Source organism: Equus caballus, chromosome 29 (genome assembly GCF_041296265.1).
Source record: "Equus caballus isolate H_3958 breed thoroughbred chromosome 29, TB-T2T, whole genome shotgun sequence".
NCBI lineage: Eukaryota > Metazoa > Chordata > Mammalia > Perissodactyla > Equidae > Equus > Equus caballus.
Genome location: NC_091712.1, coordinates 22,432,634 through 22,504,722, shown reverse-complemented (window position 1 = coordinate 22,504,722; position 72,089 = coordinate 22,432,634). Strand labels below are relative to the sequence as shown.

General features: G+C 39.7%; 1 long non-coding RNA gene across 2 annotated transcripts; it reads right to left on the bottom strand.

Moving 5' to 3' along the window:
* Positions 1-28,404: 28,404 nt before the first annotated feature.
* Positions 28,405-56,651, bottom strand: LOC111771256 (uncharacterized). Of its 2 annotated transcripts, none has more exons than XR_011433960.1 (8): positions 56,420-56,651; positions 40,979-41,119; positions 39,829-39,892; positions 38,562-38,757; positions 32,340-32,398; positions 31,297-31,431; positions 30,513-30,613; positions 28,405-29,430 (listed from the first exon to the last, which is right to left on the bottom strand). It is a non-coding gene; the product is annotated as an uncharacterized lncRNA (long non-coding RNA). The 2 variants fall into 2 exon arrangements; XR_002804995.2 differs by having other exon boundaries at positions 30,518-30,613; positions 39,829-39,896; positions 56,420-56,640.
* Positions 56,652-72,089: the final 15,438 nt, after the last annotated feature.

Below are 72,089 nucleotides of genomic sequence, written 5' to 3'. Positions count from 1 at the left end.
GTCCCTTTCTCATGGAATTCACTGGTCTTACCCTGTTCCCCATCATCCTGAAAGAGCTGGCTTTATAGAACTGTGGAAAAACCTTTTAAAGACTCAGTTACAGTGCCAGCTAGGATGTAATACTTTCTCCAGGAGCCTGTATCTGCTCTAAATCAGCATCCAGTACATGGCGCTGTTTCTCCCACAGCCAGGGTTCCTGAGACCAAGAATTAGGGGGTAGAAATGGGTGTAGCACCACTCACTATTACCCATAATGATCCAGAAGCAAAATTTTGTTTCCTGTACCCACAACCTTATGCTCTGCTGATCTAGAAGTCTTAGTTCCAAAGGGAGGAGTGCTTCCCCCAGGAGACATAATGATTCCTTTTAAATGGAAGATTGCCACTGGGCCACTTTGAGCTCCTCATGTCTCCAAATTAACAGGCAAAAAGGGAGTTACAGTACTGGCTAAGGTGATTGATCTTGAATACCAAGGAGAAATTGGACTGCTTTTACACAATGAGGTAGAAAAAAGTATGTCTAGAATCAGCAGGCCCCTTAGGATGTCTCTAAGTACAACCATGCCCTGTGACTAAAGTCAATGGAAAACTGCAGTAACCTAATTCAAGCAGGACTACTGATGGTCCAGACACCTCAGGAATGAAGGTTTGGTTCACCTCTCCAGGCAAAGAACCATGGCCAACTGAGGTGCTTACTGAGGGCAAAAGGAATATGGAATGGGTACTGAAAACAGGTAGTTACAAGTACCAGCTACAACCATATGACCAGTTGCGGAAATGAGAACTGTAATTGTCATGAGTATTTCTTCCTTATTTTGTTATGAATATATCTGTTTGTGTGTATAAATATATATATTTATAGTTTTATAAATATAAGTGTATAGTTATATATAAATATGCAATATTTAATTCAGTTAATAATAAACAATATATAATACACAAATAATATACAATATAAATATTTATATATTTATATTGACGTAAATACTTTTATTTACAAATATTTATATTTATAAAAATATAAATAAATAATATATAATATGTAAATAAATACGTAGTTACTTATAGTTTTATAAATATACAATTTTTAACTTACAGTTTTATTTATATATTTATAGTTGTTTAATTTATTGTGTTAGTGTAAATAAATGTATATATTTATACATATTTTGTGTTTGTGTGAATGTATGTTTGTGTGTATATTTATGTTTGTTTTCTTCTCTCTCTTATCCCCTTATAATATACTACATAAATGTGTCACAGTATTTAAGTACCATTGACGTTACATCCTAGTATTTAAGTTACAGGACATCAAAAAGAAAAGAGGTCATCCAAGCACTGTGCATCCTCTTCTGAGGAAATGGTTAGCACGTGTTTGATTGTATGTAGGATGGTTGTATCTGCTAGGGAGAAGTATGACCTTTTCATTGCCTTTATCTGGAGATTAAGTACGGTTTGAGTAGATGTGTATGGTTGCCTAGTTCACAGTGAGTGGACAGTGGTGGTTAAATTTTATGTTTCAGATTGGACAGGCTGTGGTGACGAGTTGTTTGGTCAAACACTAGGTCATGCTGTGTAGGTATTTTGTAGATGTGAGTAACACCTACAATCAATTGACTTAACACAAAGGATATTATTCTTATTAATATGGATTGGACTTCTCCAGTCAGTTGAAGGCCTTCAGAGCAAAAATGAGGTTTCCCATCCTCAGGACTGTAGCAGAAATCCTGCCTGAGCTTCCAGCCTCTCAGCCTGCACCACAGATTTCAGACTCAAGACTGCAACATCAACTTCCGTCTGAGTTTCCAGCATGCTGGCCTGCTCTAGATTTCAGATTTGCCAGCCTCCACAATCACATGAGCCAATTTCTTAAAATAAGTATCTCTCTCTATATGTATACATACATACATATATCTTATTGGTTCTGTTTCTCTAGAGAGCCCTGACTGATACAAATGAGGATACTGATAGCTTCTACATTATTGGCTTGCTATGCGAATCAAAGGAAATAATATGTGTTAATAACTTAAAACGTTCCTGGCACACAGTAAACCTTCAATAAATGATGACAGTAGTGGTAGTGATGACCATTATATTATCTCATAGACATCTTTGAGGAGTTCTTTAGCGGCACAGCCTGTATTTGCCAAGCAGCAACAGGATGATTCAAAGAAGCCTTTCATATCTTCGCTTCAAACAGCAGTGATGGGTCAATCAATACCTTCTGCTTCTGCAGGTCGTGAACATGACCCATCACTCTTCCTCAACAAGTGGAGGTGTGGAATGGGAAAGTGAATGCCACAGCATTGCAGGTAACCAGGAGATCTGTTTAACTCAATTCGTGACAACTGGAGAAATTTTAAAAGTCACAACATAATATGAGGTTTCTGTGTCAGTACCAGGGAGCAAAGTCTAAAGCCAAATCATAAACAGGGCCAAAACAGAGGAGGGAAGCATCGGGTGAAGCCAAATGGATCAGAGGCTAAAGGATGATCTATTCTTGAAAGGGTTCTATATCAGTTAGGGTCCAGTCAAGAAAACAGAAACCACATTAGTAATTTGGACTGGGAAATGTTTTTTTTTTAAAGATTGGCACCTAAGCTAACAACTGTTGCCAATCTTCTTTTTTATTTTCTGCTTTTTCTCCCCAAATTTCCAAAGTACACAGTTGTATATTTTAGTTGTGGGTCTTTCTAGCTGTGGCCTGTGGGATGTTGCCTCAGCATCGCCTGATGAGTGGTGCCATGTCCGCATCCAGGATCCGAACCGGCAAAACCCTGGGCTGCCGAAGCGGAGTGCATGAACTTAACCACTTGGCCACAGGGCCAGCCCCTGGACTGGGAAATTTTTTTTTTTTTTTTTTTTTAGTATATTATGTTTACCTCTATTTTTTTTTAATTGAGTTATTGATAGGTTACAATCTTGTGAAATTTCAATTATACATTAATGTTTGTCAGTCATGTTGTAGGTGCACCACTTCACCCTTTGTGCCCACCTCCCACCCCACCTTTCCCCTGGTATCCACTAAACTGTTCTTGGTCCATAGTTTTAAATTCCTCATATGAGTCGAGTCATACACAGATTATCTTTCTCTCGCTGGCTTATTTCACTTAACATAATTCTCTCAAGGTCCATCCATGTTATTGCAAATGGAATGATTTTGTTCTGTTTTGCAGCTGAGTAGTATTCCATTGTGTATATGTACCACATCTTCTTTATCCATTCATCTGTTGATGGGCACTTAGGTTGCTTCCACGTCTTGGCTATTGTAAACAGTGCTGCAATAAACATTGGGGTGCACAGGACTTTTGGGATTGCTGACTTCAGGCTCTTTGGATAAATACCCAGTAGTGGGATGGCTGGATCGTATGGTAGTTCTATTTTTAGTTTTTTGAGGAATCTCCATACTGTTTTCCATAGTGGCTGCACCAGTTTGCATTCCCACCAGCAGTGTATGAGGGTTCCTTTTTCTCCGCAACCTCTCCAACATTTGTTGCTATTAGTTTTAGATATTTTTGTCATTCTAACGGGTGTCAGGTGATATCTTAGTGTAGTTTTGATTTGCATTTCCCTGATGATCAGCAATGATGAGCATCTTTTCATGTGCCTATTGGCCATCAGTATATCTTCTTTGGAGAAATGTCTGTTCATGTCTCCAGCCCATTTTTTGATTGGGTTGTTTGATGTTTTGTGGTTGAGTTGCGAGAGTTCTTTATATATTATGGATATTAAGCCTTTGTCAGATATATGACTTGCAAATATTTTTTCCCAGTTAGTGGGTTGTTTTTTTGTTTCAATCCTGTTTTCATTTGCCTTGAAGAAGCTCTTTAATCTGATGTAGTCCCATTTGTTTATTCTTTCTATTGTTTCCCTTCTCTGAGAATGCATGGTGTCCGAAAAGATCCTTTTAATACTGATGTCAAAGAGTGTACTGCCTACGTTTTCTTCCAGAAGCCTTATGGTTTCAGGTCTCACCTTTAGGTCTTTAATCCATTTTGAGTTTATTTTGGTGAATGTTGAAAAAGAATGGTCAATTTTCATTCTTTTACATGTGGCTTTCCAGTTTTCCCAGCACCATTTGTTGAAAAGACTTTCTTTTCTCCATTGTATGCCCTCAGCTCCTTTGTCAAAGATAAGCTGTCCATAGATGTGTGGTTTTATTTCTGGGCTTTCAATTCTGTTCCATTGATCTGTGCACCTGTTTTTGTACCAGTACCATGCTGTTTTGATCACTGTAGCTTTGTAGTATGTTTTGAAGTCAGGGATTGTGATGCCTCCCGTTTTGTTCTTTTTTCTCAGGATTGCTTTAGAAATTCGGGGTCTTTTGTTGCCCCATATGAATTTTAGGATTCTTTGTTCTAATTCTGTAAAGAATGTCATTGGGATTCTGATTGGGATGGCGTTGAATCTGTAGATTGCTTTAGGTAGAATGGACATTTTAACTATGTTTATTCTTCCAATCCATGTACATGGAATGTCTTTCCATCTCCTTATGTCGTCATCCAATTCTCTCAGAAAGGCCTTGTAATTTTCATTATATAGGTCCTTCGCTTCCTTAGTTAAATTTACCCCAAGGTATTTTATTCTTTTTGTTGCAATTGTGAATGGTATTGTATTCTTGAGTTCTTTTTCTGTTGGTTCATTACTGGAGTATAGAAATGCTACTGATTTATGCAAATTGATTTTATACCCTGCAACTTTGCCGTAGTTGTTGATTACTTCTAACAGTTTTCCAATGGATTCTTTGGGGTTTTCTATATATAAGATCATGTCATCTGCAACAGCGAGAGTTTCACTTCTTCCCTCCCTATTTGGATTCCTTTTATTCCTTTTTCTTGCCTGATTGCTCTGGCCAGGACCTCCAGTACTATGTTAAATAGGAGTGGTGATAGAGGGCATCCTTGTCTTGTTCCTGTTTTCAGGGGGATGGGGTTCAGTTTTTGCCCATTGAGTATGATGTTGGCTATGGGTTTGTCGTATATGGCCTTTATTATGTTGAGGTAGTTTCCTTCTATGCCCATTTTGTTCAGAGTTTTTATCATAAATGGCTGTTGGATCTTGTCAAATGCCTTCTCTGCATCTATTGAGATGATTATGTGGTTTTTATTCCTCAGTTTGTTGATGTGGTGTATCACGTTGATTGATTTGCGGATGTTGAACCATCCCTGTGTCCCTGATATGAATCCCACCTGATCCTGATGTATGATTCTTTTGATGAATTGCTGAATTCTGGTTGCCAAAATTTTGTTTAGAATTTTTGCATCTATGTTCATCAGTGATATTGGCCTGTAGTTCTCTTTTTTCGTGGTGTCCTTGTCAGGTTTTGGTATCAGCGTGATGTTGGCCTCATAGAATGTGTTAGGAAGTGTTCCATCTTCCCTAATTTTTTGGAATAGCTTGAAAAGGATAGGTATTAAATCCTCTCTGAAAGTTTGGTAGAATTCCCCAGGAAAGCCATCTGGTCCTGGGGTTTTATTCTTTGGGATGTTTTTGATTGCTGTTTCAATCTCTTTCCTTGTGATTGGTCTGTTCAAATTGTCTGCCTCTTCTTGAGTGAGCTTTGGGAGATTGCAGGAGTCCAAGAATTTATCCATTTCCTCTAGGTTATCCATTCTGTTGGCATATAGTTTTTTGTAGTATTCTCTTATAATCTGTTGTATTTCTGCAGAGTCTGTTGTTATTTCTCCTCGCTCATTTCTGATTTTGTTTATTTGAGCTTTCTCCCTTTTTTTCTTTGTAAGTCTGGCTAGTGGTTTGTCAATTTTATTTATCTTCTCAAAAAGCCAGCTCTTTGTCTCATTGATCCTTTCTACTGCCTTTTTTGTTTCAATAGTATTTATTTCTGCTCTGATTTTTATTATTTCTCTCCTTCTGCTGACTTTGGGCTTCATTTGTTCTTTTTTTCTCTAGTTCAGTTAGGTGTGCTTTAAGGTTGCTTATTTGGGATTTTTCTTGTTTGTTAAGATGTGCCTGTATTGCGATGAATTTTCTCTTAATACAGCTTTTGCTGTATCCCATATGAGTTGGTATGGCATGCTATCATTTTCATTTGTTTCCAGGTATTTTTTTTATTTCTTCTTTAATTTCTTCAATGATCCATTGCTTGTTCAGTAGTGTGTTGTTTAGTCTCCACATCTTTGTGCCTTTCTCAGCTTTTTTCTTGTAATTAATTTCTAGCCTTGTAGCACTATGATCTGAGAAGATGCTTGTTATTATTTCAATTTTTTTAAATTTGTAGAGGCTTGCCTTGTTTCCCAACATATGGTCTATCCTAGAGAATGTTCCATGTGCACTTGAGAAGAATGTGTATTCAGCTCCTTCAGGGTGGAGTGATCTATATATGTCTATTAAGTCCAATTGTTTTAGTTGTTCATTCAGCTCCACTATTTCCTTGTTGATTTTCTGTCTGGATGATCTGTCCATTGATGTGAGTGGGGTGTTGAGGTCCCCTACTATTATTGTGTTGTTTTTAACATCTTCCTTTAGGTCTGTTAATAGTTGCTTTATGAATCTTGGTGCTCCTGTGTTGGGTGCATAGATATTTATAAGCATTATTTCTTCTTGATGAAGTGTCCCTTTGATCATTATATATTGTCCCTCTGTGTCTCTCTTTACCTGTCTTATTTTGAAATCCACTTGGTCTGATATGAGAATTGCAACACCTGCCTTTTTTTCCTTGCTATTTGCTTGAAGTATTGTCCTCCACCCCTTCACCCTGAGTCTGTGTTTGTCCTTGGGGCTGAGGTGTGTTTCCTGGAGGCAACAAATTGTTGGATCTTGTTCTTTAATCCATTTTGCCACTCTGTGTCTTTTTATTGGAGCGTTCAATCCGTTCACATTGAGAGTGATTATTGATGCATGTGGACTTAATGCTGTCAATCTGTTGCTCATTATCTTGTTTTCCTGTGTTTCTTTTCCTGTGTGCTTTAGACTACCCATTTAATACTGCAATTTCTTATGCTGGGTTTCTTAGATTTTTCCTTATCTATGATTTGTGACTCTGTTCTGTACTTTATTTTAGTGTCTACCTTGAAGTTTGTATTTAGAATCTCGTGTATAATATAGTCTATTCTCTGGTGGTCTCTTATTTACTCGACCAATACTGATTTAGACCCTTTGCTCTTCCCCTCCTAAATAATTATTTTCATTTTTTATTCCAACTCGTCTTATTAATTTGTAGTTAGAGTGCTAAGATCGTCCTTGTTTTGGTAGTTTCCTTACTTTTACCCTAATGCTATAGTTGAATATTTGCTATCCTGTTCTGGTTCTATCCATCGGTCTCCCTAGTCTGTGGATTGTGTCCCCTTTCTCCCTTTTTTCTTTTTTCAAGTATGAGAGCCTTCTTGAGGATTTCTTGTAATGGAGGGCTTTTAGTTACAAATTCCCTTAACTTTTGTTTGTCTGGAAAAGATTTAATTTCTCCCTCATATCTGAAGGAAATTCTTGCTGGATAGAGTATTCTTGGCTGAAGGTTTTTATCCTTTAAAGCTTTGAATATATCACTCCATTCTCTCCTAGCTTGTAGGGTTTCTGTAGAGAAATCCGCTGACAGTCTGATAGGGGCTCCTTTATAGGTTATTCTCTTTTTTTTCCTTACTTCCCTGAGTATTCTCTCCTTATCATTCCTATTTGCCAACTTTACTATTATGTGCCTTGCGGTGGGTCTTTTTACAGTGACAAATCTAGGAGATCTAAAACCCTCCTCTACACACATTTCTCCGTTGATCCCTAGATTTGGGAAGTTCTCTTCAATAATTTCGTTAAGCACACTTTCTGCTCCATTTTCCTTTTTCATGTTCTCGGGAATTCCTATGATCCTTATGTTATTGAATCCATTATCTCTCAGAGATTTTCCTCATTTTTTTAATTCTTAGTTCTCTTTCTTCCTCTGTCTGGCGCCATTCAGCCTGTCTGTCCTCGATTATGCTAATTTTCTCCTCAATGTTGTCTACACGGGCATTCAGGGAATCCGTATTCTGTTTTATCTAGTCCATTGTGTTTTTCATCTCAAGTAATTCTGTTTGATTCTACTTTATGATTTCAATCTCTTTTGTGAAGTAACTCCAGAACTTGGCTTGTTTCTCTATCTTTCTCTCTATCTCATTGAGTTTTTTTATTATAGCTGCTCTGAATTCATTATCACTTAGTTTACCTAATTCCAAGTCCTCAGGACTTAATTCTGTGTTTTTATTGTTTTCCTTCTGGTCTGGGGCTTTTATAAATTGCTGGATGGTAGAGGAGCGGTTTTTTCTCATGGTGGTAGAATTCAGTTGCAGTTACAGCCTGTCGCCACTAGATGGGGGTCGAGAGTGGCGTGTTAGCTCTCCGCCTTGGGGCAAGATGGCTGCGCCCACTGGCTTTGCTGGGGGGGGAGGGGCTGTTACTCACATGCGCTGGTCTGGGTTCAGATCAGTTCTGTTCTCTGGTCTCCCAAGGCCCTTGATTTATAGGGTCCCCACGGACGGAAGCTTTCCCCCCATCAGCGGGTCTCCACTGAATCAGCAGCAGGAGTCCTGGATGATCCCCCGGTCGCGTGGCCCCTCCCCCACTCCTTCCCGACCCGCACCGCAGCGATCGCAGACTCTAGGGGAGGGAGCGATGTTCTCTCCTAGCGTTCCAGCACCTCCCAGGCCGTCTGCAAGGTTTATGATCTCCACCTTCTTGGTATTGTAGGTCTCTAACGAGCTGGCATTATGTTTATTCTCTGAAATTCAGTTCTTCCAATCTTTTGTTGTATTTTGGAGGGGAGAGAATCCCGGGTCAGCTCACCCCCCAGTTTTGCTCCTCCCACTCCTGGACTGGGAGAATTTAACATAAAAATTATTAACTAGTAACAAGGGATTGACTTCTAAGGGCAAAGAAAACTCTTAATAATTCAGAAATGGCAGATGCAGTGTGCAGCCATTACTTCTAAGACAGAGAGTGCCCAAGGAAGGAACAAACTTGGAAAAGACTCCACTCCATGGCTCAGACTCACCTCATCGGAGAGGATGTTTCTGGACATGTGTAGCCCATTGGATGACTGGGAAGTTTGCTGAGATGTCACAGGCCAGGACTGGCTGGCAGGAAACTGGCCTGGTTGGGAGGTCGGGCGGGGGGGTGCTGGTGGAATTCACTGGAAAGCTTCCCACTAGGGTGGTGATGGAAATCACTGGAAAGTGTGCGCCTCAGGATCTCCCATGCCCTACTGGTGGGAAAGCCACCTGCTATGCCATGAGAGCAAGAAAAATACAGTGACAGAAAGCGAAGAGAAGCCCCTTCCTATTGCAGTGTCTCTCACATGCTCTCTAATGTCAAGGACTAACATTGCACCAGCTGACAAGGGAGAAATGTTTCAGGGACCATCTCCAGTAGCACAAATCCGGGCAAAGTAGGGTGAATTTGGAGCTGAGACATTGATAACTGGCATAAATTCAAAGTAGGTAAAATGAAGGCGCAGATTTGGAGAAATGTCCAGAGTCCATCAAGGTGATTTTCAATGTCACAGTCATGACCTCTGACAAGCGAATAGTGGGACTAATGAGTAAAATATCATGGATATAATGGCTCTCACAATTAATCTGCTCCTAAATATGTCACTGTAAGTTCTCTGAGGCTGCCCTCCCTGACCCAGTTCTTAAAAGAAATGTTATACACCGGCTCCCTATTTGTCTCACCAGGTTTGTCTAAGACCTGATGAGATGTCTACAGCATACTCTGTGTATTGCTTCATGCCTAATACTAGTAACATCCCAGAGAGTAAGCTAGAACTAAAGAAAGGGAGATTTGGAGTAAACATTAGCTACAGGAGCACATAAACTCAATTTTAATATTTTAAAATTTAATTAACTGTTACTATGAATTGTATGACTGATTCACCAACTAATTCAGTAAAATAGTCTAACTAGTTGCTATGGCAATTTGATTTAACTTCCTAACCATAGTATCATGTAATGGATTCGTTGAGAGGCACTGGGAAATCTTTCCGAGTGAAATGTCTAAGAAGAGAAGTTTACCAACCAGGTTCTAAAAGGACTTAATTTAGGTATAACAACTTCTTTTTCTCTTTCTACTGCTGAAATGTGGTGAGTGTATGACTAATGGGAGTGATCCACACACAGTGATCCACCCACATGCCCAGAACAAGTCCTAAAGCAGGCTGGCCCTGGAGATGTCCCATTGGTTAAGTCCAGCTCTGAGATAGTCTTCTTTTCTGGCCTGTAAGCTTATTTTTCCTGAACTGAACTATTAACCCACTGTGGGCCCAGCTCTGGGGTGTTGAGGGAGGTGTTCACGGAAGAAACAGTCTAGCCAGGACATATAACAATGAGAGGGCTGCAAAGAACTAAAGAAGGGGCCTCAATTGTGTGGCACAAACATTAACTGTAAGAGATGTCCAGGGACAGGAGTGACCTGTGCATGTGAATGCCCTGGGGAGGATTCCTGAAGAAGATAGCACTGACTCTGCCTAACATTTTGTTACATTTTCTTTTGTGGGAGCATCAGGTATTGGGTACTAGTAGTGGAAAGACTTGAAGTGGGTAATAATAGAAATCCAAGCTTCCAGTTCTAGCTCATCTACTCATTAGTTCTCTGAGGCAAAGCACTCACTCAACATCAATCTGCTTATTTCTCAAGTGAGAATGGTAACAGATGCATTGTCCACCCAAAATGAGCCTACGTAAACAGTGAATTTCCATCGGCATTTATTATTATCAGGAAAGCATACCTAACAAGACTACATGATTAATCAGAATATCTCTTTTCCTGGCCATATCTACTTATAGTTACCTTTTAAAAGAATTGCATTTAAATAAATTTGAAAGGAAAACTGCCTTCAGCTACATAGTTCACCAAGAATAAAGACAATAGGAAATGAAACAACACTCCAGGTTAATACACTTATATTTGTTCATTCTTTATTTTAACCTAAAGAATGCAGTGATTCTTTTAAAGCTACAAGCCACCATGCCAAGTGTCCAGGTTTCTACAGCATATGACAGCTGAGAGTTCAGGATGAGTTGAAGGCTCTATTTTTAGTTTTTAGTCAAAGGATGAAAATGAGACCTTCCTGTGGGAATCATCTACTCTGAGTCACGCAACACCATCAGGCCAGAATAAAGTAGCTCTATAAGCCAAAGCATTCATTACCTGTGAGATAAAGAAACAGCAGCAGCTCTAGAGAATGCTCTCCCCATAACCTGAGAGCTTCTGTGTTATCCTCTGAGATGAGCGTGTTGTCCTTATTCAATGCAAATGGACCAAGCAGCCGATCTTGCTGTTCAATGGGAAAAAAGAGGAAGGAGCATTTAAAAATTCAGCATAAATTAGAAATTAAAGATTATTTCAACCCAAGGTAAGGGAAAAAAGCAACTGGCCACTCTAAATATTATTCAATAAATTACTTGACTGATAATGTCTAGGCTTTCTGCCCAACCTGGACTGATGAATCTGTTTCCATTTGCCAGGATCAAACACACAATACTCATTTGCTCCAAGAAAGCACAGAATATGAACACAAAAACAATATTCAATATTGTCTAGGCGTCATGGAGTCATACTCAGAAATTCAGATGTCACCTGATTTAAACCCCTTTGTTTTTAAAAGGAGGTAACTGAGACCCATAGAATATTAACAACTTGCCCCAGTCTATTAAGAAGGTAGTGCCAGAACAGGATCTAGAACACAGAGAGCAGAAACACTCAAAGTCCATAAATGGTTATGGTCCTGATTTTCAACAAGGGAAAGAGTAGATTCCAAGAACTACAGGCTAATGTAATAGAAGAATCATAAATTCCTAGCTGGAAGGACCCATGGAGATCGTCTATACTGACCCACTCATTTTGGAGATGAAACAAGACAAGACAGAGTAAGGTGGTGGCCTAGCAACGTTCAGCTAGTTGGTGACAGAGCTGGCCCAGACCCTGGGTCTCCTGATCTTTGCCTGAGGATCTTTCCACTTCACTAGCATTGAGATTCTTCTCAGGCAAAATTCTAGAATAGATTATTAAACAGATGGCTTGGGAGCATTTAAAAAAGAAAGCAATCATTAGCAGCCAGCATGGGTTCAGTTAGAACAAGTCATGTCAGGCTAACCTCATTTCCTTTTTGATAAGGTTACAAACAAATGTGCAGAGTATTGTAGTATGTAAAATGGGGGGATACTCCAACAGAATTGAGGTGAGCTGTGTTTACCCGCATTAAGGTCATAGCCAACCTATCTTGGTCTCTATTTTCCCTCCCCTTCTTTGCCAAGCCTACGCTTTTTTCAGAACTCTGTAATCCTCCTCTTCCCCACCTAAGATTGGAGCCAACCAGTAAGAATCCACATCCTTTCTTTTATAATCTTTGCACAGCTGTGATCCTTCAGTTTTTCTAAATTGGAGATGCAAGATTTATATAATTATAGAATTTGTTTTGTTTGTGAATACTAAACATTGGGGAAAAGACATAAATATAATATCCTTAGTGGGGGAAGATATTGGGAGCTTTAGATTCACCTGGTGATTTTTCTAGTCTATTGGGCAAGTACTGTGCGTCCTCAAATACCAAGGGCCCTAGGAGGGAAGGAAGATACCACAACCAGGTGATACATGCGGAGATGAACATCTCTCAATTTGTGATGAAATCAAATTATCAGGCTCTCCCATGGGTTATCATGGTATGTATTGTTATGGAGATGAGAGGTAAAGGAACTTAGAGGGGATTTTGAAAATTTTGCAATGGGAGCAGAGGTTTTAATCTATATAAATCTTTGTCAAATCCCTAAGTTGGGCTGAGCTTACTTAATACCATTGCCCACTACAAAGATGTCAGAGGGCAACATGAGGTCACCAAAGCTTCCCAGATTAGGGGAGGTAACCCAGAAATGTTAATAAAATATATAGTGCACCTTAATTGCCGAAGATTTCCATGATCTCCTCATCAAGTATAGCAACCAGATTTTAACACACAGCATATGTTGATTAATGGTTCTAGAGTTCTCTGGAAGTTGACCACTGTGCTCTGTTCTTGGCTCTTTAGTGTTTAATTGATGACCTGGATGAAGGCATATATTACTTGTTGATCAAGCTAGTAGCCCAAAATTTGAAATTAACTTTCTAACAATTAATTTTGTGCAAAGATGGTGCAGCCCCAGGAGAGAATCCATTCCCACTACTTGAGGCAGTAAAATAGAGACTGGATGAAGCTTGGCAGAGATACAGCCAAGGGGATTTAATACATTTATGAGGCTATGAGGCTAAATAATCTAAAATTTCTTTCTATTTTATGGTTTAATTATTCTAAAATAAAGGTCTGTGAAAATATCTGAAATGCATACCACTTACTAATGGTTACAAAAAGAAATGTTTGTTTCTTTTTTTATTACCCTCTCTTGGTTTTGCCTGTCCAAGGTGACACAAGCCATATGTGTTCAATATGCTCAAGACTTGGATGAATAACTCAGAGGAGACCAGCAGACACTGGGGAGTCTCTAGGTTACAAAGGTGAGAGTGAGTCACAAATGGATGTAAAAATTATATTTGCAAGACAGCGTTTGGATGAGAAAAATATCCCAGAGGAAAAATGATCTGTTTATTCTATAATAACCTAGTGTAGATGACACATTACTTAAGGGCAGAAACTGGGCCTAAACTATGCTTCCATTTTAAATCAAAGAACTCATGATGAGATGTTTTGTGATCATTTTTTAAATGGAAGTCTCCAGGGTGCTTTCAAACAAATGTGTAGCAAGAGGAACTCTCTCCCTATAAAAGGGACTCTATCCCTTTTGAAAAGGAACCCAAGGGAGCACAGTTCCATGGAGGCTGGGAAGCATGCATCTTTGTCAGTTCTCAAATAGTCAAAATCCCTCCTGCCAGGATCAGTCTCAACCACTAGGAAATTCTTTAACCTAAGCAATATCCTCCTCATTTTCCTAGACATCCTCCCCATTTTCCTAAACATCCAGGTCTTGAGTCAAAATAATGCAAACAAACAAAAATAGAAAACAGTGTCTCTATAATTTAGGACCTCACCAAGTTAGTGACAGAGAAATGTATGTAAATCATAGGTTGGCACATGTTACAGCGAGAGTGGTGGACAAGAAGTCAGAAGAATTAGACTCCTTCCCAGTTCCAAGCTTCCATAGCTGTGGATCCTCATCTGAGTCTCACATTCTCCATGAATCCCCATTTTGGAGGGAAGGATTCTTGGAAATGGGATATTTGAGCTAAAGCCAAAATTATGAGAAGAATTCAGCCTTATGAAGAAGTTTTCAGGCAGACACATCAGCAGGTGCAGAGGTCCACAGGGAAGGCTGTTTGGGGCTGTGCTTGAGGAACGTAAAGAAGGCTAGTGTGGCTGGGAGAGAGAGGGAGAGAGAGAGCTGTATGGGTTGGAGAGGTTGGAAGGTTCCAGATCATGGAGGGCCTTTGTGCCATAGTAGGACATTTAGGTTTTTATAAGCACTCTGGAAAACAATAAAGGATTTTAATCAAGGCAGAGACATGTCATGAGTTATGAGGTTTAAAGCTTACTCAAGCTGTTCTACGGAGAATGGGTTGCAATAGCATCAGGAGTAGTATAAGTAGGAAGACCAGCTTGATGGCAACTTAAGCCGTGCAAGCAAGAATGATAGAAGTTTCAACTAGAAGGCTAGAAGGGAGAAGAGGAAAAGTGAGATATAGTTAAAAGGTAGAACTGACAAGACTTGCAGCTGTTCACTGAGATGTTCTTGTATGGATAATCCCATGAAGTATAAGTAGGTTTAAGAGAGTCTGAATATCTGTGCAAACGCAAGGCATTACTATTAGCATAACAACACAGACAAAAATGTGCAGTTCAGGCTATAAAAGGCTACTCTTGGTAAACATGCTTGCTAAATTTATTCCTGAACATAAAAAGGAAAGAATCACATATACACATTTACCCACCAAGCGACGGAAATGTTCTGATGGGTTCTTTTAGTAGGGAGGCCAAAAAATCAACAATAATTACTGCTCCAAGTACTTCCTACTATAACTCTCTCACCATGGACAGGCTAAAGATGCTCCTTTTGAGACAGAAGTGTCCTTGTATACCTGGGCAACAGCTTGAAATCACCAGTTCCATGCTGATCCCATGACTGGTTCCATGACTGGTTTCCAAGAGGGGCATTCCCACCCCCTACCCAGGGAGGCATCTAGGACATCCTTGACAGCCTTCCTATTTTTACAGGGTATTGGGACTTGCAAAAGATGCATCCTTAAAGCCAAAACAGCCATGGAATTTTGGAAGCCCCAAATCAAACCATTCATGTGATATAGTATAGAAAAATGAAGTGGTTTATTATTAAAATTTTTCGTCTTTGACTACAAGGATGAGCCTTTTTTAGACACAGCCAAAATCACTGCTCCATAAAAAGATTAGGGCTACCCTGATTCTGGAAGATGCTATATAAAACTCAGTTCTATTTCCAAGGCTGCTATAGAACCAAAATAATTCATCAGCAGTCTGTACATTCATTTACACATACATACTGTACCTTCTTTAACCAAAAATATTCACACAACAGATTGAATTCAGTATGCTTTCCCTGAAGATGTTATTCTGAAAAACAGAAGGGCTATTACCTAAAATAAAAAAGATACGAACGTTAATTGCACAGAAATTCCGTTGCCTCTGCACTATCTCCACTGATGATTCTCTCAACCTCTCCAAATAAGTTTCTTAGTTTAATTAGAAAGCATGTGGCCAAATCCTTATATTTTGGGCAGGTTGCATTCACAAGTCAGAAATTAACAACTGTGGCCTAGAGAAAGTGTCTTTAGGATATTTCCAGTGCACTTGGGATCAGTGTTTGCTTTCTAGCTATTGCAAAGCAGAAAATAGATACCAGTAATAAGGGGGCAATGCAGAATCCCTTTGAAATTGCCCAGGTGAATTTTTTCTGTTAAATAAAGAAAAATTATTTTAAATGATGTTACTCCAAGTTAGTGAGGATATTATCAATTACTAACAGCATTATTCATTGTTATTGTCCTTTTTGAGAAGAATTAAGCAATATGAATCAAAAGCAATAAAAAGAGTCGTACTTTTTACATAACTTTATCCTCAACTTATGAAATTGTAGCCTAATGAAATATTCCAAAATATGGGAAAAATATGTACAAAGAATTATTTCAGATCATTATTCATAATAAAAAAATTGGAAAAAAACTATATATTGAACAATATGAAAATGATTAAATTATGGAGCATTCACTTGTACTGTAAAACCTTTCAAAAATTAGGCTTATAAATACTACCTAACAGCATGAGTAATGCTTATGATATGATATTAAATAATAAATCAAGCTTTGTAATTGCTTCACTTCAGTAAAATATACAAAGGAAATGGCCATACTGATATTGCCAACTATCTAAACTGGATTGGGGTTTTTAGTCAAACAGATAGTGGCAGATTATCTGCATCGACTTTGACTTCTCCAAGATCCTGGTGTGTCTTACATAAAGGCATTATTAGTCAGGATTCAATCAGGAAAGCAGAACCACCAGGACTGATTGAATAATGGATTTATTACAGAGATTAGATTTTATGGAATTATGGTTGCTGGTGGAAGAGGCTATGCAAGTCTCCATATTTTCCTATCTGATGTTGACCTGAAGTCATATAATAGCCATGCCAGCAATTGGGGGGAAAAGCTGAGCAGATGAGAGCCAGGAGAAACTAGAACACTGAAGGATACATGAATGCCAGAGGACAAAGTGCACCCAAGTCCCTTGGATTGGGGTTTCTGACACTTACAATCTCAAGTGTTGTAACTGGTAAAAGTAAGTCACTCTTGGCATGGGGATAAGTCTGAATTTTTGTACATACCCAACCCTGACCCATCTAGCATCAAAATTCATGGAACTGAATGGCTGACAACCCACCCCACAGACCAGCAGGGAGGATCTGTGGTAAGCCTGGGAGGACCAAAGGAGTTAAAGAAACTGAGGGGCCATCGGGGAGAAAGCAAGAAAAGTCACATCAAAGAGTGGAAGTTTAGTTACCCTGAGCGTCTAGAAGGAAGATTCTTCATGTCCATCAAGGAAACCAGAATCAGCTGAATGGAGTTGTTAAAAGATAAATTGAGGCATATTAAAAATTTTGAGTTAATTTGAGCATTTATAGATTCGAATCACACAACGCCAAACTGGAAGTGGTTAGGAGCCCTCCACCGACAGGAGCCAGGGGGAGGACTTACATAGAGCAAGTGCAGAAGCAAAGAAAGGAAATTATTTGATTGTCTGTAGCTTAAAGCCTAGTTGGCTGTGTGTAATTGGTGGTCCTTACCTTTTGATTTTGTAACTTTGAGACATTTACAGGCTTAGATTTTGGTTTGCTTACATAGGCCACCATGGCATTAGAGCCACATCAGTCTAGCGGCCTCCTTGTTTCATTCATTTAACAGAGTGTAGATGCCACTGTCCAATCTCCACATTCTGTGCCATCTGCGTGAGTTATAAAGTAGAATGGAAACTTGACCCAGGTGAAAGGCTGCTTTCTGTGTTCTTCCCGACTCCATCTGTGTTTTGAGCCCACTAATGAAAGCATGGTACTGGAGTGACCCATTGTGAAGACATCTAAGGCTAAGTGCTAACTATTAGGAGAGGTACCCACTACAGTGCCCACGGCTCTCCTTTACAATTGTATGAAAATCCCTTGAAATAGAAACCAAGAAAAGCAAGACTGTATGTCTATAATGTTTTCATACGTAGCTGAATAAGGTCAATAATCAGTTCTTTTTGGACATCATGCTTGATTTCACATGACTGATATTTTTCTCTCTCAAGCTCACCAGTTAATAACTGTGACCTGTTGCTATACCTTGAAAGTGATCTTGTAATTATTTCCCTCTGAAATGGACTTCTTCCCATTCCACTGCCCTCCCCAGTGCAGCCTTTTCCCAGGCTCTTAATAGAATGTTCTGCTGCAAATATGCCATTGTTGGGAGAGGGAAGTTTCAGCCTCAGCACTCTTTGTCTCTGAATCCCTGGCTTACGTCTGTCCAGCCTTCTGAGAAGTAAGCGTGATTTGTGAGGAAAAGTCACTCTGGGACTCACATAGATTCACAACTTATCTCTACAGTTTTCATGTTATCTTGTTATCCTGATGTTGCCTTGAGGCTCTTGAAAACAACACTTAAAAAGATTCACATTTCTCACATCTAATGGAAGTTTGTTATTCCTTTTTTTATATCCTACCTTGTTAGAAAAAGGATTCATGGAAACTTGCTATAATATAACAGATTTAAATAAAGAAAGAAATGAGTGAATCTGGATAAGGAGAAAACAATGGTAGAAAAATAAGGTGCTGCTGGGATAAGGATAGAACCCACAATGCATTTTTAACATCCTAAGGAACTGAGCTGCACATTTGATCCATAGCTCCCCAGCTTCCATAGCAAACATGGACAAATGATTATTATCGCCAACATTATTCTCTACAGTCGCTCTGGGGAGGTTTTTAAAAGTGTCCGTTGACAGATGAATGGATAAAGAAAATATGGTATAGACACGCAATGGAATATTACTCAGCCTTTAAAAAGAAGGAAATCCTGCCATTTGCAACAACATGGATGAACCTGGAGGACATTCCGCTAAGTGAAATAAACCAGTCACAGAAGGTCAAATACTGCATGATTCCATTTATATGGAGTATATGAAATAGTCAAACTCACAAAAGTGGAGAATACGATAGTGGTTGCCAGGGGTTGAGGGAGGGAGAAACAGTCAGTTGTTGTTTCAATGGGTACAAAGCTTCAGTTATGCTACACGACTAAGTCCTAGAGATCTTCTGTACAGCATAGGACTTATAGTTAACAATACAGGATTGTGCACTTCAAAATCGGTTAAGAGAGTAGATCTCATGTTAAGGGTTCTTACCACACATACACACAAAAAGACCACAGGAAACTTTGGGAGTTGGATATTTCTATTATCTTCATTGTGGTATCACAAGTGTTTGCATTATCTCCAAACTCATCAGATTGTACATATTAAATATGTGCAGCTCTTTGTGTATAAATTATACAGCAATAAAGCTATTAAAAAACAAATAAACATATCCACATTTTACCCATTTTTTTCTAGTATTATCAAACAATAGGTTTGCTGAAGAGAAATACATAATCAGAACAAAACATGGTCTTGGATTGTTAAAAGGGTGCTGAATGTAGCATATAGCATGTAGAAGATCCACGTAATCTATGTTCATTTCTGTCAAAGTTTTCCATTTTAAGCTTGATAATTTGTTAAAAAGAAAAAAATAATAAATAGGGACTTTGTGAGATAAAGTTGTCTTTCCATGTTTGATCCCTCATAGACTTTTCTCTTTGAAGATGGCTTAAGGAAAATTTTCTTTGTAAATCAGTGTGGTCAACAGCACTGATCAATGTGCACACACTGCCAGGCCTCCTCAAGGGACTTCAGGACCTTAGCTCCAGTAGCTTGTGTGGCAATGTAGGACCAGAAATAAAGTTACTGGGGTTCAGGGTAGATAATGTCTCTGCGTCATATATTTCCACAGAAATCAGTGCCCTTCAAAATATGGGAAGAGTGAGTTAAGTTTATTTGCAGGAGTGTCATCAGGGGATATTATGCAGTTTTTACACTGATTCATCAGCTCACAGTGAAATAAGCTTGCATGAGAGCACCCAAGAGCCACTCAACATTCATTAGACATGTCTTCACAGCCTAATTTTCTTTAAGGTAAAGTGAGACTTTAGTATAATAAGGTTGCAGTGGTTAATAACTCGGCTGCAATTCCACGTACACTAGTCTGCATGAGAGGAGAGCCTAGCTGGTTGCCCCTAAGTTGGAGACTTTTTTTACTATCTGTTTGCTTTGCTTCACACCTTTGTGAAGGTATAACTGATGTAAACTGTCCATATTCAAAGTGTACTATCTGACGAGTTTTGACATAATAAACTCCCATGCAACCATCACCACAGTTAAGTTAATGAAACTTTTAATCACCCTTAAAAATTTCACTCACCTCTTTCTACTCTATCTTTCATTGAAACCAGTAAACAGTTAGCCATTGATGATTAAGTGGCTAGTAACTAATGTAGCTGCCCCTGATGCAGGAAGGGTTAATAATCCCTGGAAAAGTCTTGCCAACAAACTGTGACCCAGAGGTGAGAAGGCCAGTCAGCCAATGACGGGTAAGACCTCCAGGGCAGGGCAGCCTAAGACAGGTGTGGTCACCCGGGGGCACAGATGGAGAAACGATATCGATATCGGGAGGAGGAGACCTTGCCTGCTCCGAGATAAAAATATATGAGCACAGCAATAACATGATAATATCAAAACAGCGGCCAAGGGAGGGCTTCTTGAGAAATCATTAAGAATTCTTGGCATTCGCTAATTACTTCATCCAGAACACCTGTGTATGTTTAACAGCTGTAAGCTATGCATATATTGAAACGTTGGTTATCATAAACTCAGAGTGGCCATCAGCCCTCTCTGCATCTATCCTGATGTGTACATTGGATTGCGACACCGACATAACTAAAGGGGTTTTTTTTGCAGTTACTAATTATAGCTTTTGGTTGTTCACCAGGCCATTGTTAACTTTGCTGACTAGGCAATATACTATCCGACTCCCCTTAGGTTCCTATAGATGACATCTCCCAGCACCTGGGTCACCATGGTAACAAATGTTCTAGCTGTTTTTCAGCAACTAGGACCCCTTGTCCAGTTAAAGCTGGTTGAGACCACCAACCTATCAACTGGACCTTCACAAATGCTTGACAAGTGACCTTTTTGATGTCAAGGAGCTAAAACTCCACCCTCAGATCATGAGGTCACTGCCATTTTGTGAACATGTGTCCTGTGAAGAGGCATGAAGTCTGACTATGCTTGCACAGATCATCAATTACCACACTTCTCCTCACCTCCAATCTTCTATCTCCATGTTTCAGATCACCTTGCCCCCTACCAAAAAATATCCCTGAGCTCCCATTTTCAAGGAGGCAGGTTTGAGACTCATTCTCTCGCTTCCTCACTTGGCTGCCTTGTGATTAAAACCCTCTCTCTGTTGCAATCTCGTCATCTTCGTATTTGGCTTTTTGGGTGATGGGCAAAAATGACCCAGGTTTGGTAACATCTTTATCTTTGTTGTTTATTGGCCTGTTTCCACTGTATAGCAAACCATTTACTTTTTAGAATTAAGTTCACTGTGATATGAAATGTATCATTTGCTCCTTTAAACCACAATTGATGATTCTGTCACTTCTATAAGTATCACAAAAGAGATTTCCTCTAGTGCAGAAAACTTGGGCCCCACAAGTGAATTCAGCTCTTCAGGTGTTTAAGGGAGGCTATGATGACAGGAAAGCTGGCCGGTCACTCAGTCAGGACAGGGATGGAACATTCAAAATGGAAGGGAGGGGAGAGGCTGTAGGGAGATGGAATCACTTCAGTATGAGGAAACAGCATGAGGAAAAAAACCCCAAACCTGATATTCTATGGCAGGAAGCATTCCATGACCACACCACAAAAGAGGCAAATAGTTTAAAACATGCTAGGGACTGGTGAAGGCCTAAACAAAAGGAAAAAAAAGGAGAATGAAGGGGAAATAAAGGACAGGAGAATGGGAGGAAAGGAGAGAAATAAGATATTAGAGTAATAGAGACAAAAAAGACAAACAGAAAACATTGTGGGAGGGCTTTGGGCTAACAGATGTACGATGAGTGACTCTTGTGGTAAAGAAACCAAAAGGTCATGAAATGGGTATCCACAAACAGGGGCAGCGCACAACACTGCGGCTAGGTGAAAGCATCAGAGAGGGTACTCAAATTCGCCCTCCATCTCTACGCATAACTGGGGCTGGAGGCAGAGGAAAACTCTCCCTCCTCAGGAAAAAGGAGCTATTTTTGTCAAGTTAAATGAGCCGGAACCTGCAGAGCTGAACTGGCAGATGAATATTGTTAATTGGTGCGGTTTCTTCAGGGCAGGAAGGAGTTCCCAATCAGACAAGCAATTCTTCTGCCACACAAACAGCGATTTATTAATAAAAGTGAAGTGAAGTTCCAGAATCCTTGTTAATGATGAGGAGGTGCTGTGCCCCCTTCACATGCCTCGAAAAGGAGCCCTCTGTGACACCCTCTAAAAGCCGTTCTTTACAAGGATACAGCACAAATGGTAAATTTTTCCCCCCAGGAATCCTACATTTAGATGTCAAATCAAGCTGCTCTAATGGCCTGATTGTGATTCTCTTCATCAATAAATTTTTCGAGGAGTTTCTGAGTCAAGGTAACCAGGCAACTCTGCTAGGTGCATCTTATTCTGAAAAGCACCAGGAAGAAAACCAGAGAAGAGAGACATACTCCTTTAAAAAAAAAAAATCAGCTTTATTTATTTTATAGTTTAATGAACTTGACAAATGTATACTCTCACATAACCACCACCACAGTAGGATATGGAGCATTCACCTCACTCCAAAAAGTTCCATCGTTCCTCTTTGTGGTAACCTCTCACTCAAATCCTAATCATAGACAACCACTGATTTATCTTCTGTCACCACAGATTAGTGTTGCCTTTTCTAGAATTTCATATAAATGAAGTAATATCTGGCTTCTTAAAAACTCAGTTTAATATTTTTGAGATTCAGTCCACGTCGTTGTATGAGTATCAATAGCCCCTTCCTTTTTGTTGCTGCATAGTATTCTATTATAAGAATATAACACAATCTGTTTATGCATGGATATTTGGGTTGTTTTCTGCTTTAGGCTATTATGAATAAAGCTACTAAGAATATTGTTGTCCAAAAATTTTGTGGACATATATAGGAATGCATAAGACTGCCAGTTGCCCAAACCAGAGCCACTGAACTTGATGTAAATTTATACCTTATTATGGTTTTAATTACACTTTCCTGATGACTAGTAACATTGAATATTTTTTCATGTGTTTACTGGCCATTCATTAATGTTATTTTGTGAAGTGTTTATTAAGATCTTTTTCCCATTTTTAAAAAATAGGGTCATTTGTGTTATTAATGTTGATTTGTAGGAGTTTTTTATGTATTCTTGACACAAGTCCTTTGTCAGATGTATGTATTGTGAACACGTTCTTTCAGTTATGGCTTGCCTTTTCATTATCTTAATGGTGTCCTTTAAGTAGCTGAATTTTAAATTTTGATAAAATTCAATTTCTCCATTTTTTATAGTTTGTGGCCTAAGAAAACCATCTACTCCATAATTGCGAAGATGTTCTCCTGTTTTTCTCCACAAGTTTTATAGTTTCAGCTTTTAAACTTACATCTATCCTCCATTTTAAGTACATTTTTGCATGTGACATGAGCAACAGAATGAGGTTTTTTTTATTTCATATATATCTATTCAGTTACTTGAGGACTATTTGTTGTAAAGACCGTCCTAACAGAATTACCTTGCCATTTTATAAACAATCAATTGACCATACATGTGTGGTCTATTTCTGGACTCTCTACTCTAGTCCATTGATCTATATGTCTGTCTGTATGCAAATACTGCATTATTTTGATTACTGTTACTTTTTAGAAAGTATTGAAATCAGATAGTTATATAAGTCTTGTAACTTGGTTCTTTTTTTTCTCAAAATTATTTTGACTATACTATGTCCTTAGCATTTCTGCACAAATTTTAGAATCAGCTTGCCAATTTCTACCAAAAAAAGGCCTGTTGGTGTTTGATTAGCATATCATCCAATCTACAACAGTTTGTGTAGAATTGACATCTTTTTATTTTATTTTATTTTATTTATTGTTATAAGAACACAACATAAGATCTACCTTCTCAAGGAACTTTCAAGTGTACAATGCAGTATTGTTAACTATAGGCACAATGAGAATTGATACCTTAGCATACTGAATTTTCCAGCCCATTAACATGGTATATCTCTTCTTTTATTTACATCATCTTTAATTTCCCTCAACATGTTTTTGACTTTTTAGAATACAGATCATGCACATATTTTGTTAAATTTATTTCTAAGTAGCTCTTGTTTTTAGATGATGTAAGTGGTGTGGCATTATAAAATTTTATTTTCCAATTGTTATTTTCAGTATATAGAAGTGCAATTGATTTCTTATATTGACCTTGAATCTTATGACTTTGCCAAATTCATTAGTTCTAGTAGCTGTTTTGTAGTTTTCTCATGATTTTCTACATATATGATCGTGTTGTACATAAAGAGACAATTTTGTTTCTTCCTCAATCTGCATGCATTATATTAATTTATATTTATCTTGTTGCATTGGCTTTAACTTCAAGTACAGTGTTGAATAGAAGTGATGACAGTGGCATTTTCGTCTTCTTCATCACCTTGGTTTTTCACCATTAGGTATAATTATAGTTGCAGGATTTTTGTAGCTATCTTTTACCATATTGGGGAACTTACCTTCTCTTCTTAGTTCCCTGAAAGTTTTTATGAGAATGAGTGTCAAGTTTTGCCAGATTATTTTCTGCATCTTTGAGTTAATCACACATATTTTTTCTCCTTTTTATTAGTATGGTAAATTACATTGATTTTTAAACAGTATGTAAACCTCTCATTCCTAGAATAAATTGTTTTTGGTTGTGATACAGTATCCTTTCTATATACTACTGGATTCAACTTGCCAATATTTTGTTAAGAAATTCTGCACCTATGTTAATGAAGGATCTTGATCTGTAATTTATTGTTCTTATAGAACATATGTCTGTCCTTGGAAAAGCTAATCTTATGAAACTGCTTGGTGTGTGTTCTGTCATATTTTTTGAGTTTGTGAAGAAGTATTATTATTGTTCCTTACATCTTTGATAGAATTCACCAGTGAAACCATCTGGGCCTATTTTCCATTCAAATTTAATTTCTTTAATAGATATGGGGCTATTCAGTTTTCCTATTTCTTCTGATGTCAGTTTTGATAATTTGTTTCTTTTAAGAAATTTTACATTTAATGTAAGTTGTAAGTTTATTGTCATAAAGTCATTTAATAAGCCACTTAAATTAAGTAAGATCTAGAGAGATACCTCCTCTGTCATTTCTTATATTGTTAATTCATATTTTTTACTTTTTCTTTATTTTCTAGCTTAAAACATATAAATTTCATTGACTTTTTTTATAGACACAGTTTTGGTTTCATTGATTTTCTCTGTTCATGTCCTGTTTCATTGATTTCTTTTTTAGTTAAGATATAATTGACATATAGCACTGCTAAAGTTTAAGGTGTACACATAGTGATTTGATATACTGTTACAATATGATTGCCTCCATAATATTAACTAACACCTCCCTCACACTGCATAATTATCATTTCTTTTTTGTGGTGAGAACATTTAAGATCTAGTCTCTTAGCAACTCGTAAGTATATAATACAGTATCATTGACTGTAATCACAATGATATGCATTAGAGCCCCAGAATTTATTCATCTTCTAACTGCAGGTTCGTAGCCACTGACCAACATCGCCCCCATTCCCCCACCACCCGGCTGCTGGTAACCACCATTCTACTCTCTATTTCTTTGAATTCAGTCTTTTTAGATTCCACATGTAAGTAAGATCAGACAGTATTTGTCTTTCTCTGTCTGACTTATCACACTTAGCATAACGCCCTCAAGGTCCATTCATGTTGTCACAAAAGGCAAGATTTCCTTCTTTTTTATTGCTGAATAATATTCCACATATATATACATATATATATATATATACATATATCACATCTTCTTTATCTAATTATTCATTGATATAAACCTAGGTTGTTCCCAAATCTTGACTATTGTGAATAATGCTGCAGCGAACATGTGAATGCAGATAATTTTTCAATATTCTGTTTTAATTTCCTTTGCATATATACCCAGAAGCTGGATGCTGGACCATATGGCAGTTCTATCTGTAATTTTTTGAGGAACCTCCGTACTGTTTTCCACAGTGGCTGCACCAATTTACATTCTCACCAACAATGTACAGCTCTCGCCTTTTCTCCACATCCTCACCAATGTTTTTTATCGCTCAATTTTTTCTGATGATAGCCATTCTAATAGGTGTGAGGTGGTAGTTCATTTTATTTTCATTTGCATTTCCCTGATGATTAGTGATTTTGTGCATCTTTTCATTACCTGTCAGTCATCTGTATGCTTTCCTTGGAAAAATACTTATTCAGATCCTCTATCTACTTTTTAATCAGATTGTTTTTTTTTGTTATCAAATTGTATAAGTTCTTTATACATTTTGCATATTAACCCCTTATCAGATGTATGATTTGTAAATATTTTCTCCCATTCTGTAGGTTACATTTTCATTTTGGTGATTGGGGTTTTTTTTTTTTTTTTTTTTTTTTTTTACTGTGTAGAAGCTTTTTAGTTTGATATAGTCCCACTTACTGACTTTTGCTTTTTATCTGTATTTTTTCCTTTCTTCTATTTACTTTTCTTTCTGTTTACATAAGCTTGAAGTCATGGCCAATACAATAAGATAAAAATAAATAGATAAAATTTAGATATTGACTTTCTTCTATTTACTTTGCTCTTCTTTTTTTCTAGCTTCTTAAATGTAAGCTTAGATCACGAGACTTCTCTTCTTTTCCAATACAGCATTTAAAGTTATAAATTTCCCTCTACATACTGCTTTAGCTGCATCCCACAAATGTTGATATGTTGTGTTGTCTATTATTTTTTAGTTGAAAATATTTTCTGATTTTCCCATTATTTCTTCTTTGATCTATGGATTATTTAGAAGTAAATTGTTTAATTTCAAAATATGTTTCTGTTTCTGATTTCTAATTAATTGGATTGTGATTAGAGAATATTTTCTGTATGATTTCAATCTTTTTATATAAGTTAAAACTTGTTTTATGGTTTAGCAGATGCTCTATCCTGGTCAATATGCTATATGAACTTTAAAAAATAAACATTCTCCTTTTGTTAGGTTAAGCTAACTGACAGTCTTGTTCTAGTTTCCTATTGATTTTCCTTGTCTCTTTGTTCAATAACATGGAGAAATTTGTTGAAATTTACAACTATCCATGTGCATTTATTTCTTCTTTCAGTTCTGCTCGTTTTTCTTCATGTATTTTGAAGTTCTATTTTTGTATCCATACACATTTAGGAAGGTGATATTTTATTGATGGATTGACTCTTTTATCAATATAAAATGTCTCTCTGTATGTCTGGCAATATTTCTTGTTCTGAAGTCTACTTTGACTAATATTAATATAGCTACTCCAACTTTCTTATTATTCATTTTTGTATGATAAATATTCTCCATCCTTTTACTTTTAACCTATTGTGTCTTTTTATCTAAAGTGGGCTTCTTGTAAATAGCCTATAGTTGAGTCTTGCTCTTTATTTCTAGACTGACAATCTTTGTTTTAATAGGAGCATTTAGACCATTTCTATTTAATGAGGATCTCAATATGGTGAGTTTAAATCTACCATTTTACTATTTGTTTTCTATTTGGAGCATCTCTATTTTGTTCCTTCTTTCCTCATGATCTGCATTATTTTGGATTAATTAAACATTTTTTTGGTATTCCATTTTATCCCACATATTGGCTTATTTGCTCTATCCCTTTGATTTACTTTTTTAATGGTTGCCCTTGGGTTTCTAATAGATTTCTTTAACTTATTACAGTCTACTTCCAAATAATATTATACAACTTAATGTATAAGATCCTTACACAACAATATTCAATTCTCTCTGACCTTTGTGCTGTTGTCATACAATTTATTTCAACCTATGTTATAAACCTAATAATAAAGTATTAATATTTTGCTTGAAATAGTCAATTATATATTAAATAATGAAAAAAGTAAAAAATTTTACCACATATTTATTGTTTCTGACACTGTGGAGATCAGTTTCGATTTGGTATCATTTTTCTCTGCCTGAAGAACTTGGAGGGCAGAATTGCTGACAGTGAACTGTCTGAGCTTCCTATTTGCCTGAAAAATTCTTTATTTTGCCTTCACTTTTGATGGAAGTTTTTGCTGGATATGAAACTCTTGGTTGACAATTTTTGGATATTTTTCAACATTTAAAGATATTGTTCCACTGTCTTCTGACTTGCATGGAGATATCCATGGTCTTTCTTAGTCTTGTTTCCCTATACAAAATGCCTGCCCCCCAGCAACTGGCTGTTCTTCAGATTTTCTGTTCCTCACTTTTTAAAAATTATATGATAGTGGCATGCCATGGTATAGGTTTCTATAGGTGTTTATACTTCTTGGAGTTTGTTGAGATTCTTGGATCTATAGCTTTGTGGTTTTAATCAAATTTGGATATTATTCAACTATAACTTTTAAAATGTTTTTTCTGGTCTCCCCTTTACATGGCTGGAATAGTACATGTTTGTCTGCTTGATAGTATGTCATAGGTCACTGAGCCTCTTAATTTTTTTCTTTTTATTCTCTCTGTCCTTCTACTTGGACAGTATATATCCAAGTTCATTGCCATTTTCTTCTATAGTTCTTAATCTACTGTTTGTTGCATTCAAGAAAAATTTCATTTTAAATGTTGCATTTTTCAACTTTATAAGTTCCATTAGGTTCTTTTTAAATATATTTTCCATATCTCACCTCATGATATTCATGTTTTCTTTTAAATCTTTTAGTGTATTTATAATAAATATTTTAAAGTCCTTGTCTGCTAATTTTATCATCTCTGTCTTTGGATCTTTGACATATTTTTCTCCAAATTACAAAGAACATTTTACTGCTTCTTCATATGTCTAGTAATTTTTTATTGGAAACTAGACCTCGTGGTTAGTATCATGTGGAGTGCCAGCTTTTGCTGTCTTTAAAGAGTACTGGAGTTTGTTCTCAATTGTACTCAAATTACTTGAGGATCGGCTTAATTCTTTTGACGCTTGTTTTAAAGCTGTGTTGGGGCAAGTCTCGCGTTGCCTTTACCTTAGGAACAGTTTCACCCTACTACTAAACTGTGGCTTTTCAGGGACCCTAGTAAATTCTTTAGCTGTTTACTCCACTCTGGCTGGTTGAAAGTTGAACATCACCCAGCTCTGTATGCACTGTGGGAATTGTTTATCATACAAATCCCATGCCATTTTTTTCCTTAGCCTCATAGAATTTTACCCTTTGCATGTGCAATTTAGTACTCTGCAACACTAAGGTGACCTCATGTACGTATCTGGGACTCTTTTTCTGCATGCCTTTCTCCTCTCTGATACTTCACATTGCAAATCCCAGTCACCTCAATCCCAAAAGGCTCTGATCTCTCTATTCTCAACTCAGTGAGACCATGATGTGCTCAAGTTTCTCCTTCCCGAATGCTGCCCAGATGATGCCTCCAGGCAGAAAGCCAGGGTGATGGTAGGGCTCACTTTCTTTGTTTCTCTTCTCACAAGGGTATCAGTCCAATGCTCCTTTTTGTCCAATATCTCAAAACAGGTTTCTAGTTGTCTATGGCAGGACAACAAGTCTGGTGCCAGTTACTTCCATTGTGGCTTGAGTAAAACATCCCTTTAAAGAAGATAACATGTGAAGAGTTACATAATGAAGGACACAGTAGATACAGTCAAGTTATAATTGTTTGTGATTTTTCAGTTTCACCATCAAACTAAAGTTGGTTTTAGCCTACAGTTTTATGTAACCACAAATAGAACCACTGTAACTCCTCTTTTTCCATTAAAAGTTCCCCAAAATGTGGGTAGAGGAATCAGGTCTAGACACTTTAATGAAAGTTAAAGATATTTACTTCCACTGGTAATTTGCATTTAGAGTATATTTTTTACTTTATTATGCAATTCTATTCTGTCATAAAGTGAGACTGTCACAAAGGATAGATTTTTGTTCTATTTTATAATGGACATTGGACTGTCTAATCACTAAAACATGATTATAAAGAACAATCTTTCTTCTCTGTCTTCGCCTTTTTCCTTTCTATTTGCTTAATCTTTCATAAATATTTTGAGGTCCATCTCAAGCCCGTTTCTCCAGGGAGTCTGACCCAACTATTTCATCCCTGTTTAAGTTAAGATAAAGCTAAACAACTGCCAGAAAAGAGACTGTAAAATACAGTGCCTTGAAGCATATGGAAGTTTCTTTCTCAGCTGACAGTTTCAAGCAGTCCAGGGTAAGTTAAGCAACTCCGTCCAAAGTTCCTCTCAAGCCATTGTGCCATCATTCCTTAGATGCATCCCCTCCCTGGTCAAAGCTGAATTTCTGCCACCTTCTGTTCCAGAACAGCCAGATATAGGGGAGAAACTATGGTGGGAGAGCACATCCAGATGGCTTAAGCCCAAAACTCACACTTTATTGGTGAGAACTTAGTCACATGGCCATACCTAACCACAAGGGAGGCTAGAAATGTAATCCATCTGGACAGCCACTGTATAGGCCATTAACATGTAAGAAGGGAAGAGTGGATTTTGGTGGACAGTTAGCAGTCCCCTCATTTAATTCTCCCCTCTCAGAGCTCAACCTCTTCTCAGAGGTTCAGATCTAGAGTAGCAGTCAGCTCTGTAATCAGATGAGTAAGAGTGGATGCTCAAAGTGAGAGGGTCCATTTAACAAACTTCTTGCCCAAATAAAGATTGGTAAACCTGACTCTTGCTTGGTGGTTTTCGTTACTCCGTTACGTAAAGTCGCATGTTCATGGGGTCTACCAAGAGACTTTCTCCAGTCCAATTTCCATTTAGTGCTCCTTTAAAATAGACAATAGAGATATGCAATGTTATTCACTCATCATTATTATAGGTCTGGGTGACACACAGACAAGGTTCAAATTTTGGTTGTGTAATTTCCAAGCTTTGTGACTTTGGGTGAGTTACCTAACTTCTCTGAGCCTCAGTTTTTTTAATAAGTGTAATATCTCTGTTTCATATAATGGGAAAGATTAAATGAGATAATATTTATAAACACCTAAGAGAGTGCCTGAGCACACAGTTGGATCTCAATAAATTATGGATATACATACATACATACATACATGCAGTCATGCATTGCTTAATGATGGGGATACATTCCGAGAAATGCCTTCTTAGGTGATTTCATCATTGTGTGGACATCATAGAGCTTACTTACACAAACCTAGGTGGTATAGCCTAGTACACACCTATGCTATCTGGTACTAATCGTATGGGACCACTGTCATACATGTGGTCCATTGTTGACCAAAGCGTTGTTATGCAGCACATGATTGTATGTATGTGTGTGTATATATATATACACACAAATACAAATAATACAAAATTATACAAATAATATACAAATATACATATATATACATATATATATTCACCTTGCTCTCTCTCACCCTCTCACTGTTCTCCTTTCTATGGAATGCTCAGCAGTTAACAAATACACACTTAAGACATACAGGCTTACCTTGTTTTATTGCATTTTGCTTTATTATGCTTGACAGATACTGCGTTTTTTTCACAAGACCCTCCACCAGCAAAAAAGATTATGACTGGCCGAAGGTTCAGATGATGATTAGCATTTTTAGAAATAAAGAATTTTCTAATTAAGGGATATACATGGTTTTCTAGACATAATGCTATTGTTCACTTTGTAGACTACAGTATAGTGTAAACATAACTTTTATACATGCTGGGAAACCAAAAAGTTCGTGTGACTTGCTTTATTGCGATTTTCGCTTTATAGTGGTGGTGTGGAACCGAGCCTATACTGATCCACATTTTATTCTGTTCCACTACATAGCAACCAGTGTGTTTGTCGTCTACCTGTATTACGGCATCAGTGAAAAGTTCACATGGCCTTTCTGGAGAAGCAGCTCACTCCATAAGTAACAATCACCAACTGAACGTTGAAAGAACATTTCAGGCAGCATGACGGTCAGAAGAAAGATTCCTTTTTTTATTTTTAGAGAAATGGAAGATTGTTTTGGGGGATCCTCGAACAAATATTATGTAGTGGTAAAAGCCCCTATCTGGGAATCTCTATGCTAATCTGAATTCTGCTACAGCTAGCTGTGTGGCCTTGAACCAGTCACTTGGTCTACCTGGGCCTAAAAATAATAATAATCATAACTGTCACTTAGGAGAAGTTACTGTGCTAAGCACTGTACATCTATTTTTATATTGTTTTGCAATCAGGGCCAAAAGAACTTAAATAAATTGTCTAAGGTTTCCGAGCAACGGCACAGTGGTTTTAATCCAAATGGGAAAGTCAGAGGAGCTTATCTTTCAGGTTAGATAAACCTCTAAAATTCAATGACTTTACGAATTTGGGTCAAGGAAAGATCACAACAGAAGACAGTTGCCTGGAAGACACAACAATGAAAGCTATTTTTTTTAATAAGGCAAATATATTTGCAGCTCAACTGCACCATTTAGCATATGTTCAGATAAATACGGTCCAAAATAACATACGCAGAAAGCTATTCTCAGAGTTTCTCTTATACTCACAGGTCTGGACACTTGAAGGCAAAGAATTCCCTGGAGATCCCGTGATTTTGGAACTTCCCCTAACAGAACACATGCATTAATTACCTCCCCAGCCTTCTAGTGTAGAACCTCTTACATTTATTCTTTATTGCATCCAGTTGTTTACTGTCCATCATCTGTCTCCTTCAATAGACAGCTTTCTCCTTGGAGAAAGCTGCATGTTTTTAAAAATCATCTCCAAGTCCAGAGTTGCCATTTTCCTTGCAGGTTTGTGTTTTTAAGCATTTTCCTACACCGTGGTCCACTTCAGAAATCCTGTCCACTGACTATCTCAGCATTGTCACTAATTTTCAAGTTACAGCCTTTGGTTTTATTTTAGTGTGCAATTTAGTAAATATTTTACCACAGAAATTTGCAGTAAGCCCTGTGCTCAAAATCCATTTGTTTCACAAATAGCAAACAGAATCTCAGTTTCTGTTCAGCTAAGACAGCCTGCTATGCTATCATTTACTTCCCTCTCATATTAGCATGCTCCAGAAAGCACGCCATGTACTTTATGTCTTTTATCCTATTTAATCCTCATAAGAACCGTCGACATTAACTAATTATCTTATCTTTAGGGTCTTTTGACTCCTTTATCTCCATTATGGTTCTGCTTCCTATCTTTAAATGCCTATTTCTAAGCTCCCAAGGTTTGGGTCTTCATTTGGCTTGTAAAGCATTTTATTTATTAGATTGTTGTAAACTCAACTGGTGTAAACCCAAACTGGCTTAAACCCCATAGCAGCAGCATTAAGAAAAACAACATAAAACAGGCAACAAACTGAAGTTGTCATTCAGTCAGAATCCAAAAAATAAAATAAAATAATAAAGGCAGATCTAACATACGGCTCTGGCTCTAAAGTAATTCATTTGTTTATTTAATCGTTTGATTATTTCTGATCCAGACCCAGAGACATGAGAGATGACGCGTGTGTTGGGATGAACGCCCAAATGAATATGTCCGACTTGAGAGCTGTCATGCAGAAGGCAGTATGTAAGATTTTAAAAATCTCAAAATTAATATGTATCTCCCTTCATATCTCCCAATTTGTATATGTGTTCCTTTTGACATTACTAATAGATAAACCCCCAAGGAAAAAGGGGATCTGTCGCACCAAGTACACTAATTAAAGCCGCCATTTAGGGGACCCCCTGCTCAAAGAACCATCAGCTCAAAGTTGAGCCTTGGGAAGGTACACAGCAGTGGTCATGGAATGTCACGCAGGGGACAACTCCGCTCCTCCATTGCAACACTAAAGCTTGAAATTTGAGCTTAAGTGCCACTGCTGGGCACTACTACAAATTTCCATGGTGAAGAAATTTGCACAGTGCTTCCTCATTTATGAAATATTTTTGCTTCTATTACCTAAGGATGGGAGCTGTTGCTCATGGTCACCACTGAACCAAAGATTAACATAATGGAGCAATCATTTAAACACTGAGCAGTAAAAATAGTATGCATGTAAACGAAGCCATCAGGCAGAGAAACACTGAGAATAAGAACAGCGTAGCACTATAGGTAACGCGACCTGCACAGCCTAAAGTTTCCTTCACAGCCTGAAGTTTTCAGGCACAGAGTAAATGATAAGAGAAAGAAACACGTCTTCCTTAACTTTTAAAAATGATCTACTATGTATCTATTTATAGCTATGTAACACCTATCTACCTGCCTACCTATCTATCTAATTTCACAAAAGATCTGATGCAACATGAAATAATACAAATAATATTCACATTTAAATAAAGAAAAAGAGCCAATCAGAGTTAGAGGAACTACGGATGAAAAAGAAAGAGTTGGGTTAAAGATTGGAGCAGATATCCAGGCATCTGAGAACATACAAAAAATGTTAGGCCAGTTTATCAGCAAAAGGACATCTTTTCCTTCCACTTAAGCTTGAAACAAATTTCTCACATGAAACTTAAAATAGAGAACACTGAGCGAAAAAGTGGATGACATTCTTAATCATTTCCTTCCATATATGCAGCAGCAAAGAGCGTCGTGCTCTTTCTTCTAGTTCCCTGAAAGTCAGTTGGAGGCCCGTTGCCAAACCAGAAGTTTGCAGGATATTAAAACAATGTAGTTTCAGTCTGCAAGTCTCTTGGTTCCAGCTTTATCTAGGGGGAAATTCTAGTATTTCTGGCTGAGTCTTATTTTTTCAATTTTACATAATTTTTGGACCCCTCTTTGGAGACTTTCGGTGAAGAGCTGAGCTGCTGGCAGGTCAGGGGACTTCCCTCTGGAGTGCAGGTGTGTGTGAGGTCCGAGTGAGAGCACAGCCTTTAAATGATGCCATGTGATAAGAGGACATTTTGTGAAAACAGAGGCACCTAATCAGGACTCTCAACTGAACGGACGGGCATCTCACCTCTCTACCAAGTCTCGCTCCTGGAACATGAACAAATAGTCCATGGGCCTGTGGTGAAAGGCCTTAGACTGATTTTATGTGCTGCCTTGACATCTGAAACTGGGAGGGCCTCGAATGCCTAATGACAATTGCCTCTCCATCCTCTTCTCCAGAGGACCAGACACAGTTCCCGCTTAGCCATGAGCAGCGGGTTTTAGTTCCAGGTCAGCCCATCATATTATTCAGACAGAACACTCACATCCTCCTGCAGGAACCACAGGGAACTCTACCTTCTGGATACTCCAGAGTTGGCCTCCCTTGGCCACTGGTTGGTTGTTCTGATTCCCAAGTGCAACCTCCAAATAACCCTGCATGGTGATCAAAACATGGCCCCAAAGTCATGGGGCTGGCCCAATGGCATAGTGATTAAGTTCACACACTCTGCCTCGGTGGCCCACCATTCACTGGTTCAGATCCCAGGTGTGGACCTACACACTGATCATCAAGCCATGCTGTGGTGGCATCCCACATACAAAACAGAGGAAGACTGGCACAGATGTTAGCTCAGCGACACTCTTCCTCATCAAAAACACCAAAAACATGTCCCCAAAGTTATACCCTCAAGTATATTGAAGCAGCCTGTTCACCTTCTTGGCTCATCAAAACGCGTCCAGACTAGGGATGATAGCCAGTGGCTCTGTTGTCCTCATTCTCTTCTGTCCTCCACTGAAGAGGCAGCAGAGGAAGGACCTTTGTGAATTAGCCTCATCCTTCTCCCCACCCTCCCCATTCATTATTTTCTTCAGCCTTTCTTTTCTCCTCTTTCCCTCCAATTTTTGAGGTTCACTCTGTGCTGCTCTATGTGACTGATATTTTTCATTATTAAAAGTGTTCTCTTCTGCTCCAACTATCTCCATTCTAGTGATGAGCAACTCTTTTCTCCACCAGTGTTTCTCAAAGTGTGGTGTTCAGTCCACCTGCATCAGAATCCCCTAGAATCCTGGATAAAAGGCTGAGTCCTGGACTCCGTGGAACAGAGTCATTGAATGGGTGTCCTAAGGGTTTGCATCTTTAACATGCTCCCTTGGGGATGCTGTGGCACCTTAGGGCTACAGACCTAGACACTGGGTTACGTGACAGCAGCTACATCAGTGACTACATATGGCTCATACACCCAACTCTAGGATACCTTAGATGAGACCCAACCAGAGAGCCCGGCTGCCTTGAGAATGCAAGGACAATGTGCTCTGATTGCTGCCCCTGTTTTAATGGCTACTTTGTCTTTGTGCCCTGGCAAGAGATTCCATTGTCTTCTGTACTCCCCACCTCACACATATAGATGGAGAGACTAAAAATAGACCCCACCTGCACAGACCATCCCCAAATGGAGCTGCTTCCTTCTTCTGATGCCATGATCCAGGAACAATGCTCTAAAAACATTTGCTCTCAACTACTCTTGCTGGGAAATGACATGTGGGTTCAGGCAGCAGTGTGACTTTTTTTGTTAAAATACCATGTGAGGGGGAAAAAAACGAAACTGCAATTTTAGTCACATCTATTGATATTATATGCCAATCAAGGAAATTAGCAAATATTGAATATATTTTGGCACATTTGGTTTTTTATTTTCCTGGATTACTAGTCTATATTCAGAGCTTAATAATTATTAGTAAAAATTAATTCCTTGTTTCTCTTACAAACAATTTGACCCAGAAACAACAAGCTAAGTACAATCTTCATATATACTCAATGGTTTGCTTTCAGAGCATTGTGACGCAGTGCAACATATGTTCACACTGGAGGAAATGAATCTATAGATTACATTTACTAGTTTTAAATTAGATGTACTCTTGCAAAAGCAACAACTGACTTAAGATTTTTGCCAAGAAATTATGTATCAATGCTAATGCTAACAATTTCAGCAAAAGTGAAGAAGAAGAAAATGGCAGAGTCGCCATTTGCCTCAGTTTTTACACAATCCCTCTGCCAACCGTGTCTCCAATAAAAGCAACCTCTGCACAATCAATCTTACAAAAAAGAGGTTCCCCAAAAGTGCATTTACCATGAAGACTATTTGGAATACAAATTACTTCTGCTCTCATTATTGATTATCTCATCCCAAGTATATATTATGACTTGATATATTAAAGAATGTTACCAGTGCATTTTAAAAGTTTGGAGATCTCAGAATCAATTTTAAGATTCAAGATTCCTTTCATCAACCAGTAAATTCACATGACTACAGATCAACAACAAAAGTAAGTTGTCTTTTTTGTTTTTTTGTTTTTTGATGAGGAAGATTGGCCCTGAGCTAACGTCTGTACCAATTTCCCTCTATTTTGTATGTGGGACACCACCACAGCATGACATGATTAGTGGTGTGTGGGTCCACACCCAGGATTCGAACCCATGAACATCAGGTTGCCTAAGAGGAGCACACAAAGGTAACCACTACACCACCGGGCCGACCCCCAGAAGTTGTCTTTTTAAGTTGGGAATAAAACGAGCATCTCACAAGAAGTAGAGTGTAGAAATGCAGTACACAATCTAAAAGATCCCATGTTTTTTAGGTGCAGTTGCTTCCTTGGAGCATAAAATAAATTAAAGCCGATTACTCAGCCTGAGCCCAGTTGCAATTGGCTTCCCTTTTGATTTGTCCTTAAGATGCTTTTATAATAAAACTATTTAATGAGAGATCTGAGTATATGCTCTGTGGACAGAAGCTGGTTTCCTCTTAACTTTGGGAGATGACTCAATGAGACAAAACGTACAGAAGGGTTAAATAGACATTAGATAAATATTTGTGTGATTGATGCCTCACTGCGGGCCAAATGGAATTTTGGCAGACCAGATGGTTTTGAAAGGCATTTACTGTGCTGTGTATAACTCTCTGTAATTATATCAAAGAATCATCCTTTTGCTTTGAACCTAATAGTTTCTCATTGTCAAATGAACATCAACCTTCAGTTTAACCCTGTGTCAGGGGAAAGGTCAGAGAGAACAACTCCTTTAGGCTTTTTACAGTAGAGAAAGTATCATGTGCCCACATTGCTCAGGCCTCTAGGGAGCATGAAAGGTACTTTGGATCTGGGCTTTGGTATTTATATTTTATGACGCTTACTCAGAACTCAAAAGCATGTGCTAGACTCCTGAACGTATAAATGATTACGTATCTTCTGTTCTATATCACCACACTAACTACTGTAACCTGCCTGTTAAAATCAAATATTGGTTCATGGTTCTGATTACAGGCACAAGTCTAAGGCAACAGAGCTTAGAACTGAGTCCAATCATGCGAAATTGCCATTTCCGGAAAATAGAAATGGTCAAAAATCAGCTCTAGAGCCCAGTAATCCCGAATCCACCTTTCACCTGCCAATGCTGGTGAGCGGCTCTACTCCAGGACTGCCCGGCTCCAATGCCAGCTCTTAAACTCTTTGAATATTATATCTGCATTTATCACCCTCATAACTTTAATATCTCTAAAACCCTGGGCTAAAACTCTCCTGTGTTGAACTTAGCTGCTTAGAAGCCTCTGCAAAGAGAAGCTGAAGGCTAAGTTTTAGAGTCTTTCAAATGGAATATATTTACTTTCCAAAAGTGACCTATGCCTAACAAAGTCCAGAAATTTGTGACTGTATGGAAATGAAATTGATAGATGAATGCACAGATCACCGCTTAACCAAACGAATATATTTTTTCCTTCAAGATAGTCTCTGTGGGAGCCTGTACACTCATCCCCAAGATGAGGTTATTGTTTAAAATATAGTTGGTACCATTGTTGGCATTGCCCTGATAGCGAGTTCATAGAAAACATCCTCATTATCTTATATTCACACCCCATAAATCTGTTTACCTTGAGGTCCTCCAATGAGAGGCCAGCACCATATCCACCGCATGTTCAATGTATTTTAATAGTGATGAAAACACCAAAAGGTATGACCACTTCATCGTAGTTTAAAGACAGACTTTCTGGAGCTAAACAACTCTGGCTGAATGCCGGGAGCGTTTACAGACTCGTTTAGCAGGAAAACGTTGGTTGCAAATATTCACTAGTAAATGGAAAGAAAAGCGGGATAAGCATGAAAAAAATCATTACGAATGCGATTGTATTTGGGTATTTGGAGACTATTCCATACTATTTGCTAAGTAATTCTTAAATTCTGCTATATGATTTTATGGAAATTCACTAAAATTTGAACGTGAAAGAGTGAAAGTGACTTTGGATCTGTCAGTTCAGTCCCATATGAGCCGTCTGTGTTTGAGGGTTTTCTCCTGCCTCGGGGTGCTCCAGAGGTGCCCTTCCGCGGGACCTCCGCAGGCAGCCATGTATCTGCATACTCTTCCTGGCTTTCTGGCTAATAAGAGAGAGAGTTGAGGAGTAGAAGGTGGACCCTTCTTTATTTCCTTTCCCTTCAGGAAGTTCCAGCACCCAGATCAGCCTGTGTGTCAGCCAATTCACAGCCTCCCGTCAACAGCAGCTATTACTATGGCCTCTTGGATTCTTCCCACGAAGTTAACTTTTGACCCAGGGGTCAGTGTCATACACAGGAGTTGGCTCTTTTTTGGAGTGTTCCTTATCCACAGCCACCTAGTTTAGCCAATCTCTGTGAAATGACAATATCATGATTCCATTTGACAGAGACCCTCAAAGTCAGCCCAACCCGAGTAGACTTTATGTGGCCATTTTTATTGATCTGCAGTAGACAAGCTGATAAATGTTCCCAATAAAACCTTGTTCCTGTGGATTCTCTTGCATTCTTGATCTTATAGACAAGCAGTTCTTAAACAGCCTTTGCCCACACCACAGTCATCTGATTACTGGAACAAGAAAGGCAGAAGAAGAACTGGTGGGCCAGAGATGTGCCTAGACTTTCATCATCTCTTTTAATTGTATAGCTACGAGCTCTATAGCCACACTTACTGATGGGGTATCTTCCATGGAGATGTTATTTGTTGGATGTGTTAAAGAAGAAAAAAGGTTAAAGATAATCAACACCAACACCCACTGAGTTTAGAGAAAGTGCAATGATGCAAGGATGCCTGGGAGAGGTGATAAACGCATGCATAATATTCTAGGAGTTCCGGAGCAAGCAGCCTGGGATTGGAGTAGGGCTGCTCACCAGCGTTGGCAGGATCCACTTGTATTCAGGATTGCTTGGCTCCAGAGTCAATTTTCAACTGATTCTGGCTAAAAAAAGAAGAAGAAGGCCATTTCACATGATTCAACGTCATGCTAAGCTCTGCAGCCTGAGGTTTGTCATTGGTGCCCACTCCATGTTCCAGGTCTTCCCCCTCCGACACCAACCCTCTCCACATGCCAGCGGTTGAGGGGCCTTTCCCTGGATCCTCTATTTTGCATTGTCCTTAAACTCTGTTCCCTCTCCCTGCATCACAATCCAATGTTCTCCACTTAGAGATCACACTTAAGAGTTGCTACAGCTTCAGGCATTACTCAGCTTCCACCCCCAGATCACAATTTAACCCAAAGGGATTCACAATAGGAGAATTTTAATTAGACTAGGAAAGCAGAGAGGATAGCTTGGGATAGATCTGTGGTGATGGGGGCACCTTTCTTAGACCCCAATTCTAATCACAGCCAGGTGGCTGCTACGTCATCTAGAGGAATGACCAACTTTTCATAAGGCCTCTTTTGGATGATTATGACAATGGAGAATATATTACATTGTTTTCCAGGTCACACTCAAGACGTGTATATTTTTGTTACTCATTTGGCAATGGCTTTAAATAGTGTACCTGGAGAGGCATTTTGAGAGCAGGGAGTTTACCTATGAGATAATTTCTCCTCTTTGTCAGCTGTGGGGCCATTTTTTGGCACAAGATGTATGCTGTTACGATATTGCAACCTACGGGGTTAAAAATAACTCATGATGTCAAACCCTCAGCCCAGGAGTGCTGCCCTCACAAGATAATCTGCCAGGAGGGGGAGCAGGGTGGGTCAGGCCCAGAGCCTCAGTGGAGACAAAAATAGAGTGCTAATGGCCTGTGGTGACATGGAAGAGAGTGGGACGTAGACAGATATATTTATAAAGAAAAATGGCTCTAAGCATCTGCTAAATCCCCTTTCTCTTATTTTTCCTATGTCTATTTCTGGCTTCTCTTTCCATAGCACAAGCAGCTCCTCAAAATAAAGAGCCTTGCTCCTGCGTGCCCTGGCCTCCAACGGAGCTCTGAAGGAGGCAGGCCATGAATGATGATTGTCTGTGTCTGGAGTTTTAATTGAAAAACATTCCCAGAAATGGAAAGACTCACGGAGGAAGTGATCTCATCCTCATTGATTTCCCCATCTTTCAGTGTTGGGTCTCCATGGTGGAACCTAATACAGTAGCGCCCCTCAGTGGTGTCAGCTGGAACTGCAGGGGCAAGCTGGCTGGCTGCTAATGAGCTCTGTGACTAGGAGACAGAAGCCAGGGAGACAACATTTCAAAAGGTTAGGACTTCTCTCTGAGGGGAGCTGAGAGAAGCTTCTGCCTTCTGTGCTTCTCTCTAGACCCACATTTTACAGTTTATAATCCACTGGAAGTGGCTCCACTTGAGCTTCAGGTTTGTAACAGATACACAGGAGGAAGGTGAGGCAATGAAATGCTGCACATGAATTTGCAACTTCTGTCCAGAAACAGAAAAACTAAATGAAAATTGTGTTACCCTCCACTCAGATAAGATTCTTGTGAAGCCAAGTTTACTTGGGAAAATGTATTAATGGGATTCTTTTGTGCTCATCGTGTGTGACTCCACCTACAATATAAACACATTAATCACTGTGATCAATCACCCTAAAGATCTTAGAGTAAACTCATTCATCAAAATTCAATTTTTCTTCCTCTTTTTAAGGAAAAACCTCCTATATACAAATCCGAACTCAGAAAAGCAAAAGAGTAGATTGTGATTCTGCCTGTTGTGGCAGAGATAGAGATAAAAGTGCTCAAGGTTATTTATGTTCATATTTTTACTCCTACCTTTGATGCATCCACAAGAATAACATTTTATTTCTCCCCTTAATTTCCAAATTATAAACCTCGCAGAATGTAAGTAAGGGATTTTATGAATTGCACAAGTCATGGGATTTGATCCCAAATCTAGATATATCTCTAAAGATTCTAACCAAAGAATTTGTTTGCCTCTCAGAGGAATAAGGGAAGGGATACCTCTGAAGCAGATGAGGGAAGCGTTCGCAATCCGTGTTTTCAACTCTGCCTGGTCAGGAGATGGAAGTATTGAAGCTTCTAGTGGTTAAAGAATAGCCTCGTAGAGAAGGTACCAAGAGAGGCCATGTGGCTTCCAAAACAAGACCTTGCAAGGTGACACCTGATGTGGTTCCAAGATGTCTTGGACCTGAAGCTTTCAAAATATGTTTTGCCAATTTCACAGGGGTGCTCTGACTCTTGGGGACAGAGTTGCATTAATGACACTTGAGAGGCTGATCTATAATCCAGAACTCCAAATATACAACAACAAATAAAACTGCCAAAATGAACTTGAAATGTTGTTTTTAGCTGATAAACATCTTCTCTCCTTAGAGAAAAGCCACATGGGGAAGATGGATTATAACTGGAAGGCAGTTTGGTGATCATGGCATCAAAGCATTGAGGGTGAGGGAGGAAATGGCATGATCCCAGCGGCTAATATCACTGAGCTATAATAACCTGGCTCACCATCTTGGCTGGGGTAAGCCTGCCAAACTTTCTGGGAGGCCTGTTGTCTTGGGTGGGGCTCTCCAGGAGCAGACAGACTCGGAGACAAGAATTCACACTCAAGTGATTTTTCAGAATGTGTTTCCAGGAAAAAGTGGTAGGTGAGTGGGGAAGTGGGACAGGAATGGGAAGTGAGCTAAGCAAGAGTGAGTTATCAAGCACAGTTGGGTTCAGTCCCACAGACAGCTCTGGAGACAATGGAGTTCCCACATCAAACTCTCAATCAAGGCGTAGGTTGCTGGAGACCTTACACTCCCAATACCCGCAGTCATTGGATAAGAGGCACCCAAGTGTGGAGGCAAAACAGGATCTGGCAACCTAAACTCAAAGTCAGCCCTGACCTAGTGTCAGCACTCAGACAAAGAGATGCAAGCTCTGGCTGCTGGAAATGAAAACACACCAGAAGACCAAGTGCACAAAAATGGAAAGGGATCCACGGGGATGTTCGTGGGGCACTGGCATGATCAGCTATATCTCTCTGGAAGATCTGTGCACCCTCCCCAGGACTGTTCTGGGCTGTCACAGCTTTACTCTCCACTACCTAAGGTTTTGAGCACCCCATAGAGGACAGTCCCTTCCTTAGCTATATCCTGCTCTCTGAACGTGGGGGTTCATAACCTATATCCACTCTTTTATCAATTATAACATAGAGTGACTTATCCGACATATACTTGAGCTTGATTTTTGCATGTCCACACATCCTTATTTTGTTCTCAGAGAAAAACCTTGTGATTATCACTCCAGGTACAAAGATCCTACACTGCATAGAGGGGGAACAAAGGGGATTGGGAACCACACTGTGGAGTTGGTCACATCTCCCAGTGGACCAGAATTATGGGACTAGGGGGTGAAAGTCATTTAAATAAAGAAGCTTACTGAAGTAAATGTTTACTGCGTCCTCCTCTTCTCTAAAAAGACAGTCACAGACTCTAAATATTTCATCTTTGACTTTGACAGACTGCGAGCAGAAATTACCCCCAGGAGAAAAGCCATGCAAGAAAAGGGGTAACGAGTGGAAAGCACCCCACAAAGACCCTTTGCCTGTGTGCCCAGGGGTCTTGGAACCCCACATAGATAGAGTCAGACTTGTCAAATCCTTTCTTCCTCAGCCTCAGGAAGGGAGCCCAACTTTACATATAATATTTTATCCAACACTTCCCCTTTCCCAACACACACATTTTCCACTCTGGAGGCATCCCATTCCCATTTCTGCTGCACTCCTGACCCCTTTTTTGGTGTAAAATTCTATTATTTTATTTCCAGGGAAAATTTTTCCTAACTAGTTTAAAGTGAAAAAGACATACTTTATGACGAAAGGACAAAAGTCTTTCTCAACCTAGATATTTCTAATACTCTCCCACAAGGGTCCAAAGTGGAAGATTATTTAAATCAGCCATTGGTGAATTTCTATCCAGCTTCCTGGACACAAAGGACAGAGCAACAGCTTGAGCTGGTTATCACCAGCTGGTTATCTCTTTTGCTTCAGATCAAAGAAGAAATGAAGAGAGGAAAGAAACGGTGCAGTTAGCAAGAAAAGGTTTCTTAATCTTGAGGGTAGATGGAAATACTCTCAGAGAGGGCTGCATTTCAGTATCAGCTCTGCTGAGCTGTACCAAGGCTTCTGAGCTCTGTTCCTCTCCTTCACCGAGTAACAGAGGAGAATTGGAAGTATTCCAGAACGTGCAGCTTCAAATCCTGTGCTAGGCCCCAGGAGCCAATGCTCAAACCCCACTGGGGTTAAGCAGAGGGAGGGTGAGCACCTGTGAGGTATGGGGTTGGGTTTCCTGACTTGTGCCCCTTGTTGCTATGGTTTGGGCCCAAGGGAAGTAAGTGGAGAAGACGTTAGAGCTTTCCCTATTGACATCCAGGACCAGACAGTGAAAGTGCTCCTTATTCAAGATTTATAAGTCATGGTGGGGTTCATCCTAGGACTTAGTTTCCATAATTTCTTGTATGCTTTAAAGAAACTTTTACTAAAATCTCATTCCCATACTTTGTGGCCAATGCCCTGGCAATTTGGGAATTGGAGCCAGCCAATTGTGCTGACTGGTGAAGAGACCAATTCAGAGCTCAAGGTGAGGCCTCAAGTCCAACAAAGTGTGACACCCCCAGAAACTCTGAACCTCAGTATGCGTGGGTGCTTGCAACTCAAGGAGCCAGATGCCAATTTTTGTTTGTTTGCTTGCTTTTTGGTGAGGAAGATTAGCCCTGAGCTAACATCTGTTGTCAGTCTTGCTCTTTTGCTTGAGGAAGACTGTTGCTGAGCTAACATCTGTGCCAAACTTCCTCTATTTTGTATGTGGGACACCACCACAGCATAGGCTGATGAGCGGTGTGTAGGTCAGCACCCAGGATCTGAACCCACAAACCCTGGGCCACCTAAGTGGAACACGCAAACTTAACTACTAGCCACCAGTCCGTCCCCCCAAATGCCAATTTAGCATGGTCAAAATGTTGAGGATTTTTCTGCCTGGAATGCCTCCACCCTCCTCTTCCTTGCCCACTCTTCTCCATATGCCACCTCTGAGTCTATAACTCCTTTAAGATATTTAATATCCAACTCAAATCTTTATTTCTCTATAACTCCCCTGTCGCAAACCTTTCCATCCTTGGAGCCTTCATAACTTGAAACGATTTCCTATGAAATTTGTTTTTGTCTATCATGTAAGTGCCTTGACTTTACTTACTATCTCAACATCTATGGAGTACCTCTCTGTGCTTTCTATTCTTCATCATTAAATTGAGGATAATAATAACAGCACCTGCCTCTGTGGGTTGCCATGATGATGATATGAGGTGCTAGAACGGAACCAGACAAATGGTAAATGCTTTAAAAAGTTAGCAATTATGATGACAATGTTTATTGTTATTATAATAACCTGATGTGGTCTCAATAAATATTTTAGAATAAATGAATAGAAAAAAATAATTATTAATTACCCAGAAGCATGGGTGACTTGAAAACCCAATCAGTCCTGGGTCCCAGACGCCTCTAAGGATTATTCTGTCATCATCGCTTTCAACTGGAGAGTCCAGATTGTGTCTTGTTAGGTCTGTGTGGTGACCTCCAAAGAGTCACATGCCTGTTAGAATCCCAGGTAAAGTTAAATAGGAGAGACGCAAAGACACTGAAATCTCCTCAGAAGGAGGGGAAGTTTCCATTAGCTTTATCACTGTTGGCTCAGACTAATAGTGGTTTCTGCTGCCGTGGATGTTTCTTAAATCATATAAATTTGAGACTCTAGGAAATGACAAGGAGCCTTACTACTCAATTATAACACTGGTTGTTATATATAAACCCAGGAGACTTAGACCCTCTTGAAATTTTTTTTGAATAAGGGCTGACCATAATCACCTTATCAGTCATCACTGGTGTGTTCAGTTTGCATGATATTTGTTGGTTCTAGTGATTTTTTTTTTTGCATTATTCTATGTTACATGTTCTTTCTCCTTCAAGAAAAGGCAGTCAACTCTTAGAAGGAACTTGACCATCTGGATTTCTCTTGTATCCATTCTTTCATAGGATGTGACAGACCAGTGCGTTTCAAGCATTGGTGATGGGATCACGTGAGGACTTTGCTATAAATGCAGATGTCAGAGTCCATCCCCAGGCTTTCAGACTCAGTGGCACTGCCCAGAAATATGCATGTTAAACAGGACCCATAAGTTATTAGAAAGCAAGCATCCTCTGATCTTTGTGTTTAGAAACACTGTTTTCTGTAGAAATACATAGATGCTGTTTTACTGGAATATCATTAAGTTTATTGCTATCCGTACATTAACTCATTCACCAAATATTTATTGAAAACTTATGCTGTGCAGTAAAGACACAGCACTTAAAAATAAAGAGAGTCCCCTTATCTCATGGAGCTTAAAATCTAGTCGATAGAGACAATTAGTAAAGAAATAAAGACACACACAGATGAGAGAGAAAGAGATCTTAGGACAGTTGGAGATAAGTTCTTTAAAGAAAAATAAAGTAAGTTACAAGAGATAGAGCACAACAGTTGGGAGGTTTATGTAGAGTGATTGGAAGATCTTTCTGGAAATGGGCGTTTGAGGAGAGATCTGAAAGAGTGAGGGAGTGAGCCCCAGAGCCGTATGGGAAAAGAGATTCCAGGCAGGGATAAAAGCAGGTGCTGTGGCCCTGAAGCGAGCATGTTCTTCAAGGGAGGAAGGAACACCGAGGAGGCCAGTGTGACGGGAGTAGCTTAAGCAACAAGACAGCACTGGAGATAGAATCAGAGAGGCATAGGGCCAGCTCATGATGGGCCTCGTAGACAACAGGAAGGACTTTGGGTTTTATTCTGAGCAAGATGGAAAGCCATGGGAGGATTTGAGCAGAAGAGAGATGTGACGAGACATGTTGAAAAGGATCACTGGGCTGCTGTGAGGAGAATGCAGATGAATGCCAAGAAGCCGATGGTGAGATCCAATGGCTTAAGAAAAGCCACAACGCATTCTGGTCTCCTTATCAGAAATGTCAAGGAAGGCAAATGTGATATAAGGGAAATGAAGAGATCCAGAAAACACACATTATAGGTTACCCAATGAGGATTCATAACCTCAAAAGTAATGTTTTAAAATTTCAGGGTGGATTTTTTTTAAAGCCAAAAAACACACTGAAACTCCTCCATGCCAAGCTTCCTTTTGAGTGGGGTGGATTCCGAGTTGATCACGTGACAGCTCCAAACAAGCACACGGATGGACAGAGAAACAGCTACCAGCCAGCTCGGCCCAACGTCAGCCTCTTCTAACCGAGGCTGGATTTGTTTGGCTAATCAATGCCCAATGGGCCATAAAATTCTAAAAGAAGCCATCCCAGAACCTTCTATTTCTTTTTCCTCTTCCTTTGCCTCACTTCTCCTCTTTTCCTTATTCCTCTTGTGTTCTTCCTGCTCATAAACACCATCATTGTTCTGAAAAATTGTGCACTCTTTTCAAAGAATCTAAGCAAAACTTAAAAGTACAAAAAAAAGAGAATTTTTTTTTTTAAAAAAAAAAGGCTATCACACAGAAACATTGACCATTAACAGTAAGCAAACTGACAGAAGGTTGCCCTGACTTGGTGGCTTAAAACAACACAAATGTATTACCTCACGGTTGTGTGAGCCACAAGTGTAACATCCTCTCCTTCAGTTAAAATCAAGGCGTCTGCAGGGCTACATTCCTTCCTGGAGGCTCTAGGAGTGAATCTGTTTCTTTGCCTTTTCCAGCTTCTAGAGAATTCTTGCATTCCTTGGACTTTGTCCTCTTCCTCCATCTTCAAATCCAGCAATGTAGCATCTCTTGACCCTGAGTCTGTGGCCACATCTCTCTCTAATCATAGCCAGGAAAGGTTCTCCACTTATGAGGACTCACTTGATTTCACTGGCCCACCCAGGTAACCCAGGATAATCTCCCATCTCAAGGTCTATAACCTTCACCACATCTGTAAAGTCCGTTTTGCCATGCAAGGCAACATAGTCACAAGTCTGGAGATTCGAACATGGACATTTGGGGAGGGGTCATTATTCCGCCTACTAGGTAGATAGACAGAATGCTTTTGTAAAAATACAATATACTATATTCCTTATTTTTTAAAAGTACCAGGGCCGGTCCCATGGCCGAGTGGTTAAGCTCACGCGCTCTGCTTCAGCGGCCTAGGGTTTCACTAGTTCGGATCCCAGACACAGACATGGCACTGCTCATCAGGCCATGCTGAGGCAGCGTCCCACATGGCATGACCAGAGGCATTCACAACTAGAATCTACAACTATGTACTGGGGGTGCTTTGGGGAGAAAGAATTAAAAAAACAAAAAAAAAGATTGGCAACAGTTGTTAGCTTAGGTGCCAATCTTATTTTAAAAAAAAAAGTATTTAGTTTCACCTAAATTAACAGATTTCAGGACTAATTATTGCAGAGACACATGTTACAGTCATGCTGTGACATGTTAAAACAGCTGATATAACTATAGAAAGACAGATGAAAGCTTAGATCAAGGTCCAAAAATCTGCATCCAATGAAACAGGTATTGTACAAAATCTATGTAGTGTTAAAAGAAGCATAAATGGGATGTCCCTTTGTTGAAACATTAGCTAATTTATTTACATTGATATTCCCTTTAATCTCTATTATCCCCCCCCCCCCACCGCCAACCAACACCAAAAAAATAATGCTGTAAACTCATCTAGTTTTAGCTTTGAGTTTCCAAAAATTAGGCCAGATAGGAGTGGAAAGAAGTCAGGACGTATACAGTATCTGAGTCATAGCTAACTTTCCATTCCCTTTCATCTTCTCACTCCCTGCCACCATGATGGAGGAAGCCCTATAGTCATGCGATAAGGCCCGCTGGAAGAGAATTGAGGGCCCTGGCTGACAGCCCCAGGTGAGCTCCCAACTAGAAGCCAGTATCAACTGACAGCCAGGTTAGTACAAACATTTGGGACCATCCAGCCATCCCAGGGCTCCAGCCAACAAAGAACTACCTGAAGCAGGAGAACTACCACGTCAATCTGCAAAGTCGTGAGAAACAATATATTGCTAGTGCTGTTGACTTAAGCCACTAATCTGGGTGTGGTTTGTCATGCAGCAATTAAATAAATGAATGGTATGAAGATGCTGGTGTGAAGATGCCTCTGATAAATGTAGAGGAACAAGATATGCACAATGGTCCAACTTGGTATGTGACAGATACTATCTCATGTCTGCTCCACCATGATAGTTGTTCATAGCCAGAGGGGTCACTACAAAGCCAACGTGAATTTTTGTGGGGCACAGAAAACAGTAACTGTTGTGAAATTCACCCTAGAAATCTTCAAAAGGAAGTAGCAGAATGGGGGCTCCACAGAGCACTCTTCCCTCTCTAGCCATGTGCAGTTGGCGGCAAGGACAGCTTCCTCTTTGCCAGCTCAAATTTTAAAGTCATTTCCAGTTGTCATCCATGAGCTGTTTGAAAATGACATAGTTATTTCTTGGATCCCAGATGGGTTTGAGGTTTGGCCAGCTCTCTGGGTGGCATTGTAGTCTTTCCTAGACTTCTCCAAGGATGAGCTTGGAGACCCCCAGGAGTGAGGAGACTCACATTCAAACATTTACTTAGAGTAACAGTTTAGCCACAGTGAAATTCACATTTCTATGGCCACTTTGGAGAAAAACAAGAATTCTGAGAACCAGTAAGGGTACGACAAGCCATATCTGAAGAGGATGGTAGAGAGAAAACGAATACCTCTATCACAGCAGCAAGGATGACCACCAGGGAAAGCATGGAGGACATCATGAAGAGGCTTTTGACATAAGAGGCTGTCACACAAATGGCAAAAGCTCAGGGAAGAACCATGTGCACATGGTCCCTGAGTTCCCCACCACCATCTGTAACAGCCTCTCCCAAAATCTAACAGTGCAACCAGCTGCAGGTCCGGAGTGTCAGGGGGGCTCCTGCTTTCTTTTTGAGGGAGGGCTGGGCCAGCGCCCTTGGCAACAACCTCCAACAGAGCCACATCCTGTCTGAGGCAGATCCGTCTCCCCAGGAGAGAGTCCAAAGGGCTTCGGTTCCCCAGCAACCCATCCTGTATTTCAGGGGAGAAAGGTAGGGGATTTCTGACCTCCAATCCTGACATGCAGAACCTGACTTCCCCGAGAACTTCCCCATCCAACCTGGGTCTTGAGATGCCTTATGTTTCCGCTATAACACTGGACTAGACCTCTGGACTATTTCCAGGACAATGTGGCTCTGTCCCGGATCTCAGCAAGCTTCCAGATAGTTTCTGGGGCCTGACGGTTGTGGAATGAGTCAGGCCAGATCCCCTCAATCTGTTGCTCCCCAGCACGGCTCAGCTTTTGGAGGGACACATGGCCCTGCCCCTGACTAAGGCATGGCTGTAGCCATTAGATGAATGAGCCACCTGTAGAAGAAAACATGCAAAACTATTCAGGTTTTATGCAGCTAAAAATCTGACCCATGACCTGTATGAAATGGAAAGGCTGTTCTAACAGTGGTTGTTTTTCTATGAGAGTTTGCCACCTTGTAGAACGGAATTTTCCCTAGGTTACAGTTGAATTTTAGTCACTCGTAGGAAATTTAAATTCTGATTGTAGTAAACAGGTTGTGAAATAATTAGAGTAAAACTACCTTGTCCATTGTCATTTTGTTTTTAACTTTTAAATGGCTACAGAAAGAAGCTTTTTTTCTGGGAAGAGGCAAGGGTGGTGGGCGATTCTTTGTGAAATTATGAAATACACGTAGACTGAATTGACACCAGGGAAAACAAAATGAACCAAGTGGAGGAGTGAGCTAGAGCAGGGAGTCCCAGGGCCCTGGAAGTGCATGAGAGGAGAGTGGAGGTGGTGCTGGCACCAGCGGCAGCAAGGATGACCTTGCCGGAGGAGAGAAGCAACCCTCTTGCTGCCTTGACCTGTGGGTCTCGGGAACTCCCTGTCTCAAGGTCCCCAGGCAACACCAGGAGGCTTGTGGGAGCCTCTAGGTTGAATCAAAGCCAGAACCAGCCACCTTAGGGTTGGTTAATCATGATGGAGTAGGCACCTCCGGCCAGAGCCTGGTTCTCAGGTGCCACTGCTCTCAGCTTGGGTGATGTTTACCCAGGGCGTTGAGTCTCCCCCCCTCCAGCCTCCACCCAGCCATTGTAGGAATGATCAGGGGCCCCCAAAACTCTGTGTGTCCCTGGGAAGAGCTCTGCTCCCTGCCCCCAGCTCTCAATCTTCAGGGCCACCGTCTGTCTTGAGACCATTTGGTGGTGTCTCATGATGTCCTTTTCCCTGTCGGAGTCGGTCTCCACAGGAGGGTGGACTCCCTGTCATCCTCCTTCCCTGTGGGCCTTTGCAGGGCTGCCACCTGATGCCACCTTCCATCAGTCTCATCTTTTGATACACTTCCACTGCACCCTTTGGGATCATAGTCAGTCTTAGGCCAAAGCCCTGTATCCTCAGCCACCTCTCTGAAGGGTCCCTTTACTGTTTTGCTCCTGAGGCCACTGCCTCTTACAGTCCCCTCAAGGGGCAGCTGTCTACTCTCCACACAGGCCTTGGAGGAAGGGTAGGCCCCCTCCATGCCCCTCTTAGCAACTCCAGACCACTTTCCCTTTCCCCTGTAAAATTCTCATGTCCTCAGTCTCCCACCCACCACCCCTCCTTGCTGCAGCCCTTTACAGATCACTGAGTCATCCTGCCCCTCATTGCCCCATGAGGGCAACTCCTTCTTCCCTGGCACTCCCTTCAGCACCACTCATTGGAACTCGTGGTGACTTAGTATCCACAGATGCCCTGGCCCCTCCCGTCCTTCCCTTCCTCTCTTCCAGGGATCTGTGAGCACCTACTCAGCCTCTCTCTCCCTCATGCCCTGCAGTGTGTCACCCCCATGCCACCATCCCTCCACAGTCTCAACTGCAAACACTCTACTCTCAGCACATTCTTCTTTTCTTGAACTCACTTAGTTTACTCTCCTGGCTTTAAGAATTCTTTGACCATCTTTTGACTTTTTGTGTTTCACTTGACTTTGAGGCCCTACCCTCTTGGAGAGAATGTGGGCAGGTCTAGAAACCTGGGGAAAGTTTTGGAGTTGTAGATGTGGAATTGTTGGCGTGGGGGAGAAGGGGGTTTGGAGATGGTGGAGACAGAAAAGAGTTCAAGGAAAGGTCAGAGAAAGGTGTGCTCAGTTTGTGATGAGATTAAGATCAGCCTGCTGAAATTAAGGGAGAAAAATTGGCTATAACCTTGAAAAAGTCCAATGCAATCAGATTAAATGTAGGGCCCAGCTTAAGCTCCAATTCATGCATGAAGCATTTGCTGACTGTTCCAGTCTCTAGGGCATTTTTGATGGCCTCAGCCTCATGCATTTATTAATTATCTGACATGTGTCACCTGCCATGTTGGACTCTGGGCAAAGCAAATTGAGATGTGGCTCCTGCCATCAAGGTGACTAACATCTATCAGAAATAAGAGATCAAAATTGTTAATATTATCTTAGAGGTATGTGTTGAGACCATGAAAGAAAGGAGGAAGTCATCTAAATTGGATAGGGAGGTCATAGAAGGTTCCTGAAGCATGAGATGTTTTAGCTGAGTTTTGAGGGAAATTAGGAGTGTACTGGACAACAAAGTCTCAGAATGCTTGCCACACCCACCCCTCACTCTGAGCCCCCTCACCCCTGGCTCTGCTGTTGCAAAGATTTGTATAACAGAACCCAACCCCCCAGCCCATCGCCAATCCATAGCAGCCACAGGAAGCCAGCATCTTTCCATAAAGCCTGGCTCAGAAAGGCCAACCGGATGGTGGTTTTGAGAATTTGGAATTGATAAGCACAGAGAGACTGAGTCAGCAGAGAGGTCAGAAGCACTAAGGGTGCCGTGAAATAGAGGCTGGGCCATGATGACCCACAGCCCCGTGAAAGCTACAGTTATGAGGAGAGAGAAATGCACGGGGCTGAGGAAGCCAGGAGACAAAGAGAAGGGGGTGGAGCTGCTGCACCGAGAGAAGCAGAGATGCCACAAGAGAGACCCAGAGCCTGTGGGGGACATGGGAAGAGGGTGGGACCTTGTGTTGTTACCCTCACCTTTCCAGCTTCGGTCCCCCAATCCTTCCCTTCAAAAAATCCCTTTTATTAAGGCTTAAAATGATCTAACAAATATACTTCCAAGTATATCCCCAAAGAAAAATTTTGCACATGAGCACAAGGAGACATCTACAGTAATGTTCATTGGAGAAAAGTCAGCCATTAACCAAAGGATAAATAACTAATTGTGATATTTTTATGTGTTTGACTAGGATTCAGAAGTAAAAAGAGTGAATAAATCTTATTTATAGATGATAGATAGATAGATAGATAGATAGATAGATAGATAGATAGATAATGTATGTACACATACAGATACCAGCGCTGGTGGCCTAGTGGTTAAGATTCGGCACTCTTACCACCAAGATCCGGATTCCTTCCCTGTCTGGGAACCACACCACCCACCTTTCAGGTGTCATACTTTGGGGGCTGTGTGTTGCTGTGATGCTGAAAGCTCTGCCAGCAGTATTTCCAATACCAGCAGGGTCACCCACGGTGGACAGGTCTCAGTGGAGCTTCCAGACTAGACAGACTAGGAACAAGGACCTGGCCACCCACTTCTGAAAAAATTGGCCATGAAAACCCTCTGAATAGCAATGGAGTATTGTGTGATAGAGTGTCAGAAGGTGAGAGGATAGCACAAAAAGACTGGGCAGAGTTGTACACAGGGTCACTAGGAGTCAGAATCAACTCCATGGCCCTAACAACAACACATAGAGATACATCACACGCATCACACACTCATATACATCCACAGGGATAGATCCTAAACTATAATGACGATTTTAAAATCACATTGAAGCTATACATAATACTACTTCTACAAATTTAAAACAAGAGTGCATATTACTTGTTCTGGATATACATATATATGTAGCTGTAATAAAAATTAATTTGAATGTTATAATCTAAATTTGACGTAATAGTTGCCTCAAAGAATAATGGAATAATTTGGGGAAACAAAATATTTGTTAACTTTATAAAGCTTAATTAATTTCATGATTTAATAAGAATTAAATGAATTTTTTAAAAAAGAATGCTTCACTGCATGTAACTCCAACATAAATCCTTGAATTTTTTTTTAAAATTAATTTCTGGCCATTGTTCCCTTTCTAAAAAGATTCTTTGTTTCATTATAGGGTCCATGAAAATGAGTCCTTTAAATAGCAAGCTCCTTTATTATAACTAAAAGTATTTAATTTACAAAAATTAAAAATACATACATCTATTCAAGAGCCCATCCAATAAATTTTTTGGTTAACATTTTTTTGGCAGATACATCTTCGCTTCCCTAATTTCTACCTCCTCTTCTGCTGGGTTTGTGATCGACTTTGAAATACACTATAAAATAAAAGTCCGTAACAAAATTTTTATAAAAAAGAATTCAATCAAATGTGACCAACAGTCAAAACTGTTAATTTTTAATAGTTTTTAAATATAAGAAAATGAACAGAGTGAAATTGAACAGAAAGGAATCAAGAAGAAAATTCAGTCACCTGGCTGGATGAGGAGGTCAAAAACAAGGGCATTGACTTGAAGAGGAAGGGAGGAAGAAATGAAGAAATGACCTCAGAAAGAGAGAAAACACACTGGCGAATGTTTGAATGTGGGACTCAGTGAGGGGGAGAAGTGTAATTTGGCTCTGAGCTCTCTGGCTGTACTGATGCTGATATATGAAGGACAGAACATGGAGCAGATTTGGGGAGGAAGATGATTAATCTGGCTTTAGATATCCTGAGTGTGAAGGTACCCATGTTTCACCCACGTGGGAGATGTGTAGTAGACGCATTCCAAGTAGGAACATAGATTCGGAGTCATTTGCATCAAAGTTGCATTTGAAGCCAAGGAACTAACATGGGTGACCCAGGGAGAGCATCTGGAGTGACAAGAACAGATGCCAAAGGATGGAACATTGTGCTAAAAATGGACTAGAGGTGGCCAGAAAAGGAGTTTGTGAGGTAGGTGATGAGAAATAGTGCACAACACCCTGAGAGAATGCTTTGCAGAGGACCAGGAAAGTGAGCTCCTGAAAGAGGGGCGCTAAACCATCAGGAGGAAATGGACAAGGAAACACGAGTAAGTGTTTATTCAGTTTGGAGGTACCAGGGATGAGCCACAGAATCTCCTTCTTTGGCCAATGTTAGTCAATGGCTCTGGACCTCCCTTCTTTGTAAAGGCTACTTATAAACATAAGTCCTCTAAGGATCTAGACCTAAGAGTGAAGGAGTTACAGTGAGACCCTCCCTTGTATGTGCCCAGTCCTTTTCTTCAGTTTGCAACATTTTTCGTGACACTCCTTACCTTCATTGCTAACATTATTCTAAACATCTTCCTTGGGTTACGGGATGAATTGTGTTTTCCCCCAAATTCGTATATGGAAGCCCTAACACCTAGTACCTCAGAATGTGATTGTAATTGGAGATAGGATTTTTCAAGAGGTAATTATGCTAAAATGAGACCAATAAGGGGGTTCCTAATCCAAGAGGACTGGTGTCCTTATAAGAAGAGAAGATGAGGACACACACAGAGACACCAAGAATATGCATGGAGGAAAGACCGTGTGAGGACGCAGGGAGAAAGTGGCCATCTGCCCACCAAGGAGAGGGGCCTCAGGACAAACCAACCCTGCCCACACCCTGGTCTTGGACTTCCAGTCTCTAGAACTGTGAGAAAATAAACTTCTGTTGTTTATACTACCTAATCTGTGGTATTTCGTTATGGCAGTCTTGGCAGACTGACACAGGAAGGAGGCAGAAGTTCTGCCAAGCAGCCAGGTCTGCCTGGCTGTGTTGCTCTGAAGGTGCGTGTGTACCAGAGGAAGATGGATGTGCACACGACGAGCTTGTAGATCCAGTGGCCGTCTCTAAAACCAAAGAGGGCAGGAGTAAGGGATGAGGTCAGAAAGACAGCAGAGGGATCAGATTATGTAGATCACTTTAAGAACATCTCTGTTGAATTTTTATTTTAAGTTACAATATCTTGGCTTGATAAACCGCTAAAAAATAGGAAGCACAAATACCCATTTAATTGCGTTAATTTTAAAGGCCATGCATCCTTGTGCTTCTTCAGAAAGGTCAACAAAAGGCAAATGACACAAAGCTGGAATGCCAGGCAGAGGAGTTGGACGCTATCATACCTGAAGACTGTAAAGGCGTTTTGGCAGGAATAGCCTTGAATAATGGGTGTAATTTGAGGAGGGTCAAGAAAAGGAAGGATGGTGGTGGGGGGCGCAGCAGAGGACATTCCCACTCCCAGCTCCCAGCATGCCTTCCTGTCCAATTCCCCCACTCCCTCAGCCCCTCACATCAGCACTGCCCCCAGCACCAAACTTTAGAAGAATTGATCTGCCCTCTCCAGCCAGACGTCTCACCACTGGGACCCTGGGACGCTCGGACCCTGGAATGATCTACTCCAACAGTCTCAAGTCAGCTCCAGCCTCTCTGCTGTCTCTCACCAGGGTCCATCCTCTGGAGGGCCAAGCAGGCTACCAGCGTGCGTACCCCGAGGCCGGAGAGTCAGGGGCTTCAGAGAGAACTTGGTTGTGAAGCTGGGATAGCCACACACTGAAGCCACCTCACCAGGCAGGAGGGAGCCAAAGGTGACAAGAGAAGGGACTGCGTGGAAAGCCAGGGGCACAGAGGCCGGTTGTCCTTGCAGGTGACCATTCTGGCACTTAACATTGAGGAATCTGAGTTCTGAACACACACCTGACATTCCATGTCATTGTGAAGCTCTATTTGTCAAGGGAGGAGGAGAAGATATATTTTATATAACTTTTTGTGGCTTGATCTATCATTTTCAATATTGGACAAGTGGTATGTGGATCTCCATTTGTACATATTGGGGGCAGCCCACCCTCATCTGGGCCTCTCTCCTAGGCCATTAATCCCATAGCCAAGACCCCACTAGGATCAATCCTAACGACTCGTGCTTATTCATTTTCCCTTTATTTTAGATCATTATATCTAAATTCGTCACTTCCTCCTTAAAGCATTAAATGGTGATATTCTCAACCAACTTTTTATGAGTAAATATTGGGATTTGTGATCTTTGCCCTTTGTTTACACATCTGAAGAAGCAAAAGGATGGGCACCCTTTGGTTATTAACTCAATGATGTGGCATTTGCCTGCTCCTTCGCTATTTTTCAATCCCCTACCAAGCCACACTGTGCCACCGTTGTTTTCTGAGCCTACTACCACAGGGATCCTACTTAAACAGAGACGTCAATCTTGCTTTCAATTAGTTTGGAAGCATGAGGACACAAGGACGCCCAGTCGTCTCAGCCTGGCCATCAAGTTTGCAGTTTTATTTGCAGTAACAGAGTCTGGTCAGCAGATGGCAACGAACATCTTGCAAGAAAAAAAAATTATCTAGGTTGAGTTAAAAATAAAGGGAAAGAAAACAGGACATGTGGAGAAGCAGGCTGCTACAAAATGCGGTCTATCTTGTAGGTCAGGGAAGCACACTGCTCATAGGACCTGCGTGGGGCTCCGGCCCCCACATTCCTTGGTTCATGCAGCCCTTTCTAGCCCACGCCCCTCACTCATTGTTCGGGAGAAGTTGTTTATGTGAGATGTGAAATTAATGGCACATGCAGACTGGGGAATCTGAGAAAGGGAGGCCAAGACTGGGGTGGCTCGGAGCACAGAAGGGTGCCCCTGACTCTCACCCCCCAGGAAGGGCCCAGCTGGCCCACTGGTGCTCCACCCGGTGAATGGCCGCCTCTGACCTGCTCTCCTCGGCGGCTGCCTTCCCAGTCCTCCCTGCTGCTCTGTATGCATTGAGCATCCCAGTCTGGCTCCCGGCTCCAGAAACGGGCCCTCCCGGCGGGCAGCCCCGTGTGACAGGAGACAGCTAATTTAACCTGTGTGTCCTCATCTTTCTTCTTATCCGGCGGTTGCCATAGCAACCTCCAAGGCTCCTCAGGCTTTCTCACTGACTGACCAGGCCCCAGGAAAACCATTCTGGAATGACAGTGCTATATTTGGGGAAAATTTAATGAAAGAGCAGGTTGACCTAGTTTAATGCTACACAATGAAAAGGCAGGGATGTGAGGCACTGCTGAAGAGGAAGGGGTAGCTGCTACCAGAAAGACGGGGAGACTCCCAAGGCCATGGAGGTGGGGCAAAGATCTCATGCTGGGTTACTGCCTCATCCGCCAACAAGAAGAGCTCAACACTAAAACCAGGGGGCAATTCTCCCAGAGAGGGGGGACCTTTCAGAAAATGCAGAAATACGCAATTCTTTTTCTATGTTTTAAGAAAAATATAAATTTAAGATGATTTTACTTTCATAAAAGAGGAAAACAAAACAAAAACTACATGATCTATTGGAAAATATGGGGAAAACCTCCCTGACCATTTAGATCTGAAGTTTGCCTGTCCTGCTCATAGTGATCTCTCCAGTTTCCAGAAGCTCCTGTGGCAGGCAGCCTCTGATGCCCTCAGCGGGCCCTGTCTCGTGGCTTCCCCTTTGGTGTGGCCTGGACTTACTGATTTGTTTCTAATGATTGACATACAACAGAAATGATGGCATGTCACCTCTGAAATGAGGATAAAAGACAGGTTCTGCCTTGGGTGCTCTCTGTGGCTGGGGTCACTAACTGCCAGGTTGTGAGGACACAGAGGCAGCCTGTGGAGAGGCCCACGTGGCAAGGAACAGAGGCCTGCCAGTGGCCGTGGGAAGTGGTTTGGAAGTGGACACTGCAGGCCCAGTGGAGGCTTGAGATGATGGCAGCCCCAGCTGATACCTTCACTAAAACCTCATGAGAGGCCCTGAGCCAGAGGACCCGCCTCAGCGGCACCCGGATTCCTGCCCCACAGAAACTATGAGATAATGAAAGTCTGTGATTTCGAACCACTAAGTTTTGGGGACTTTGTTACGTGGCAACCAATTACAAATACAGCCACTCGTTTGTTCTCTTGCTTCCATGGTCTTGTGGATTGTGGTTACGAGTATATGCTTTTAGGATTCACCCAGTCATATTTGATCCTGGGCCTCACCACTGACTCCTGTGTAATGTTGGATGGGTTTCCTGACCTCTCTGGGCCTCCGTTTCCTTATCTGTAAAATGGGTTAGTACTTGTAAAGGGCTTCAAACATACCCAACTCATAGAAAATGCTTAATAAATTATCTGTTATTGTCACTAGTGAACACAAATTATTTACATTTCTATGTAACTAATTTTTTCTAAATCTATAATTTATCTTCAGTACTGATTTCCCCCAACAGATAATCAAAAACTAGCAATTTCAGCGCTTTATAGATCTATTGTGGGGAAAACCTCCCTGAACGTTTAGAGTTAAGTTTAACCGTGCAGATGCAACCTGAGTGGCTTGCGAAGGTGTTTCAGCCCCATCTCTGCCCCTCTGTGAACTCTGTCTTAAAACCTCGTTTAGAAGATCTAAGCATCACTGACTATGTCCATAGAAGGGCGGAAGCTGGGTGGCCAAGAGGACATGTCAGTATCAGGCAGAGATTTTGTGGACAGTCCCTAGTTGTTTAAGAATAGGCATGGCAAATATGTCTTGGGAGGATTGGGAGTGAGAGGGAGTGGGAGCCGCGAGGCCTGATCAAGCCAGCACTTCTTTGGAAAGTGAATCTGTGCACTGGCACAGAGTACCCCACGCTGGGCACTGTGCCAGATCCCAAGGGCGCGGAAGTCACAGTCCCTGGACTCGTGCGCTCTGGTTGAATTGGGAGACGACAGGGTCATCTCCAGGAGGGACAAGAGCACACATGCGTGACACGAGTTCAGGGAAGGAAGGGCACGTCCTTTCAGAACCTGTGCGAGGCCTCCTCCAGGATGCCAGCTCCACGCTGTCGGGATCCACATAACAAATAAAAGCAGCAGCTGTGTCTGCTCATCCTTGGTGTCACCTGCAGTGAGCACCCGTGACAGATAAAATTCAGGAACTTAATGAAAGCTAGCAAATCCCAAGATAGTATGTGTGAAGTGCAGACCTCAAGTTCAGACGTTTGCTGCTGTTGATGATACCGGTGTGTTGCTAAAACTTATTGAACATTTAAAGTATATTAACTGAACAACCCTGGAAGGTAAATACTATTAGATCCATTTTTCAGGTGACTCTCCCAAAACCCTCACTCTCCCCAACAACCAAGAACCAGCCAACAACCAAATTCCCTGCTGGTCTTGTGCCCAATCCATTTTCCTAAAGTTTTGAAAAAAAAAAAAAACCAACCTGAAAAAATATTTTCTAAATGGAGTAATTTGTTTAGACATTGGCAGACATTAATGTGTCATTATGAATTAATTTACCAAATTAATCAATCAATTTATAATAATCAGATCAAGTAGATCTTTGATCTGGTCTGATTAAATTAGGTGATGAAAGATCTGGCGATTAGAGCAGGCTGCTCAAACGCTTTTGAAAAGCAATTCACAGACAAAAAATATAAGGTCTTCCCAGAGCACCATGTCCTAACCCCAGAGTGTGCTTGGGCATTCGGCAGGTGGCAAGGGACTGCCTGGGACCCTGGGTGCTGTCCCAGCTCAGGTTTCAGAAGTCCTGCAATTTCAGACACAAGGCTCAGTAACCAGATTACTGGGCAGCTATATTAGTTTCTTATTGCTGCTGTAACAAATTACCACAATTTTAGAGATTTAAAATAACACAAGTTTCTTATCTTGCAGTTCTGGAGGTTAGAGTCCAAAATGGGTTTTATAGGGCTAAAATCAAAGTGTTGGCAAGACCACATTCATCCTGGAGGCTGGAGGGGAGAAGTCATCCCTTGCCTTTTCAGGCTTCTGGAGGCCACCTGCATTCTTTGGCTCACAACCTCATTGCTCCAACATCTGCTTCTGTCATCAGTCACATCGCCTCTCACTCTGAGCCTTTTGTCTCCCTCTTTCACTTAGAAGGACCCTTGTAATTACATTGGACCCATCTCAATAATCTAGAATAATCTGCCCATCTCAAAATCCTTAACTTCATCACCTCTGCAAAGTCCTTTTTGCCGTGTAAGGTGACATACTCACAGGTTCCAGGATTAGGAAGTGGACATCTTTGGAGGGCCATTATTGTGTCTCCCACAACATTGCCAGATTTTCAGAAGTTGTGATGGCACATCTGGTCCCTTACAGACACCTCTGTGCTGAGGGACACTGAAAGGCCTCATGGGATAAAACCATCCACTCTTGATTCTGCCATAGCAACTCAAGCTCTTACAAGTAAAGAAATGTCTCTGCATTAAGGCTTGGCTTGCAGAAAATTCCTGCCACCATAGATGTACATAGCCCGGGAGGATAAATAGCCTGCTTCCATTAACACCTTCACCTATCATTAGAAGAGGATATCATTATCAAACTCCTAATGATTAAGAAGTATATAATTAATTATATGTTGGAAGGAGATTGGCTGATAATACTCAGAACTTGGGACTCCAGGCCCAGCTCTAGACTCCAGAAAAGACAAAAGACATTGAACTTACAATTATTTCTGCCACGAAACAAGTTAGCTGGAGTCAGGGTCCAATAATCGACTCCACTAGACTGAAGTTCTTACCTATACATAATCTCATATTTTTGTCAGGACTTACCTCCACCATCAACACAGGCCCTATGCTTGGATCTGGGGATAAAGGCTATAAGAGTAAGAATGAAAACAGCTTAACCTACGCCATGTCCTAAGTGAGTAGGAAATGATGTGGCCGTTCAAAATTGACTGGATCTTCAAGGAAGTTGTATTACACTGCCATAACACATGACCACAAACTGAGAGGTCTTAAACCACAGAAATTTATTTTCTGACAGTTCTGGAGGCTGAAAGCCTGAGATCAAGGTGTCAGTAGAGCTGTTTCCTTCTGAGGCCTCTCTCCTTGACTCGTAGATGGCCGTCTTCTCCCTGTGTCTTCAGCTGGTCTTCCCTCCGTGTGTGTCTGTGTCCTAATCTCTTCTTATAGCGACACTAGTCCTATTGGGTCAGGGCTCAACCTACCGACCTCATTTTACCTTCATTAACTTATTTAAAGACCCTATCTCCAAATACAGTCACATTCTGAGGTACTGGAGGTTAGGACTCCAACATGTGGATTTTGGAAGGACACACAGGTGAGCCCATAATAGAAATGCAGAACTTACCGAAGCAAAGAGACCAGATATAGGAAGACTAGATTGTAAGGAACTCCCAGATACCTCTGGATGATTCATGAATAAAAATTTAGTTTCAAGGTTTTTAGGTCTTTCATCTATATTCTGCTTGTCATGGCAGTTATAAGACACCCATGTTTCAAGAGTACCCAGAAGACGTCTGTTTCCCTCCACGACTAGAAAAATGTACCTTTCACCCTCTGTTATGAGGCAATCAGTGGAAATGGAAGAGATATGCAGTTTCCCCACTCCATCTCCTTGGAGACAGAAAACTCTGCCATATATCAGCTTTGTCCCTAAACCTCTCTACCTTAATTTCCTCATCTATAATAAGAGAAGATATCCGGGATGATTTTAAAATTCTATTATTTAGAGGGATTGGACTCAAATCTACTTATGACTGTAGAGAAAATTATTTGATGTATGTTTCCCAAGGAAATATTAAATTAAAATCATGACTATGTAATGGCTAACTATCAAATGAGGATTAATATCAATAAAAAGAAAAACAATTAGCAAAATAATCCATCGCTATACTATTTATACTTTTTGTTAACATTAATCACTGCCTGTATTAGTTTGCCAAGGTGGCTATAACAAAGTCCTGCCAAATGGATAGCTTGAACAATAACAATTTATTACAATTGTCTCACAGTTCTGGAGGCCAGGAGTCTGAGATCAAGGCATTAGCAGGGTTGGTGCCTTATGGACACATTAGGAAGGATCTGTTCCAGGCCTCTCCGCTGGCTTCTGGTAGTTCTCTGCCTTTTGCCAGCATAACTCCGGTTTTCACATGGCATGTCTGTGCGCATGTCTGTGTCCACATGTTCCCTCTTTATAAGAACACCAGTCATGTCGGAGTAGGGGCCCATCCTACTCCAGTATGACCTCATCTTAACTATTTACAACTGCAACCACTCTAATTCCAAATAAGGTCACCTTTGGGGGGACTGGGAGATAGGACTTCAATATATGAATTTTGGAAGGACACAATTCGACGTAAAACACTGCCGATCAATGGATTCAAAAAATAGCAATCCATTTAACTGTCCCACCTCTTCTATCTCAAAAGAAGGACTCAAGCTTAATCAACATATGCCTATATTTTCTATAATGACACTATTAATGAATAATTAAATCAGAGAGCAATTAGAAAAAAAGAGTATTTCTAAGTCGACTATAATAAGAATCATGATTATAAAATGGATCCTGCTTTCTGTGTGCATGAAATCTGTTTGCCTCAAGAATTTTCCTGGTCCTTCTAGCATATCTGTTTCTCTCCTCCAAATCATGTATGCACTAGGTATATAAGTTGTTTTCAGAACACCTTCCACTTAAGGAATCCTTGAGGCCACAAAGCATCTAATGTAGACGACCTTTCATGACGCCGGTGTCCGCGAGGACCTTAAGGAAGAGAATTGCTTCTCGCTAGGAGCTCAGAGCAACCACAGTTTAGGTGTGTTTGATAAAACTAAGAGGAGTCTCCCTAATTCCAGTCTATACTCACTGAGCATCCTCCCAAGCACGGTTACAAATAAAACAAATCTATTTGCATTCTTCTTGTATCTTGCAGTAAACATTGTAGGACACACTTTCTTTAATTCCTCTTCACTTTTAATTAGCTTTTACAGACAGTAATATTGCTGTAAGTGCCATATCGCAGTAGTAGCATTTTCTGATAACTTAACAATTCAAGGTGGCCACAATGAATTCCCACAGTTTAAGAAAAACATTGTTTAATATGGACCTTTAAGATAAATGCACAATTGGCATTTGGGAATATTCCTTTAACTCTGGTTTGAAGATGTCTACTATTCTGAACATTTAATACCTGATTTCTTAGTGGCATAACATTTTAAAGCCAGATTTAGAACAAAAATCTCGTTAAACATGACCTGGCTAGCATCCTCAAAGTAAATCAATTGAAAAGAAAAAAGCCAGGCTAGCAACATACAGAAAGCATCTTCTAGAGCTGTGGGGACATCTTGTGGCCAATTTTAGTAAGGATTTTTTAAATGAGATATTTTGCTTCAGCAAATATAGTGAACAGTTACAATATGTTGGTAATATAATATGTTAGTAATATACAGGGAATATAAAGATGAATAAACCAGAAGCTGTGTTTTGAAAAAGCCATCAAAATAGAAAGGGACTCGGCATTTTAATACAGCTAGACCTCTAGTTACACACAAGGAATTTATGTATCTTATAAAAAATTTAAAAGTACAGATGTAATGAACATCTGTGTCTGCCTGTCCTCCATACATCCCACAGTCCTCGCTGCCTCAGCTCAGTTCTACTCTGGAGGCCATCCCATCCTCACTCATCATGTTGGGGTGGGACTGCTGGTCAACCCTTCTGGCTCCTGGCCTCTCTAGCCCTTATATTCTATCAGGAGCACAGGATGCAAACCAGGTCAAGTTAGTTCACTTTCCAGGAGTGAACTTCTGTTTGATCTCTGGGGAAAAAGATGATTTGTTTCTGCTGGTTGCTTGTCAGCCTGGAGCTGCTGCTAACCGGCTGTCATAATGTGGGGAGGGCACATCGGGACACGAAGGAGCCCAGAGGAAAGCAAAGGTGGGACATGAAGAGCATTCAAAGGATAACCACAGGATCTGAGCACCTGGACCCAGTCATACTATCACAGAATGTTCACTAAAATTGTCAATCCCACAACAAAAGTACAAAAGTGACGGAATTAATGTAAAAGATAAGCCAAAAAAAGAGAGAGAATGAAAAACAACGAACTAATGACAATACACACACACACACAAATACAGTAACATATACACAAATAAATAATAAAATATATTTAAATATAATTCTAAAACTTAGCTTTCCCGGCTAAATATGAGGTGAAAAACTTTCCACATAAATAGATGTTGCACTGCATTATAGTTAAGGGTCACACAGTTTTCCATCCTGTAGAGGCATCGTAATTTACACAATCAATGGCCATTTATTGAAAACTTTGAACATACAGTTTGTTTGCAGTCTTTGGGGCTATTAACAATGCTGCAATCTTTCTTCAAAAATTCCCAATTATTTCCTTAGAATTAGAGATGATTTTTTAATAGTTTGGTCTGTAATTATCTAACTGTATTTGAGATACAATAAAGATAAATTGGGTTTATTCACATGGTTTTATTACCCTTGGAAAATATAGATACCAGGGAAAGATTCAGGCAGTGAAACTACCTCAGGAATCAAAACATCCATTCTGAGAGAAAAAATACCCAAATCCATGAACAACTGGCACCCTAGTGCCAGGGATAAGAGACGGCAGATTGCGTGAATGGCACCATTGTTTATTTTCCTTTTTGCCTACACACCCACAAATAAACACATGAAAAGAGGCTCAATATCATTGTTAATTTTGGGTAAAAATGCAGACCACAATGAGATGCCTGCCACTATTATGACATAGTCTATTAGAAGAACTAAAATGAAAAAGGTTTATCATATCAAGTGTTGGCGAGGATATGGAGCAACTGGAACACTTATAGTTGGTTGATGGGAGTGTAACATGGCCCTACCACCTTAGAGAACTGACGGTCTCTGAGAAAGTTAAACAAACTCCTATCACAGGATCCAGTCATTCCACTCCTAAGAATTAACCCAAAATCAATAAAAACATATTTTTATACAAAGACTTATCCATGAACATTCATAGCAAGTTTTTTTCATTATAGCTCCAGCTGGAAACAACCCAGACATCCATATGTATTAATAATCTGTGATATATCCATATAATACTACTCAGCAAGAAAAAGAACAAACTACCAGTTCACACACAACATGGATGAATTTCAAAATCATTATTCTGAGTGAAATAGCTCATCACAGAAGAGTACATACTATACGATTCCCTTTATACAAAATTCTATCAAATGCAAATTAATCTAGAGTGACAAAAGCAGATCCGTGGTTGCTTGGGGCTGGGAATGGAGGAGAGAGGGACGACAATGTGGCATGAAGAAAGTTTGGGGGCAGTGAAAGTCTGTATCTTGATTGTGGTCATATTTTCATGGGTGTATACATCTGCCAAAACCCACTGAACTGTACACTCAAAATGGAGGCATCCGATTATATGTAAATTGTACCCCAATAAAACTGATAAAATAAACAACATAAATATATGCTGTCTACAAGAAATTTTTTTTAAGTATATACAAAGTTTGAAAGTATAAGCATGGAAAGAAATATTCTATGAAAACACTTACCAAAAGAAAGAGAATATCACACAATGTGGACTTTAAGGCAAGAAGTACTATTAAGAGGAAGAGGAATATTTCATAATAATAGAAGAGTCAGTATTTCAGGAAGGCACAACTGTACATCAATAACGCACCTAAGACCATACCCTCAAATTATTTAAATGAGAGAGAATTTAAAGGTAAGTTACTCAAATTTACAATAAAATCTGAAGATTTTTATCACCCCTCCCTTGGTAACTGATACAACAAAAAGACCAAAAAAAGTAAAGCAATAAAATATTAGAAGAAAATGATTTAAAAATTTGAGCAACTTAATATTCATATACTGCAGCAGAAAACTGCATTCTTTTCAAGAACACCCAGAATAGTTCGTAAAATTGTTCATTTGCTGGACCATAGGACAAGTCTCAGAATATCTTAGTGAACTAAAATCTTAGAGAGTATGTCCTCTGACTACAGTGGAATTAAGTTAGAAATCTATTACAAAAAGATAATTAGAAAGTCCCAAAATGCTTAAATTTAGGCAATACATTTCTAAATAACCCATAGATCAAAGAAGAAATAACACTGGAATTTAGAAAATAATTGGAATGAAGAATAATGAAAATACAGTATTCCAAAGTGTGCAATACATATAAAACTCTACTTAAAGGGCCTGAAATACATATATTAAAAAAGAAGAGGGGCCGGCCCCATGGCCGAGTGGTTAAGTTCACGTCCTCCGCTTTGGCAGCCCCGAGTTTCATGCGTTCGGATTCTGGTCGCAGACCTAGCACCGCTCATCAGGTCATGCTAAGGTGGGATCCCACATGCCACAAACAGAAGGACCCACAACTAAAACATAAAACTTTGTACAGGAGAGCTTTGGGGAGAAGAAGGAAAAATTTTAAAAATTAAAAAAGAAAAAAGAAGAAAGCCTAAGAATAACTGATTTTTGGGTCTTGCTCTTAAAGAAGATAGAAAAATAACAAGCAAATTAAGACCAAACAATACAGGAGGTAGGAAAATATAAATAAAAAGCAAAACTTAATAATGACAAAGTACAGTAGAGAAAATTAATGACAAAAAAGTAGATTCTTTGAAAAGACCGAAAACATTGATAAATTCCTGGCAAGTATGAATTTTTTAAAACAAAAACTAACAAATTATTAGCAGGAATGGAAAAAGACATGAATATAGACTCTAAATATATGAAGAAGCTAATAATGGGGAACCCATAAAAGATATATCAACAGATTGAAATGAAAATGCAAAAGATAGGGTATTTATGAGACACTTGGAAATTTGAGCACTAAATACTGGATAATAATTAAGGAACTGTCACTACATTGTCGGTGTGGTGATGATAATGTGGTTAACTGAAAAAATGCACTTATTGTAGACAGATGCATACCACAACGTCACTGTATGGGATGACATGATGTCTGGGATGTGCTCCAGTACAATAAGAGTGGAGTAGATGGTAGACGCATGGAAGGGGAGCATGGCTCTGAGTTGCTGGTTGTTAGAGCAGATGATGGGTACATGATATTCATTAAACTATACATTTACAGTCATAATGTTCAAAATTCTCCATAGTAAATTTTAAAAAGATAGTTTGAACAACTTCATCTGCATACATCTGAAAATCATACAAAGTGGGAAAATTCCTATAAAAATACTAGCGACCAAACTGACACAAGAAACAGAAAATACATATTTTTACACCTGTCAAAGAAATAAAATCCATAATAAAAAGCCTCTTGCCCCAAAACAACGAATCAAACAAAACTTCTGATGCAGATGATGTCATCAGCAAATTCTTCCAAGCATTTACAATTAACTAATCTTACACAGATTCTTCCAGTGACTAGAGTGAGAACAATTCTCAATTAATTTTATGAGACTAGCATAACCTAAATAGTAAAATCTTACAAGAACCTTATAAGAAAGGTAAATGATAGACAAATCTGCTTCATAAATATGGATGCAAAATTTTTTAAACAAAATATTAGAAAACCTAAGCCAGCAACAATTTTTTTTAAAGAAAAGGAAGAAAACAAGTTGGGCTCACTCCAGGAATGCAAGATTGCTTTATCACTCAAAAATCCATCATCACATTAGGAGAACAAAGGACAAATATTATATTATCATCCTAATAGATGCAGAAAAAGTAGATAATAAAATGTAACAAACATTCATGATAAAATCCTGTTTAACTACTAATAGAAGTTAGAAAAAATTAAAACTAATCAAGGGTGTACACAAAATAGCTACAGACATCATCATATAAAATGGTAAAATATTGAAAGCTTTCCCCCTGACAAAAACAAGACAAGGATGCTCATTATCTCCAGTTATAGTCAACATTGTACTAGATATCCCAGTCAGTACCATATGGCAAGAAAAATAAACAAAAGACAGGAATAAAGTGTCATTGTTTTCATTTGGATTATTAGTACATAAAACATTCAAAAACTCTATGCAGACAGTCCATTAGAATTAATAAAGTAAATTTAGTAAGGTCATTGCTTACAAAGTCAATATACAAAAATCAACTGCATTTTTATATTTGAGCAATTAGTAATTAAAAATAAATTTTTTAAATATGACACTATTTATGATAACATCTGAAAACAATAAATGCAAAGGAAGAAATATAGCAAAATACTTAGAAGTCCTCTAGACAAAAAGTTACTAAATGTTATTGTGTAAAATTAAAGAAAATACAACTAAATGTAGGAATAAAGTAACTTCATGAATTGGAACACTCACTGTTGAAAAGATGTCAGTTCTCCTAAACTCATCCATACATTCAATATAATCTCATTCATAATCCCAGCAGGATTTTTTTCCTGGAAATTGACAAGATGATTCTAAAATTTATATAGAAATGCAAAGAGCCCAATATCCAAGACAACTTGAAAAAAGGAACAAAGTTTGGAGACTTACACTACAACACAAAACACCTTTAAAGAAAGATGATATAATATAGACAATACAATTTATAATCTAAAATGTCCATCATACAATTTATAAAATTAATAGACAGGCACAAAAGCAGAAAAATGTGCTCCATAATAAAGAAAAAAATAATAGAAACTCACTCTGAGATGACAAAGATTTTGGAATTAGTATTCAAGGCCTTTAAGGCAGCTATTGTAAATATGGTCAAGAACTTAAAGGAAATTAATAAACAGATGAGGAATCTCAGCTAAGAAATAGAAACTATAAAAAGAAATTCTAAGCCTACAAATCACGCATTTGAAGTGAAAAAATTCACAGGACTGGCTTAACAGTAGATTGCACATGGCAGAAGAAAACGTCAGCGTATTTGAAGATAAATCAATTGAAATTATCCAATCTGAAGAACAGAGAGAAAAAAGATAGGAAAAAATGAACAGCACCTGAGTGACCTTTGAGAGAACATCCAAACATACATGTAATCGGACTGCCAGGAGTAGAGAGAATGGAACAGAAAAAAATGAAAATTAAAGAAATAATGACTGAAATTTTCCAAAAGGTGATGAAGAATCAGTTTATAAAACCAAAAATCATAGCAAATCCCAAGCAGGAAAAATATAAACAAAACCACATCTAACATGAAAAGGAACCAGAAAGACCAGATGAAGGGAAACGAGTATACAAGTGACTGCTGACTTCCCATCAGAAGCAATGGAGGTGAGCGTGCAATGAAATGACCAAACCAACCTGTCATCTCAGCATTCCGTATCCAAACTAACAGCCTGCCAAGATGAGACTGAAGTAGACATTTTCAAACAAATCAAAGTGGAAAGAATGTGAGGTCAGTAGATTTGAGCCACAAGAAATGATAAAATAAGTTATTCAGGCTGAAGAGAGATTATGCCAAACGGAAATCTGCATGCACAGAAAAATATGAAGAGCACTGAAAATAATATGTGAATGAAGATATATCAGACTCTCTCTTTTTCTTCTCTTACATTATGTAAAAGACAACTATTTAAAGTAATCATAATAGCATTACGTTGTAGGTCTTACAGAATGGGTAAAAATAAAATACGTGAAACAGTAGCACAAAGGACAGATGTTGGCAAATGAAATTACAGTGTTGCAAGTTTCTTACATTTTATGCTATGTCATATAACTTTAATTACAGATTGACAGAGATCAGTTAAGAATGCATATGTTAATCCCTGGAGCAGTCATTAAAAATAAATTTTTAAAAAGAACAACTAAAAAACTCCAATAAAATAAATTAAATAATATTCTGAGTTTGTTTCCTAGAGCTATCATAACAAAGTGCCACAAACTGGGTGGCTTAACTTCAGAAATTTATTGTCCCACAGTTCTAGTGTCCAGAAGTTCAAAGTTGAGGTGTCAAGCAGGGCTGCGCTCCCTCTGATGGCACCAGGAAGGATCTGTTCCAGGCCTCTCCCCCAGCTCCTGTAGTTCCCTGGCATAACTCCAGCCTTCACGTGGTGCTCTCCATGTGGGCGTGTGTGTCTCTTCACATGGTGTTCTTCCCACAGGGGCACCAGGCAAACTGAATTAGGGGCTCACCCTCCTCCAGTATGACCTCATCTTAACTAATTAATCTGTAACCACCCTATTTCCAAATAAGGTCATATTACGTAGTGTTTGGAGGTTAGGACTGAAATATTTGAATTGGGGGAGAGAGGGACAGAATTCAACTCACAAGAAATGCTAAAACATATTTGATTAGTTTAGAAGACATCAGTAAAAGAGGAACAGAGGAATGAAAACAAAAAAATTGTAAACAAATAGAAAAATAGTAGTTTAAATAAATTCATAGCAATAATTACAATAAACATAAATAAAGTAAATACTCCAGTTGAAAGTTAAGGACCATTAGGCTAAATAAAAAACCAAGACCCAAACATCTGTTGTCTACAGAGATGCATTTTAAATATAAAGACACAGGCATGTTGAATATAAACACTAAGCATAAGAAACTTGGTGTATCTATATTAATATCAGATAAGATAGACTTCAAGACAAGGAATACTACGAGAGGTAAAGACGACTAGCTCATATGGATACATAGGCTAATTCACCTTAATCTTAAACAGAAATTCTTTTAACAGCAGAGCATCAAAAACCATGAAGCAAAAACTGACAGAATTAAGAGGAAAAATAGACAAATTCAGAATCGTAGTTAAATAGTTATCATTAATCTCTCAGTAATTGATAGGGAAAATTGACAATGATCAGTAAGGATGAAAAATATTTGAAATGACATTATCAGAAACTGGTCAAATAGGCATTTATAGAGCACTATGCATAACAAGTTGCTATGGACTGAATATCTGTGTCCCCACCAAATTCGTTTGCTGAAGTCATACCAAAACCAACTTAACAGTTTTGCAGTCCTCTTTTCTTCTATTAGAATTTTTACTTTAAATATAGAAGGGGTAAAAACAAAAAAAGATCATTTAAATGAAGTCATATAAAAAATAAAATAAAATAAATGAAGTTATATACTCATCCTACAAAGGTAAAAGTCAACTGTAACAAACCAGAGCCAAATTGAAGTATGCAGCTCTTTGCTGAAGTCAGAAAACAGCCATGTAAGACAGTATCAGTTGACTTTTGACAAAGGCATCGACAAAATGGTGCCTGATCAACTGAGTAAGCACATGGCAAAAAAATGAATCTCACTGCAAAGCTTACACGACACACAAAATTAATTCAAAATAGATCATAAACATAAACAATAAAATAAAAAGGTTTTAGAAGAAAAGACAGGAGAATATCTCCATGAACTTGAGAAAGGCATAGATTTTCTAGGAAAGTCACCAAAAAAAATCACTAAAC